At 39.0% G+C, this 72,089-nt stretch overlaps 2 protein-coding genes, 2 long non-coding RNA genes and 1 other non-coding gene across 10 annotated transcripts; 3 read left to right on the forward strand and 2 right to left on the reverse strand.

Annotated features, from left to right (window-relative positions):
• Positions 1-996: 996 nt before the first annotated feature.
• Positions 997-36,999, reverse strand: LOC113973719 (cytochrome b5 reductase 4). Of its 5 annotated transcripts, none has more exons than XM_027696188.1 (16): positions 36,898-36,999; positions 35,632-35,785; positions 32,724-32,824; positions 30,610-30,694; positions 26,512-26,553; positions 24,109-24,163; positions 22,384-22,441; positions 22,176-22,269; positions 21,555-21,587; positions 20,670-20,792; positions 10,695-10,835; positions 9,387-9,539; positions 8,643-8,793; positions 4,081-4,167; positions 2,537-2,701; positions 997-1,618 (listed from the first exon to the last, which is right to left on the reverse strand). In XM_027696188.1, the coding sequence occupies exons 1-16, from the start codon at positions 36,970-36,972 to the stop codon at positions 1,564-1,566; spliced, it is 1,572 nt and encodes a 523-aa protein (XP_027551989.1). In that variant the 5' UTR covers positions 36,973-36,999; the 3' UTR covers positions 997-1,563. The 5 variants fall into 5 exon arrangements, with proteins under 5 accessions (XP_027551989.1, XP_027552018.1, XP_027551999.1 ...); XM_027696217.1 differs by lacking the exon at positions 36,898-36,999 and adding an exon at positions 36,696-36,808; XM_027696198.1 differs by lacking the exon at positions 36,898-36,999 and adding an exon at positions 36,657-36,711.
• A 73-nt stretch (positions 37,000-37,072) lies between these two features.
• On the forward strand, positions 37,073-39,632 carry LOC113973752. The gene is made up of 2 exons (XR_003536337.1): positions 37,073-37,468; positions 39,091-39,632. It is a non-coding gene; the product is annotated as an uncharacterized LOC113973752 (long non-coding RNA).
• On the reverse strand, positions 38,094-40,836 carry RIPPLY2 (ripply transcriptional repressor 2). Its single transcript, XM_027696235.1, has 3 exons — positions 40,360-40,836; positions 40,156-40,220; positions 38,094-38,390 (listed from the first exon to the last, which is right to left on the reverse strand). The coding sequence occupies exons 1-3, from the start codon at positions 40,690-40,692 to the stop codon at positions 38,225-38,227; spliced, it is 564 nt and encodes a 187-aa protein (XP_027552036.1). The 5' UTR covers positions 40,693-40,836; the 3' UTR covers positions 38,094-38,224.
• LOC113973758 lies at positions 40,161-51,605 on the forward strand. Of its 2 annotated transcripts, none has more exons than XR_003536339.1 (2): positions 40,161-40,240; positions 50,216-51,605. It is a non-coding gene; the product is annotated as an uncharacterized LOC113973758 (long non-coding RNA). The 2 variants fall into 2 exon arrangements; XR_003536338.1 differs by lacking the exon at positions 40,161-40,240 and adding an exon at positions 44,546-48,031.
• On the forward strand, positions 48,351-48,422 carry TRNAE-CUC. The gene has a single exon. It is a non-coding gene; the product is annotated as a tRNA-Glu (tRNA).
• Positions 51,606-72,089: the final 20,484 nt, after the last annotated feature.

Raw genomic sequence — 72,089 nt, forward strand, 5'->3', positions numbered from 1 at the left:
GGGGGGACCTTCTCACTCTCTGCAACTCCCTGACAGGAAAGTGGAGCCAGGTGGGACTCAGGCTCTGCTCCCAGGGAACAAGGGACAGGATGAGAGGAAAACTGCCTCAAGTTGTCAGGTTGGATATTGGGAAAAGATCTTCACTGAAAGGGCTGTCAGGCATTGGAAGGGGCTGCCCAGGGAGGTGGTGGATTCCCTATCCCTGGAGGTGTCCAAGGAACGAGTGCTTGGGTTGGCTGAAAAGGTGGGCATTGGTCACAGGTTGGACTCAAAGATCTTGGACGTCTTTTCCAACCTTAATGATTCTGTGATTCTCTGAACTTGCTACCCTTAGGCAACGACTGACAACCAGAACTTCAAGTCCAATAAACATGGGGCACTGAAGCAATGACAGTTCAGTTTAGCATAGCCAGTCACTGTCAGATAGCTATTTAACATTTTTAAAGGGTTTCATTAAAACATTTTTCTTGAATGCTGAAGTATTAAAGCCACAGCTACAAGTCTGGCTGCTTAGGAGGAAGAAATACCCATTCAATACAACATGAAGACAAAGAGTACCGGATGTCATACAAAACAATGCCCACAGATATTACTGACAACATCTAGAAGGGGAAGAGCTGCTTTACTGCTTTTTTCTCCAAACTGCTATTAGACAGCAGATTATTTTCTCATGATAATACACTTTTAATAATGGAGTAAAAACCACACTGATTTAAATAAAATAACTTCATGTAATACTAGTGCAACCTGTCAAATATTTTTATATATTTCTATGGTCCTGACCCTGGTATCTGTGGGCTATAAGCTGTTTTTACCCTCAGAATGTCTGATGACAAGGGTTGCCCAATACCAGTGAGGTTACATGGGAAGTTTTGTGGGAGACCAAGACTCTGCGTCTCTGTTTTGAGTTCTCAGATGGTATAACAAGCTTGTGGAAACCTTTCTGTATGACATTATAAACTGAAAATACAAAAAAAATTACAGAAATGCATAAAGTAATGTAAAATTATTAATTTTTTATTATTTGATGTAAATTTTATATTTTACCAAAGGTACTTTTATTCTTTGTTTACAAAGCCAAAAATGTATCTGGATCACTTGCAAGTCAAATAGAGACATCAGATGAAAAAGAACATTTTTCAATGACCAGTTACCTGAGTTACAGTGCAATATTTAATTTCAGACAGTATTGCTCTTAAGACATTTTACAGTAAGAAATAATAAGCTTTATCAAGTCAAAACCTAAATCAGCGCTTTTCATAAATTCAAGAATTCTCATAAACCAACAACATGAAATATCTTATGTAATGTATAGTATAATTTTTTGCTTGCCTCTACAATAAATTAATACCCTGGATGACTTAAGTATTGCAAAAATATTTACAAAAAGAAGATAAAACACATTATAAATTTTTTTTCAAAGATATAATTCTTCCGAGAAACAGTTTGGTACCAAGAATGAAATTTCAAGTCTTACAAAATTGCTCCTCACTTATTTAAATTCATGAAGGTAAATAAATAACACTGAATTATACAAACAAACATTGATATCCTCATATGGGTTTATGCAGTAAAAGCATGTATCTCTTCTTGGGAGTATCCAAGATTCTTCAGATATCTGAAAGTCACAAATCAAGTTGGCAATATTAATATTTGGAACCCAAAACCCACCACAGACATAGATCAGCACCATCTTGTTTTCATTCAAATGTGCACCATGACCTTTACCCTCACAAATATATTTAGGAAACAATGCCCAGGAGCTCAGATATACTACATTAACTTTTTGGATCCTGAAAACAATTTCTAAAAATAAATACAGACATCATTTGAATTATCTCAGATTTCTCAAGAGGCAGCATTATTATTGGCCAATTCCACCCTCCATTAAATCCACCTTAACTTCACTAAGACTTCAGAAATGCAAGTGATGTCATATTGGTTCAATATTTTGAAGCTGGGCAAGAGAAAGTTAGCGGACGTTTTATCTCTAAATATGCATATAAAATAAAAGTATTAGGTACAGCCATAAACAAATGCATTAATTAAAAAAATTAAGCAAGAGAAATGTTTGTATAGAACAATTGTTTTGAACTTTACTTCCCTAACTTAATTTGTCAAGCTAACATCAACACAGAAAGCTTATTTCCTATTACTGCAACTTTTCTATGAACATCAAATTAAAAGCAGCATTTAAAACCTTGGGGAAAACCAGTCACTATGAAAGAGATGCTCTTAAAAAGTTTTGGACAACTTACTAGAACTCATGAAACTTACATATTTCTGATAGTTACTTAGCTACACACTAAATATAAACATATTCCTCAAGTATGATATCAGGTGATTTTTTTAAATTCCTTTTTTTTATAAATTCTTTTTTTTTGTTTACATCTTAAAACATTTTAAAAGTTTTCTTGCAAAGCAGAAAATGTAAAGCCATTTTTGAAAGTCTACCAAATCAGAAACACTACACCTAACTAGGTGATCAAATTTTTAAAAATTCTTAGCTTTCTAGTTCATCATTCAAAATACTCACTGTACTCCTTGTTCTGTAAAAGGTGTTGGACCACAGATGCAGATAAGCACTTTGGAGTCTTTTCTGCTTCTTTTCACAAACTCAGAGAGAAGAGATGAAGAAATCTTCCCCTGTTTACCCACCCAGTCCTTTGTTGGTTGTGAAAGAATGAATTGAACCTCAAACCTGGTAAGCAGAAGAATATTTCATAAATATTGCCTCTGATTAGAAATCTGCTACACCAAATGCTATTGATCAAGACATTGATGACTTTACATGGTGTCATTATGTGACACTATGATTACTTTCCTTTTCTGCTCAGCTCCCCACTGCAGTATCAGATCTAAGAGATATTTAAGTTGTTCCTATCGATCAAGTCAGTCAAATCACCTCTAATATTGCATATTTAATTATTTAACCAAATCTTTCAATGTTAAAAATTCCAGCTGCATATTTCATCTTTCAAAAAAAAGGTGAAAACCAACAACCAACCAAAAAAAACCCAAAACAACAACAACAATGACACCAGCTGGGACCAATTAAGATACTAAAGCACAGATTTTACTGTGAAAATGCCAGCACAATTTAATTAATGAGAAACTATTATAAGTGGTTTCAAAAACTCACTAACAGAATAGTAATTCAGTAAAAAAACAAGCACTTGTATATCTGAGGCTTTTACTGAAAGGGAGAAAGGGTTTTTACTGTAAATTTGCACAATGTCTAGACTATGGAGGTTTGAAAGTGCCAGACATCACAAGAATATGAAGTATTGATTTTTCACATCAGTGTTGTGAAGGAACAAGTGGTTTCAACCAAGAAACAATTCAACTAAGAATTAGGTAAGCATAAATAAAACATACTTTTATCATGTAAAATCCAAGCAGCGACAATTTATCTAATGATAACAGCAAGGAAACTGAAATTAAAAAGGTAATCTGATAATCCTGTGTTTCCTGACAAAACTATGGCCTGTTAAATTAAGTTGACATTACATGGGTACTAGTGCATTTTAATCCACAATTAAAATGTAATTGAGGGAAAAATGCAACAATTAGTAAGGAAAAATGAAAGTAACAAGCCCATTTAAACTTTGAATTTCTACATAAATATTTTCCCAACGGGTGACACCAAAAAGACTTTTCAAGACTTCTCTAAATTCAGAATGGGGTACACTATGCTCTATCACTTCTATGCCTCTTTTGCATATCTGTGTTTTCTATTGTTAAGGCTAAGGCAAATTTTCTTCACCATCTAAAAGCTTCTCAGTCTTAAAAAACCACTTCATCTAACATGAACTATCCAATAACCATCTACTAAACACTGTCCAATGAAATCCCTGGCTTCCTCTGGGAACCCACAGAACATAATGACATAACCTCTGCTATGCATCTGTGACCAATATAACTCCTTCCACTCCCTAAGTCTCATCATATCCTTAGCTAAGAACTAACGGAATCAGAATCTCTCCTTGTGCCAAAGCTGTACAGTTAGTCTAAGTCCCAAGACTTGTTCTCCTATAGACTAAGATGGTACAAGTTGTTCTCCATAAGACTTTTAAATACCTTTCATCTTTAAGAGCTAATTGCTCTAGTTTGTTTCTCCAAAGTATGTCATCTTCTGTTTTGTTGAAGAAGATCAGCTTCACTGTCCTTAAAAATAAAAAGAAAATTTAACTGCAGACTGTTTCTGTATTTGAAACATGTTAAACAATCAGAACTTATTGTATCATACAGAAACCTTTTACTTACATTTTTTATTTCTTTGGTTTTTTGCAACTCTTCAATACTCAAATCTTTTTGCCACTAACCCAATATAATTTCTTTCTTGTTGTAACTGAAAGTCTGTTGGACTAGTGGTCTTTCTCCTAAATGCCATAACCCTGCCTGCATTTGCACCCTCTAGTTCAGGAATTCCTGTCCTAAGAAAAATAAAGTCTCTTAAAGTTACTAAGACCTGTCTGAAATTACAATAAAACTTGTCAAGTTTTATCTAGTGGTTTCTCATTGTTTGAGCACTACAATTAATAGCTGGTATAGGAACTCTGTACACCTTCTTAATATTACACACACCAGCTTGTAGAGGTGAAACTGGAATTAAGAAGGTTATGTCAATATTAATTTGATAAAGATGAAATGTTAACCCAGAGAAGAAAATTAACTCCTAACTTCAAGAGCTAACTACAGCTCTATACCAGGTCATCTTACCCTACTTAGTTGATTTATAAAAACTATTTGCCTGGAAAGCTACTGTTTTACAAGTGTTATATTTGCCAGATAGTTCTCATAAAAATAAATGCTTTGTCATTAAGGTCAGTGCCATTAACTCTTCAGACTTTTATATTACAGTGGAGGTAAAACACAGACAAACTTTACAAAACAGAATTTACCATTTGATGAAGCCACAAGAACCTAACTTCTCCTTTATTGCTAATGACAGACTAATATCCTACGGACAACTGATGTAACCACAGAATCACAGACTATCCTGAGTGGGAAGGGACCCACAAGGATCATCGAGTCCAACCCTTAACCCTGCATAGGACCATCCCCAATAGTCACACCATGTGCCTCACAGTATCATCTAAATGCTTCTTGAACTCTGTCAGGCTTGGTGCTGTGACCACTTCCCCAGTACCCAACCACCTTGTGGGTGAAGAATCTTTTCCTAATATCCAACGTAAATCTTTCCTGATACAACTTCAGGTCATTCCCTTGGGTCCTGTCACTGGTCACCACAGAGAAGAGATCAGTGCCTGCCCCTCCTCTTCCCCTCACGAGGAAGTTGTAGACTGCAATGAGGTCTCCCCTCAGTCTCCTCTTCTCCAGGCTGAACAGACCAAGTGCCCTCAGCTGCTCCTCATACGGCTTCCCCTCAAGGCCCTTCCCCATCTTCACTGCCCTCCACTGGATGCTCTGTAAGAGCTTAATATCTTTCTTAGATTGGGGTGCCCAAAACCGCACACAATATTCAAGGTGAGGCTGTACCAACACATAAGACAGATGATGTACTGTTAAATGCAAGCAGTTCCTGAATTAATCCCAGAGGGCTTGCTTTTTCTACTCAGGCACAGCTCTGCACAGAGAGAGCACGTTGCTGTGCTGTCAGAATCAGTAAGTTTGGTGCCCTACTTGCAGGAAGCCAGAGTGCTGGGATGCATGCAGAACCACAAGGGTACCTGTCAGCTAAGCTTGCTGGTCTTGCACATCACACAGTCCTGCAATTCCAGTTCCACAACATGGCACTCCACTACCCAGTGTACCATTTACAAGCCAAGCTTGATTCTAAGAGACTAGTGCTAGACACAGTATGTTTACATGATCCTGCACAGGAACTATTAATTCCTATCACCTCCTGCTCTATACTTTGCAGAGAGCAATCTTTCACATATACTTTCACACATCTTTCACATATGCTAGGGCTTCTGCAGAGAGTTCATGACCTCCAGCTGTTCTTCAACTGCAGTTTAGAAGCCTATGTTCTGCCAGTTTGAAAAAACCACATTTTTCTGACTTCTAACCTTTTTCCCCCTTTGCAAGCACTTCAAGATACCAGGAAAACTCTTATAAGCTACATCAGATGCCAAAGAAAAGGGATCATCTTGTATTTGAGAAACATTTCATTTTCTGCCATCAAAATAGAAAAACTCATAAACATATAAAACACATATGTTGTATATAATACACATCACACACATGTGTATATAATACACATCACTTTGTTTATTGGGTACAAAGGTACAAATTGGTTATTTGAGACACCCATACTGATACTTCCCAGTGTAGACAAATATATCTGCTGCACTGCTGCTCAGTACTCGGCACTATCAAGAGAACAGAAAACCCAGCTAAAATGAAGAGACATGATCCTCACCAGCAAAGAAAAACTGGTTGAGAGAACGATGACAAAAGGTTAGATAACAAATTAGAAAGTTCATCAGCCCTTTGGAAGGAAATAGGGTGAATCTGGCATACTGGAAGCTACTTCAAGGGATGTAGATTTTAATAAAGTAAAAAAAACCGGTATGTGAGGTCCTATGGAAAGCTGTACAGAGAGGAGTCAGAGACCCTTACAGGATTTTAGGAAAAAGAGGAGGTAGAAAGTTACAAAATCACCTTCCAAACAAGAATGATGATGGAAGTGGGATACTATATTAAAAGTGAATATGAGGACAGAGTGGTAATTTAGGAATGAAAAGCTGGAGACAAGGGGAGATGCAACTATCAAGGAGAATCAATAATAGACTACAAGCATCCTATACTCGAGAAGAGCATTAGCCCTCCATCTAGTGTTTAGTGCCTTTTTAAAGAAATGTACCCATTAACTGATAACTGCAGTTATACACCACCAGTAAAAAAGGAGCAAAAAACCTCATCTTAAAAAGAAAGCGTAGAGGACCACTATTCTTTTTTAATTAATACTTTGGCCAAATACAATTTGGCCTGCAAGAGAGGAAACAAGTCATTATGACTTCATGCACAAAAGGATAATGCAGGTAAGAAGAGAACAAATTGGTTTTCCCGTTTACCGTAGGCAAGAAATAGCAGACTTAAAAGATAATAGGGAAACTTTGACTAGACAGTAAGAATGAAAATCCATTGATCCTAGCCCATTACATAACAGCAAATGCTGCTTAGGGAGGCTGCAGATTCTCCAGCACTCACACTGCAGCCCCGGAAGTTCAGCAGCACTTGCCCAGCACTCCAGATAGAGGCTGCTTTGGCACCCTCAGGTGACAAGTCAATCACTGCACAGATTATTTCTCAGCTTTCTGCAATTTGTGTTCCTGCAAGTGCAATCCAAGCTTAGGACAACAGTTACTTTGCTAAATAAGATAATTCTATGCAAATCGTATTTATGTTGTTTACATATACATGTATCTCATACATATAAACGTACATATATTAAAGACACTCTTGTAATATTTTCCCAAAAAAGAAAATGATAGTTTAAAGAGCACATATAAAGCCAAGAAACTAAATTGCCTAGAACAGCCAGAAAAACAAATGTTTAAGTGTCTGCATATAACCAGAACCTGTACCAGACCGAGTCATTCACCTAACAAGCCTCCACAGCAAGAAGGAAAAATTTGTTTACTTTGAATTGACTAGTAAAGGAAACAGATGCTGCTCCATCCTAAACTAACATTGAATTCCCATCAGAAATCATGCTGAAAAGTGTTAAAAATGTGCTTCCCAAGCATTTTGTTAGATGACAGATTTACCCTTTGGATTGGCAAGGCCAGCCAGCCACTTGCTATTTGCTACTGACAATACAGGACACTTTGGAAGAGCTAGACAGTAGACAATCTCTCTGTTCACAAAACAGGATTATACATCATTGCTGAAATATAAACAATATAAGCATAGTGTCTCGATTTAGGGTTTGTTTGTTTTTTTAAAAACAAATTTTGGCAGTGCACCTCCTCCTTTTTAGCTTTAGTATGAAGATTAGTGTCCAATTAATATCTCTATGCTGTTTCAAAAGCAGAAGTACTAGTTCTGGGGTTCCAAAGGACATAACAACCTGCTCCCTTACCAAGTAAAAGTAATGCTTTCTTCTGTAGATTTTACAAGCAGAGTATAGAATGCATATGCAATACACACCTTTCTATGCATTTGAATACACTTAATGCTCTGCTTATAGAAGTGGTACTTTTTTTGAAACTGGAGCTCATCCAGTAACAATGTGTTACTGTCGCTTAGCAGGTGAAAACAATATGTTAGCTATTCAAATATATCAGAGAGAGGTTATAAGTAAACAGTTTTAGCCATTCTCAGTCCAAAAAACAATACCTACATTGAAATATTTCAATACTAAAAACAGACACTCAAATGGAAAGCTAGTTAAAAAAAAATCCTCAAAGTTTTTACTCAGTGAGCTCATTTGCACCACAACTAAAATCCAAAATGCAGATCAGCCCATTATGTTGAGGGTAGCCAATAACCAAATATGTGCAAATTGCCTAAGCTTCTGACACTCTTCCCTTAAGCATGCCAGTTCTTGGCATAAGTTGAAAAAATTGCTTTCATACCATTTTATTTTGTTGGTTGTTTTATTAACACTGAGGCTTGCCCATTATGTTTCTTCCTTCTAACTTAGGTTAAATCATAAGAATCATACATACCTGAGACAACTAACTTCAGTCAGAGCAAAATTCAGCAGTTTAACCATTGGTGTGAAGCCTGTGCCTCCTGCCAATAAAATGAGATCTTCTGAAGCTTGAACTTGTGACTTCTTGAAGTTGCCTTCAGGGTTGCTGACAGAAACATAGTCTCCTTTATTTAAAAAAAAATGAAAAAAGAAAAAGGTAAACATTAATTAGATGAAAACAAGCTAATTAGTATTCCGATTTTTTAAAGGCCATTTCATATTGCCTTCATCTTTGTAGTATTAAGGTTCATTTCAGAAAGGTACTATACACTTCACATAAGAATCACTCTTGTTAAAAGAAGAGACATATAATTAAAAAGTTTTGTCTTGATGGATTTTACAAGATATGAGTACACAAACATTTGTGAAGTCAGTATTAAAAATCTGCCTCTGTATCTGAAATGAAAAAGGAAGTGCATTTTAAGTCCCGTAAAACAGATCTAGCTTTCTTTATGTGAAAGTACAAGAACTTGTTCTCAGAGCATCTGACATCAAAGTGATCAACTCTAATGTGTGATATAGTTCACACAGATCAGTCAGGAGAGCTTTATGTAATGGACAACTCCTAGTTACAGTGAGGATAAGCCTGCACATTTAGGGAATGGAAAGCAAGGTTTAAAACAAGTTGTAAGTATGTCCCAACGTATAAGTAGGTAAATGATAAGACAGTGAATCTTTAAAGATAAGGCAAACACAAAAAAACCCAACCTATACTTACCAATTTGTAGGTGGTCAAGTGCCTGTGTGAACAGCCCACACGAATAAATTTTAATCATTAAATATATATGCACACCATCATGGTGAGACGCTTCTTGGAAATCCAATGGCAAAAAAGGCAATACAGGTGTGTATGGTTTTACTGCCTCTGTCCCTAGAGAGTAGACCGAAAGATAGCTGAAATAATATGAAAAGCACTTTACATCCAGCTACTACAAACAAATACCAAAATAAACAATGAGTAAATAAATAATCTGTATATCCCATAAAAATAACACATATGCTTTTATGCAAGTATATTACTTTCCACTGCACCAGAATTGGAAGCCTTCTACTCCCAATTAAAAATTTCAGGTCACTGCACAATATGTTATTTCTGTGCTATCTAGCAATTCAGACCACTGGATTAAAAGATCTTGAGTCATCCCCAAAGAACATGAAAATCTAAACAATTTCATTTATTTTCAATTATTTCAAGAATTTGATTTTTTGTAAATTTAAACAGCAGAGTTTTAGTACTGCATAGTTATATTTTCTTGCAGTATCATTTCAAAAATCCATTGTATAATGATAGAAAGAAAGATCTCAAGAGTTGGACACCAGCAAAGAATTAGGCAGGGAGGAGGAGGAGGACAAAACAGTTCTCAATTAATGGATATTTAAAAATTCTTCTGAGAAATCTCTCTACCATGCATATTGCAATTCAAGTACAGTGACCAGTATAACCATTAATATACAAATTTTAAAAAGTATTTTTTAAAAAATAAACCAGATATTTCTTTGGCCTTCCATTTCCTTAAGTCCACCTTCTACAAAATTTTGAAGAATAGCACATAAACATGCTTTTCAAGATACATTCATCTCATAGCCTTGTGTTATCATTAATATTGTGCAACTGGAGTATAAAGTAGTGCTACCATGACTACTATAAATCCCTCAGAAGAAGGAGAAAAAAAAGAAAATTTGCAACAATACCCTCCTCATTTCAAAAAATTAAAAGGAACTGACTAATGATACATAACATATACGATAAGTTTTCCCCCTTCAAAGATGAACAGCACTACTTCAGTAGAGAGAATGTTCTAAAGAGAGAGTTGAAAGTAGAGACAATAAGGTCAACAGTAAATGCCAGCCACTTCAATAGTTAGCTTTCCATCAATATTAATCCAGTTAGTTCATTATTAAGCACTGATTGTGATTCTGGAAGCAGAGACTTTCTAACTACAACAAGGGAATTAGTGGCTGTGGACTTGGCATTCTCTCAAGACTATGAAAAGGAATCCATTACTACATTCTCAATTTTTCTTACCTGTAATAATTTGTTTGAGGTAAACATGTTGTCCAGTGGGAACACGGAGATGTGTGCCCTTTGGCAACATTAAGCAGAAGAGCTTGGTGTCATGAGTAACTTCTGTCTTAGAAACCAATTTGCATTTTCTGTAGAACAGTTCTAAAAACATGATTTTACTTGTTAGTTAAGTCTCAATCTCTCTTTTTTTTTTCTTATATATCTTTCAGTAAGAGATAGAGAAATATTTGTATTTCAGTATATACAGTTATAAAAACACTATAGATGCTTCTTGTATAATTACTTATAATTTTTTTACAGTTTTGGACTAAGGACTCATTCATAGCCTTACTTTGGGCCTCTGAGTTATCAGCGATGACTGGGAAGAGATAGAAAAGCATCAGAAACTAGCAGAAAATAGAACCCCTTGTACTACACTGCACCTGCACAGAATTCACCGTGTAACTACAGCACGAGTACACATATGCAGACCAAAACCAGCTGGTGTAACACAAATGAAATATAAGCCAGCAGAGCACCAGTCCTTAGCAACAGACTATCCAAACCCACCCAGCATCTCAGATATTTATCGGTCTGACTACCCCATACTGTTGCACTTTGACAGGGGACCCCTGGTGGTCTAGTGGTTAGGATGCAGCGCTCTCACTGCCACGGCCCGGGTTCGATTCCCCGTCAGGGATACTCCCCCGGGCAGATGGAGCTCGTCATCCATCTATGAGAAGGTCACTCTAAACAAACCTATGTCCTGAGGACCTCACTGCCATTGTCCAAGCTCGCTTGGCCCTGGCAGATGAACCTTAGGATTAAAGGGTGGGCTCAGTTCAGCACATGCTGTGTCTCACCTAAAAAATCCATTGCGCAGGCTTGAAAGGCAAAAGACCTTTCCCAAAAACCTTCGTTCGCAAAGACTGGCCATTTATTTTATAAGCACAAGAAGAATTTCTGATACAGCTTTGCACAATTTTTCAGGTACACAATTCCAATGCTTAAATGCTTATACATGAAATAAAATGAAATGAACATCTGTGCTTACATAGGCAAGAAACACTTCAGCATTATCAGTACATATTTTAGACATGAATTGGTGCCTTTTGGCTAACTAGGAATTATGAACTCCAGTTATATGTTCACATGCTCACTTAAATCAACTACAAGGTCTTATGTACAGCATAAATTTTTGTTAACACAGCTGTTTTGGGGGCGAGGACATTGGTTTCAAATACAGTACTTTTCAACCTGTGCATCAACTAAATGTCTGGCAAAAGGTAACTGAAAAAAGAAAGCATTCAAAAATAAATAAATAAAAGCACTATGTAAGGTTTGCATTTCAGACTGCCTCTCTTACAAAAGGGGTAATAACCCATCATTTATGCTGGAAACAACCCCTGTGGCAAAGCACTCAGTGTAAGGCTGGCCAGCTCTGCACCCATTTTAACTAAGCAGCCATCCTGAGCTCTGTAATCTGCATCATTACAGCACTTCAGGGTCTAAGTGAGGATTTGAAAGCACAACAAAGTAGAGGGCTATGTCCTGTTTTTTACAGCCAGAGACTGTAGAACATTAAGCAGGGATGAAGCAGCAAGGAAGAAGTACTTCAAAGAAAAAAGGGCATGGATGCTTTCCTTCTGGAAATAAAAAATGCTTACAGAGGTTAATTTCACAACAAATGCTAAATACAGGAAAGTATTTCTCAACTCTCAACTATAATATAGAAGGGGCCTACAGGGAAGCCGGAGAGGGATTCTTTGTCAGGAACTGATGAAACAATAGGACGAGGAATAATGGATACAAACTGAAGGAGGGGAGATTTAGGTTAGACATCAGGAAGGCAGAGGCAAGACTAGGAAGTACCAGCTACTATAGGAGATCAGTTTCGAGGCCATCTAAGAAACCTGAAGGTGCACAAGTCCATGGAACCTGACGAGATGCATCCGTGGATTCTGAGGGAACTCGCAGAGGAAGTGTCTAGCCACTGCCCATCCATGTGGCACTCTGGTGAAGTTCCCACTGACTGGAAAATGCAAAGCATAACCACTGTGTCTCGCAAGATCACAGAGCAGATACTTCTGGAAGTTATGCATGGAAAATAAGGAGGTAACTTGTGACAGTAAACATGGCTTCATTAAGGGCACAGATGTTCATTTTATTTTATGTACATGGCCTAAATCCTGATGTCCTTCAAAATTCTATCTTGAGTCAACACAATGACTCTTCTTAAGTGATTCTTGCCTGACAGAAGGCTTATGCAATTTTCCAGTGAAGTCTCCCTTAAATGCAAGACAAAATGTAAAGGAAATTCTAGACATTGCTGCAGCTCCAGCAACCACTGCCATTGCTTCCTTGCTCTTACTCCCAAGAGCACCAGAGAGAAGCGTAAGTCAGTAAGCCTGGCTGATCTTTATGTTTAACTAGGGCTACAATTCAGACACTGATCGCTGGACTTAAAAAAACCACCAAAACCAATCATCAACCAGAAAAGGTTAGAGGGGTTCGCAGTAAGCTAGCCTGTCCATTTTCCTTCCCCAGTGTTCCCCAAGAGTCATTTAAGGACCACTTTGAGTACTTCAGTAATTTCATCTAATGAATTATCATTTTCCAAGTAATTTATCTGTACTGCAGTTTCCTTAGTCCAGGATTATTACCCCAAACATTTTGCTCTTTCCAGATATTCCGGATTAAAAACACAGCTAAAGAGTTTGCTGGAGACTAATTACTCTGTGACAGTGCAGTCAATTGCTGCCTGAAGGAACAGCCATCACTATCAACATTCCCTTCTTCAATAAGTGCAGGATCACAGCTTGCCAATTCAACCACAACAGAAACCAAATAATTTTAAACAGAGGACAGCTTTCAAACCAGAATAGTTATCCACCAATTGTTTAAAAGTTAAGGATTTAAACAGTATGTTCTAGCTTAGTCATGCTTCTTTCTAATTGACTTTATTTCTAAGGGTATAAATAAACTCTGCTAAAACAGTCAAGCATCTAAATACATGCCGTTATGCCTGAAATATATGTGCAGATTACTAAATCTCAGCTGCACATGCACTTTGTGCGTGGACTAAATTAGCAGCAAATTCCTTACGTACCAGTATTGCCACAGTGGATGACCATGGCATTTTTCTGCATACGCTTGTTTTCTTAAATTATTCAAATATCTACTAATGAGTTTATCCACTAAAAATGCCTGCACAGACACAATGTAAAGTCTCTGATATGGAATAAATCTTCTTTATTAAGATTTTCTCACACCTTTCATTTAACATCCTACCAATTCCTTATTTTGAATGAGCAAACATTTCAGATGAATCAAAAGAATACCTAAAGCCCTGAAAAAATTCAAGTCAATAATTCCATTTCATACCAATCTTGAAGTAAAGCATGTCTCCAGCTACACAAATATTATAAAAAGGCTTTTTTGAAATTGGAAAAATAATACACAGTAAGATTGCAAAGTACAGTACACAAATAAATACGCCAAGATTGCTGTCAGTTCTGCAGACTTAAGAATTGTGCAAAAGAATGTGTGAAATTGGTAATATAGCTGTAGTGGGTTGACCCTGGCTAGACACCAGGTACCCACTAAAGCCGCTCTCTCACTTCCCTCTGCAACTGGACAGAGGAGAGAAAAAAACAGCCAAGGATTCATGAGTTGAGATATGAGCTGGGAGAGGTCAGTTACTGATCACCATCATGGGCAAAACAGACTCAAAGTTGGGATACTAATTAAATTTATTACTAACAGGATCAGAGCAAAAGAGTGAGAAGCAAAATAATCTTAAAAACACCTTGCCCCCACCCCTCCTTCCTTCCGTGTTTTCCCTCCTCCCCCCCAGCAGTGCAGGGGGATGGGGAATGGGGGTTATGGTCAGTTGTGGTTTCTGCCACTGCTTAGGGAGAGGAGTCCTTCCCCTGCTCCCTTGGGGTCCCTCCCATGGGACAGTCCTTGATGGACCTCTCCGGCATGAGTCCATCCCTTGGGCAGCAGTTCTTCCCAAACTGCTGGCCTATGGGTCACTTCTCCATGGGGTGCAGTCCTTCACGAATGAGCTGTACCAGTGTTGGTCCCCCACAGGGGCCACAAGTCCTACCTTGGAAAAACTTGCACCAGCGTGGGCTCCTTTCTCCACAGGCTGCAGGTCCCCGGCAGGACCCTGATCCATCTTGGGCCTCCCACAGGGTCACAGCCTCCTTCATGCATCCACCTGCTCCAGCATGGGTTTCTCCATGGGCTGCAGGTGGGTCTCTGCACCCCGATGGTCCTCCATGGGCTGCAGGGGCACAGCTGCTCCACCATGGTCTTCACCACGGGCTGCAGGGGCCTCATCTCCGGCACCTGGAGCACCTCCTCCCCCTCCTTCTGCACTGGTGTCTGCACTGTTGTTCCCATGTTCTCACTCTGCTCTTCCCTGTCTGGAATTTTGTACTGTGCAATAACTTTCGTTTCTTAAATATGTTATCATGGAGGTGTTACTATCACTCTTGATTGGCTTGGCCTTGGCCAGCAGCAGGAAGCCCATCCTGGAGCCTGCTGGCATTGGCTCCACCAGATGGGAAGCTTCTAGCAGCTTCTAACAGAAGGCACCCCTGTAGCCCCCCCACTACCAAAACTCAGCCACAGAAAACCACTACAATAGCCCATAATACCGGTCAGCTAATACTCTTAACAGATATTTGGGAGTGGAGAGAGAGAAGTTAAAAAAAATTATTCATCAACTGTTTCCTGAAAATTTTTTACCTTTACAACCTGACTAATTCCAGCCTTTTCCATATAAATAACCTTTACCTCCCTGTTTTTCTTTTTATTTTGCCATACAGAACTTTTGTCCTGATTTACTCAATCTCACCTTTAAAAACAGAGGTCTGCCCAGGTCTAAGTAAACTTCTAGTTTAGTTTGTAGCCTTTGCTGTATTAACTAAAATTAGTTCATTATCAGTGTGTTGTGGTTTAACCCTAACTCTATCCCTGCCAAAACTAGAACACAGTGGTTTCAATAAAATCTGGAGCCACAAGCAAAAACAAGTGGCAACGCAGAAAAGCCTTTCAACAAGAGAATACCAACCCCTAGTAGCAAGATGAAGCTGAACACTTGCTTTCATCAGCCCATGAAGCCAAGTTAACTGCCAGATGCCAAAGACACATGATTTGCTACTACACATAAACAAAAGGTACTCTTCTCTCAATTTTGGAGCACGATTAAGTGTCCAGAAGCAAATCGTAATTTTTAAAGTGGAGAAAGTAACTACTGACGAGGTTAGCTTTGATCAAGGTTTCTGCAGACATCAAGTGCCAGCATCACAGCGCCTGATCTCAGAGAAGCACTCCCACAGCTCCCTGCTAGCAAAGCTTTGCCACAGAAACCCAATATTATCACAGGGCAGAGACATCACTCTTCAAACTGAACTTCTTCCTCTGCTGGAATCAAGCACATTGATTCATAGGCATACAAATTTAATTTTACCAACAAAACTGCTGCACAGTCAATGATACCTTTTGGAGAGTATTAGCCTTTTGCCTACTGTGTTCTTCCTTGTCATGCAAGGGAGTTTAAGCATTTTTCCTTGAATTATGTTTTTTGCTTTTCTTCAATGATAAAACTTCAAAGACAATTCTTATTTCTTACTTGTTAGTCATAATGCTAGGAATGCTAAAGCAGCAATATTAGCCTGTTCACTTGCAATAGAGAGTTTCAAAGTATAAAAGCCGAATCCTTCCGCTGCCCCTCCATCTCAAGTAGAGGATTTCCACCCCACTCCCAGCAAGCACGTATCACTCAACAGTGTCTATCAGCCAGCTGAACGTTAATCCTTACTTCGTTCAGGTTATTTCATTACAGAGCCTCAAGTACTATTAGTGCCAACATAATGGAGATTAGACCACACAGCTGAAGGAAGGTGGCTGCCCACCACTCTCGGCAGCAGCCCAGTCTTGGAGTTAAGACAACAATCAACCCTTACTGCTAACCATGAATTTGTCAGTATTCTCAAATGCTTCAGTTAATTACTAGATTTCACAAGCTAGTTCCTATTATCCAAAAAGGTCAGCCATTGTCTTCCCAGATGGTCTCTCTCCCCTCCCAAAATAAGGTTTCCACTGAATCAACATCTGATAAACCTTCCCTAATTATGCAGCAAATAGCACTCTGTCACAGCACAAGTCTTGCTGATATACATCAAGTGCTGCATCAGCATTCTGTTTCCTTCTGGTACTTCCAACAAAAAAAGGTCTATGATCTTTCACTTAATGTGGACTGAAACCACTCCATGAAACAAAGAAATTACATTCTATTTCAGCCCTCAGAGGTAACAGCACCTTGTTTCTTTACTGAATACCCTACACATCTGCCAATAGTTGCACCCTCTTTAAGAAAGCAGAAGTTAGTTGTATTCCAAAAGAAGGATTTGATTAAAAGTTCAGAATCATTTTCAGAAGGAACTAGTAGAGTTTATTCTCCATGAGGAAAACCCCCCCACACACATCCAAAGTCACCTGTACTAACATAATTTTTCACTTTCATATGGCTACTGCTTTTGTATGCATGCCCCCTCATGAGTGGGCTTTCATATCTTATTTCCGAGAAAAGGCACCTAAAAGAAAATCATGTCAATACCTATGAGAAAACCTGCACTCTATTACTGTGCTGTGTGCTAATTTGGTTTTTTGGGGTTTGGTTTGGGGTTTTGTTTCTTGGTTGTTCTTTTTGGTTTTGTTTCTTGGTTGTTCTTTTTGGTTTTGTTTTTTCTGTTTGTTTGGTTTTTAAATGAGAAAGTCTTATCTTACTTTTTTAAATACTGCTTTTAAATTTCACAGGACGCCAGCACGGTGATCACTGGTTTTTGTTTGTGCTTTTAATGACCAGTTTCATGATAGCTAGCAAAGAGTAATGACACCAACTTTCCTACACTGACAAGCTAATTATATTGAATTGTGTTTTCTATGCAATACTGTGGGGTATAAATAATTATTCCTCCAGAAAAGCAAGCACTTCCTTCTTAAGGAGTAGAAGTGGTATTGAATATTTTTCTGAATCTCCTGATACATCCTAAGATACAGTGCAGTTCACTGAAATTGCATTAACTTTTCTTTAAAAATCCCTCTCACCTTTCAGGAAATTCAACAATTTTGTTCTTTCCTTCCAATTAACTAAGACACACTGGCCAAACTGTTAGTATAAGCTCAGCAGAAATTTGAGACTACATAGGCAATTTACCTGGGAGTAGGACTTTGCCAGCTTAAGGGGAAAAAAGTAGAGGTTTATGCTAATTGTTTCTTCATAACATAAAGTTATCATAAGCTTCCAATACCATCTCTGCATTATGTCATTGTCCCTGAAGAAAAGCTTCATCGCTTTTTTGTAGAATTTAGACGTAGCTGTTTCAAAAATAAAGATTACATAATTTTGAAGTGTAGGGGTTTATGCAGGCACGGAGGTCACCTACATCTCCTTTACAAACTCATTCATGAATGCTGTCATGTGAACAAGTTATAACAACATAAAATCAAGGAAAGTTTTCAAGTGTCAATCCTGACTGGTTTTCAGCCCTTCTTCCTGTGCTTTGAACACAAAGGAAATGTTTGAAATGGTCAGTACAATGGAAATACTAGAGAAAAACTCAAAGACAAGAAAACCCTGAGGAATTAAATATCAGTGCTCCCATAAGCACTTACTATTCATAGCCTCAGAACAACCTTGCCACCAAACTGGAAGCGTGCAAACATTGCAGGTAAAATGATTACTTTTCTTAGAAAGTGTAAGCTACCAAAAAACCTACAAATACACAAAACCCGAATAAAATAAACAAAAAACATGTATAATAAGATAATATAACCACTTCCCATTCTATTCCCAAATTTTCAGAAGAGGAAGTTATCAGTTACACTGCCTTCAAACAAGACCCACATCCATAAAACATAAAAGGTAATGCTGAGGATAAGCAGAGGAAGATACATAAATCCAAGTGAAAAAGAATCTGAGTATTTAAGGCAACGCATCTATGCTACCCTATATATAGTGGCATATAGAAATACCAGATAAAAAGTTTTTTGTAAAATTACTTTTTTTTAGTTATTAATTACTAATTCTGTGCTCACATTGAACAAGGTATGAGTTTCTTCAGTCATAACATTATTTTGTTTCCACAGAAGCGGAAGCAAATATGAAAATTCTGCAATTTAGTGTAAGGGAGCACAATTCTAAGCAGAAAAGGAGACTGTCTACTTAACACTAAACTGAATAAATAGAAGCCTACAACATGTAGATTTTATGGCTGAGCTGAAAGCACAGGATTGGAATGAAGGAAAGACATGTAGGCCGGAACATTCTTTGTCTATATACCTTCTGGCATGCTCAATTTTAAATTTGGAGGTTTTAAAATTAAAAAACTGCAGAATAAAAATTTCTGGAGTAGGTATTAAAAAGCCATAGATATCACTTTATTTGGTAGATTCATCACCTTTTTAATCACGGAACCGAAGAAACCTAGGCTCAGCAAGCCCTTCAACTTAAGTTTTCTGAAGATTCAATTTAAGCTGACGTGAACTCAGTCATCGATACATAATAAAGTATATTATAAATTATATAAAAAATCTTATACCTTATAACTGTATCTTATACCTTATAACAGTCCTCTGCATTACAGGACAAATACTATGTTGGAGATTGACTCAGGAAAAAAAATGCAAAATAAATAATCTAGAAAGCATTGGTTATAAATGCTCAATATGCACTTTTGTCAATTGCATCCAATCATCCACACCTTCCTCATTTGCAAAGCCACCTATTCTATGGCTCTTGTTCTTTCAGATTATTTTCTCTTTTTTTTCGAAAAGCGATAAGGCAGGAGAAAATGAGCAATGGACAGTGGACAATATATTAGATCAGTCTGTAAGCCCTTATATACAGAGGATTATATTGAAAAATCTAATACTAAGGGGGATGACTTAACAGTTTCAGAAACTCTCATAAGAAAATTATATTCTACATAAGCTAATGGTTGCTAGAGAGATGTGCTTTTATGCAGTCTTCCTTTTTGTACCACAGTAATCTCTTGACTTTGAAGGCCTACGTAACATAACTGAGAGGCAGTAGGAAGTGTACAACATGATGATCAACAAGTAATTAGCTCTTAAAAATGTACAGCTTTGCTTTCACACATAATCAGGTAGACTAATATCAAACAGTCCATTTCTGAGCACTATTAGACAGAGGGCCAAGAAGGCTTTTGAGAAGCTGGGCAACTTGCAATAATATCAGGAGCATGCTTATACTACACAATGTAATTGTGCAGAAATTTTTAATTTAGGTGAAAAGAACCAAAACCACACTGATCATTGTAATATATTCTGGTGCTGCGTCAAGTTCATACTATTCTGTTAACACATACTAAACTCATATATAACATCTACTGCTTCTTGCAGACACATCAGCTTATTCAGAGCTGGCTTTAATACCTACACGTGTCTTGAAGTCAATAGATCAAGTTACAAAGATGTAGTGTGATGGAACAACATTAGGTTGAAACGTGTTACTATATCTATAGAAAAAACTGGAAGTGAAGGAAAACCTTCACTACAGTTACTTCCATAATGACTGATACAAATCTATGCACTGTCCCTCAGGGTCTTTTCATACGGACAGAAAGGACATTAAGCACACAGGTAGCCATGAGGTGGAACAACACTCAAGCAGTCTTCACCTTACATTATTAGGTTCTTCCAGTCTTTCCACAAGCCTGAAAGACCTTCAACTCCTATGTGGGACAAAACAAACCAACAAACCAAAGCAAGGCAAAAAAACACCTCTAAGTTGAATCCTTTCAAGGAGAACTCCTGAGTAGCTTTCAACAAGATTAGACATCAAGGATGAAAGAAATGAGGGTACAACTACAGAAATAGAAAATCCTGAAAGAAACCAAATGACTAACAAGCTCCAAGAAGTCAGAAAACAACTGGTGACTTGGCCATGAAATTGCTTACCTCTGTCTGTGCGTTTGATAAATGTATTATGACACCCCCAGGGCTGTCCCAGCATTTTCCAATGAAAGTTATCCTTTTTCTTTAAAATAATCTCTACTTTTCCTATTTTTTCAGCAATATTTACTAAAAGAGAAAAAGTTTCACATTGTTACTTTTAGTTACACTTTGTAAAAAAAAAAATTCACTCCTCAGTTATAACTAAATTTTAGAAGAATTTAGAAGAAATTTCTCGAGACACATGTAGTTAATCCACTAAATTAGAATATCAAATTAAACATACTTCTACCTATCACTCTATAATGTTTTAGAGTGCAATTAAAACAACAAGCACTAATTTAATATGCATAATTAATATACTTTATTTGCTAAATAGATTGTGGAACTAGGACAGCTTCACAGCCCATCTGGTCAAGAAAAATGCTCATGAACTCAGAGTCCTCATGTACTGGAAATTGGTAACTACCACTACTTAATATTTTCTTTTCAAGACCATTTGAATGAATAATTAAATACAAGAAAATCCCAGTCTCAGCAAAGAACAGTTTACAAATACACAACAGAACTAACTTCTAACTATTTTAACATTTAGTCATATTCAGAGGAATCAGAGCACTATCAACTTACTACTTTCACAGGGCCAAATGCTATCATTTAAAAAAAAATATTCAGTGTTATGGCATGGTTTGATTGACTGTGTCAGGACCTGGTGGTAAGTAAAACTGTAATGTATTTGAAGAGTCAGAAAAATAAACTGTAGTTCCACATTCTGATATTAGAATCATAGAATATCGTGACTTGGAAGGGACCCACAAGGATCCCTGAAGTTCAACTCCTGACTGGACTATCCTAGAAGAGATAGAGAGTGCTGCAAGAGACAGAAATTACCAGCCACTTCTTCTGAAACTGCATGATCCAAGTCTGAAATAAAGACAAACAAATTCTGTGTTAAGCAATAATAAAATTATATTCCAGTCATCATATATACATATATACACACACACATATGTATACATCTACACTGTAAGTCTAGGAATACTGAGTGAACTAATGAGCCTAGAAACCTATGCATCTTTATTTGGCCTTGAAATTTTACTCATGACTTCTACAAGCCTCATACATAAAGGCACAATTTTTCCCATTACTTTTAACAATGGCTCATATAAAGCTACTAATGTCCATTTATGTAAATTATTGCACTTGTCCTTTTGAATAAGACCATTTTAATAACCATAAAAAACACACTTGAAGAAAAATTTTACACAACTTTAAAATTGATTTCTTACTTCACTTTAGACCACGTGTAAAACATTTAGTACATATTTAACAAATGAAGATGTGAGTTGATACACAATGTAATTAATTTACATCAAGGTACTTTAATAATCTTAAATGAAAAAGGAATAAAATATTAAATAGTACACATAAAATGCATATGGTCTAATGAGAGGGTTTGAATAAAGTAGAATGAAAATTCAGTACTTTCAACTGCAAAATTACAATACCTACCAACTTCTACAAGATATGAGTAGTCATCCACGATGATCTCCCCCCTTAATCGTTTATCTTGACAGTCAACTATCACCAACTCTGCATTCATATCCTTTCACAGTCAAGGGGGAAAAAAAAACCACAACAATTTTTATAAAGTTCTTCCAGAATTCAAGCTAGATCACAACTGGATGTTGTAATTCTCCTTTTCATAAAATACACTTACCTTCTGCTTAGTATATATGACAACGGTGATCAAACTATCTGTTTGGAACCAATCATAACTGTAAAACAAAAAATACAATAGCAAAAAAAATATATAATTTCTTTGGGCATATCAAAACATATTTAAATTCAAGTCTTCCAGAAAAGCATCTTTCATGAATTTACAAGCCAAATACATTACTTACTATTTTTGAAGAGATAAGTCCAAAGCCAGTAATTTTGTAAACATTACTAAAGTAACAGTCTAATTATGCATCCTGATAGTTAGCAAATTGAAGTTAAAATTATATGTCATTAGTTTTACTTAAAAAGCATATGCACCCTCTTCGCAGTATATGAACCTTTCTTAGGAGATGATTAAAATCTTGACTCCAGACAAAAGCATTAAATAGGCAGAGTGGCTTCCAAGAGTTAAAGATCTGAGGCACATATCAGAAAACCATCTCCCTTCATCTCCCCGAATCTATATTTTACATTCATTCCTATGTTCCCATGCTGTCCAAACCTTGTAATAAATCCAGGTAAGGTAAAATAAAGGAAAGCCTTCAGATGCTAATTATTTGTATGGCTTTACACTTGCCAGGAAGTAACTTCTATCTACTGTTTAGACTACTGGACCAGAAAAGCAGGCAGAGAGGGAGGATGATCCCTCCAGCAAACATTCCTGACAGTCAACACATTCTAGGCTGCACATCTTCCAGTCACATCCAGAATATGCCAGACACACGTGGGAAGAAAGGCAGCAAGGTTTGGGGAGCACTTCAGAAGATAAACCACATTCCAGTTGTTTACAAGCCACAACATTTTCTGACTGCATGTAACTAGCCCAGAGATCACACACTCACAGGAGATTTTCGTGTCAAGTGAGAAACTGAACCTTGTTGACTCAAGGCACCATGGAGTAAAATGATACCTCAGTGACAACAGTAGGCGTATCACAATGAGATTTTAGGGCCTGCTTTGCTTTGCATATTGTAGAAACTTGAAGACAACTATCACATTTTACTATATTCCAGCTTGAAATGAAGCACATTTTCAAGGCATGGCTATACGTACATCTGTGGACAAATTAACTAAAGTCAAAAAAAGTAATCAGCCCAGATGGAATCACTTTCTAGAAGTTTCCTCAAGAAGCAAACCTGAGGAGTCTGCAAATATAAGTGATACACTTTTATATGATGCAAGGAGGCACAAGTGTTAGAAATCAACTGAGCAGGCCAAGAATAATCATTTGGTCTCTTTTCTCAGGCAACTGTCAGCAAGACAGGAGGGTATGGTCTCAAGTTGTGCCAAGGGAGGTTTAGGTTAGATATTAGAAAGAATTTCTTTACAGAGAGGGTGATCAGACATTGGAATGGGCTGCCCAGGGAAGTAGTGGATTCTCCGTCCCTGGAGATTTTTAAAAACAGACTGGATGTGGCACTTAGCGCCATGGTCTAGTAACCGCAGTGGTAGTGGATCAAGGGCTGGACTTGATGATCTCGGAGGTCCCTTGCAACCCAGCTGATTCTATGATTCTGTGATTCTATGATTTGCCTATATGACCTTTGGCAAGTTGTTTAAACATGAACCTCAACTTTCCTACTTCTAAGAGGATGGTAATGACATATACTCATTTAGCTGAAACATTGAGAGCTAACCATCAAAGAAGTTGCCTGCATGTACTAAGAATTGCACAGAATTACTAAATAGAATGCTCAACAGCCAATGAGAGACAAAGGCTTACCTCGGAGTTAAGTCTTTAGCGGAAGAAGCTAGTACTTTCTTCTCAGGAAGCATACCTACAAAGAGCAGACAGTCAACAAAATAGCTGCTGGGATGCTTGCTTAATAGAAATACTTATCAGATATGTTCAGGGTTTGGTTTTATTTTTTTTAATTGAATGTTCTAAATATCCCTGAGCAATATTTAATGGCTTTATTTCCACAGGCAGCCAAAAATAACCATGTACTTTTTAAATTTAGTTTTTATCCAGCATTTTGTCTTGGAGAGCAGGGTCCTAGAAAATGAAGTTCTACTTCAGAAATTAAGAGTTCCATACACCACAGTACCTGTGTCTGCAGCCCTTTTGGTACATGTGGCTTGATCTCAGTTTCACCTGTTACTACCCTGTGCTTTTACACTTTGTGATAGTGAAGCACAAGGTTATCTGAACAAATTCCCTTTAACAGAACTATTTGTTTATACAATTCAGATGAATAAATTCAATTTGGGATGTCTGATCTAACCTAATTCACAAGTAAAACTTCACGTCAGTCAGTTAAGCAAAGATATCAACCTTAATCTTTCAACTTAGCACTTTCCTAGGAATTTTCACAGAATTCAGCTACTCTAAGTATTAAACTTCACAAAGCAGTCTGACAAGGCCTTTGCTTGGAGGCAACAGTTGGTCAGTCTTTCAAAATGTTAACTGTACTAATCTCTGGCATGATAGAAACTGAAAATATTTGGCAAACACTTGAGCACAGAGATAGATAAAAGCAACTGCAACCCTTCATCAGTTTTAACACAAAGAAGTTAAACAGAATAATGATGGAGGAAGCTGCAGACTGAACAGCTGGTAAGTGCTGGTTCCAAGCCCATTCAAAGGCAAACCTTGCAAACTTGAAATGGCTATGCATAAAATAATTAGCACGTGAATTCTCAGTTACCCAGATTACTATCTTCTACTTGTCAGTAAGTTTTGTAGTAGGACTACAACCTTAAACATGGTAATTGAGTGGCTTCACCATGTGGAAAGTAGATAAAAATAAAGAGAGCCACTCCGGTCCAATCCAATCTGTTGAAAATATTTGATCATCCAGATGGGAGAATTAACCCAAAGCAATTAAAACTCAGTCAAATTACTTATTCTTTGATCCTCAATTACTCCTAAGTACACACCATCTGTAGCTGCCAAGAAGCTAAATGGCAGAGCAGTCAGATCATTGCAAAAGAAAACCAATCACCTAATGATAAAAGCCTTCTCAAAGGCTAAGCCTTTCTTGAGGACACACATCATATGCTTAGGTTGGCCCCCACAGTCAACAGGAATTCATGGTCATACACACTCCAGTTTGCTTTTGCAGGTCAACAGAAATATATAAGCAGCCACAATAAAACAGAACATTCTGGCAAACAAAGTTATTTATGAATTATTCTGAAATACTGTAAGATGCTACATGAAAACAAGAATTAACAATTCAATAAAAAGACAATGATTCAGGTGATCAATTAAGCAAAGTACTGTATTGGTTCATGGTGATCATAAAGGAAAGCTGGTGGTGAAGCCAAAGGCTGATGGCATGTATGAAATGAAAGAGTTTAAGGTAACCAGATGAACAGCAGAAATACAACTCTGCATCTCAAGGGAGCAAACTTCAGCTTGTTCTAGGAACTGCTTTGCACAATCCCGTGGGACAGCAAGTCTAGTGATAAGGGTTCCCATATTATCCTCACAGCCACACTGGAAACAGCTGGGTTTGACAGGAGGATTACAGCCTGGATAGAAAATTAGTAGAACTGACAGTCACAAAAGGTGTGATCAGCATGCAAAGTCCCACTAGGGGCTAGTTACTGTTGGCATTCCCTAGGGAATGCTGATACTGTTTCATACTGTCGTTAGCAACCTACAGGGAACACACTGTCCTACATTAAGGAAGTACATGAGCAATAACAAATCATGGAAAGCAGCCAAACCATGCAAGGTTATGGCTACTATTCAAAGGGACACAAACAGACTGAAGAAATGGACTGACAAAAGCTCCATGAAGCTCAAAAGAAAATGCACAATTTTGCACCTTGAAAGAAGAAAAAGAAATTGATGCAACAAAAAAAATGGGAGACCTGACAGGAGACAGGATAGAAAAGACCTTTGCAGAAAATCTTCCAAGCACTTTGCAGACAAGCTGAACTTACTTGTTCATCTCTTACCTCCCTTATCTACACTACTCTACTGCAGTCTTACAATACTTTCAGACATGGAATTCACAACACCTCATTAGGATTTTGCCTTTTGAAATTTCCATGGTTCACTAGAGCCTCAGTATTTAATTCAAATACAGAGAGAAGTCTGGATAAACACCGCTCATTCAATAATATTCAAATAAGTTAAGATTCATTCCCTATTTTGCTCCAGGTGAATACTTACCATTGAGCTGCTTCTTCCCTTCAGACAGAGTAGAAGAAATCTCTAAAAGCATTAAGAAAAAGCAACAAGCATGACAGTTAAGAAGTTACAGCACAGTACTTGCACACATCATGCTGAAGAAATTAGCCAAACTAAGAATCTCCAAATAAACCTTCCAAAACATTAACAGATTGACCAGGACACTTCAGATATCAGGAAGTGACAAATAAATGTAGCACTGATTACCATTCCAAAAGATTATGTCTAACTGAAAAACCAGTATGTTACAAATGCCAGAAGCTGCACAGCACTGAAAGACAGGAAATGCAAGAATTCTGGCACTTCAAAACAAACATCACAGATTATGTTGTACAACTATAAACTTCATAGCTACAAGTTTACTGAATCTGTTAAGAATTCCAATGACACTTGCCTCATGACATCACATAGTAGAATGTGAATCTGACCATCCCAACCCTTGGAAATCTAAACCCAACCCTTGGCAGAAACACAGGATAAAGAATATCTTTCTATAAGCTTTTTTTGCCAAATGATTTTATTTGTCAAGGTAGTATCTGAATTCTTCATTAAATCTACAGTATGCTGCAACTATTAAAAAAAAACTCAAAAAAAAGCTAGCAGAAAAAAAAAAGTACCAAATGGATGAATCACAGTGTCAATTTATATACAAGGTGCTCAACTCTATCAGAAAGGCACTGCAGCCACATATCCTTTGGTTCACAGCAAATCTGTGGGGAAACTAGCCTTCTAGATACACCCAGGTCCCTTTCTGCCCTTCTCTACATTGTGCATCTCATAATGTCCCAATATGAAGGTCCATTTTATATTCTTTCATATGAGAGCAGGGTTTGGGGAAGGGACAGAAACAAATCTGTTTTTTCTGCTCCCTTTCACAAAAACCAAAGTGGGAACATTTCTCATATGTTCTTCCAAATCCTTCCCAGTGCTCTGCATCACACCAGCCAGTGTTAGAGGAAAAACGTTAGAGAGAAGTTAAGGAAGGCTCCTAGAACAAAGCATCAAGCATACAGTATTGCAAAATTAATTGAGAGATGATCAAGAATTACCTTCATTAGCAGCTTTCATGTTGTGCCATTATAAGGTAAAAAGAAAACTCTCCACAAATTCTTGGTTGAGGCAAAATTTCTCTGCAAATTCTGCTATACACTACTTTAAGCTTTCTGCCAGGATAGCAAGTCATTCACAAAAACTTATTTCTAATGAAAGGTAATTTTTTGCATTCAGAAGTCTACTCTCATTTCACTACATTATAACACAGTGTACTGAAACTGGCATTACAATTTTAAGGACCATGTGAGGCATATTGAAAGCAGAGCCCTACCTCTCTTCCTTGGATGACACCACAGCTCTCATTCTAATTTCACTGAATTAACAATAATACAACATGTATTCTGACTCCCAAGCTAAGTAATCACTGAAGTAATACAGGGACGTATACTGATGTGTCTATGCAAAGCATTAGCAATATTAAAAAATACCAGACAACAAACTGTGCTAATGTTTACAGCTGAGTACCCTGAAGGGAAGGCAAACAGTTTAATTCTGTACAGGTTTGCTGAAAGAGATTCTGAAATCATCTCTTACATACCTGCGTACTGTGCTGGCCTTCTCAGCATGTACAAACACTACATGTTTCAGTGCACAGATCCACTGTAACACTACAGAAGCAACACTTCAGAATTTCCTGTCAGTTGCTACCACAGCATAAAGCAGCATTCCCAAAATACAAGTCGGCAAAATGTTAACTATCACCAGTATTTTCAAAAAACTCTTCTTAAAAAACCTCAATTGTGCAAAGACAAGTGTCACCTTTCTCAAGCAGTTCAGCGAGCAAATCATCGCAACATCTTCCAAAAAAACCCACCAGAACATAGGAAACAAAACGTAAGCTGAATGACAAATCTACCAGCAACGCCCCCAAAAAACTACATCTACCTTCCTAGCTCTGTATTGAGACTGCACCAAGCATCAAATACCAATGTTTGCCCTATTAGCAAACACTCACCCTTTGTCACAAAAAGAAAGCAATGCAATCCTTAATTTGAAGTTTTGTCTTCCCTCTATACTTAATTTAATCCTATATTCAAAAACATGCACCTTAACTTAGTAACTTATTCTTCTATTTTCAAATGCAAACTTTGCAGAATATGGTCTTCTGGAAGGATGTGAGACTAGAATTATTGCTGGCTAATAGTGAAGTTAGCCAATCACATTTTTTGATAATTCAACAGAGGAAGAGGAATAAAATAAACTTTCAGAATTTTACTGCGAAGAATTTCAGAAAGTCCAGGAGAGTGTCCAGGAAAGGTAATGAAACTGGTGATGAATTTAGAGAGTAAGTCATATGAGGAGCAGCTGAGGAAGTTGGGGTTGTTTAGCCTGGAGAAAAAGAGGCTAAAGGGTGACATTATCACTCTCTACAACTACCTGAAAGGAGGCTGTAGCCAGGTGGGAGTTGGCCTCTTCTCCCAGGCAACTCGTGACAGGGCAAGAGGAAATGGCCTCAAGCTGCACCAGGGGAGGTTCTGGTTGGACATCAGGAAGAATTTCGTCATGGAAAGGGTTGTTAAGTATTCGAATGAATTGCCAAGGGAAGTGGTGCAGTTACCATCCCTGGAAGTGTTCAAGAAATGACTGGATGTGGCACTCAGTGCCATGGTCTAGTTGACAAGGTGGTGATCGGTCAAAGATTGGACTCGACCTTGGAGGTCTTTTCCAACCTAAGTGATTCTGTGCTTCTGTAATCAGTTTCTTAATTAATGAAATTACATTTTTTCAAATGGCTAAAAGACACACAGGCAATAAAACTGTTTTTATACAGTTGGCAACCTTTATCCTGTAAATTTTACTACAGGAAAATGGATAGAAAAGTCCTATTAAAGAGCAAAGCAGAAAAAAGGAACAGCAGAAAATGGACTGCCATAGCTGGCAGGGGAAAAGACGTGTTTGTGTTTTATTGACTGGCTCTCACAAGAATTCCTTCCAGTTGCAGAAAAGTTAGATTAATGAAATCAGAAAAATTCAGGTTTACTTTTAAATTTCTAATTCAGCTGACAAAGTAGCAGTAATGTATGTGTAATGCCTCAACTCCATGAGGCATTTATGCTGTCCAGGCTTCTCCATACTTTGTAGCATTTAGCTCAAAAGTTTAACACTGGAATTAGCTACTTAGCATCACGGAGATGGAAAATACTATTGCCCTTCATATACAGACCAAACTCAACCTAACTGCTAAGGGGATGTGACCTAAGCACTAAGCAAGTATGCAGTGCACTTTGTCAGATGTTGAAGAGCTACAAGATGGCTGAATTTGTGAACTAAAGGATGCCACAGAACTGGAGAAAAATAGTTGCAAACATTAATTCTTCTATGTCTTCATAGCAGCTTTGCTAAGGGTCAGTATTGAATAACAGTGTTTGCTTCCCAGATAATAGGAAGTTTTTGGCTGTGGCCTACAAACCAAAAGAAATACTGCAAATTAAAGTCTCTGGAAATCATCATCAGCATTTTAAGACAATATACGACATTTCTTGCTGTCCTGGTTCAGAAGAGTTTGTTGTATCAGCAAAAGTTTCTCTAATTAAATTCAAACTAAAGGACCCAATGAAGTGTTCTGGAAAGGATAACTGTCCAAAAATTTTATTCAAATATGTCAATATATATGCAACTCGCCAGACATACGTCTAGTGCTGAAATCATGAGATTGAAAATACTGCTATTTCAAGATGAGAGCTGCCTATGACAGTTTGTCCCCAGGGATCAGAAGAAGAAAGAGAGATCTTGATGGAGAGGAAAAAGTTTCTTTCTATACACACACACACATAAGACACACATCTATTTTCTAATGACTAAAAGAAGAAACTTAGAAGTACATTACTTAAAAAAGTCTTCATTCATAAAAACATTTCATCCTCAGTTGTCTGCTGTAAAAAAAAAAAGAATATATGCAACACCCTTCAACTCTGTGCAAGAATAGAGACTCTCCTCATAAATATGATAATTTAGAATTTCTCATCATTTCCAGATAAATTTGGAATAAAGCATCACAGAAAATATTTCGTTCTTAAAAAGTCTCACCTTTTGGAGCAGCAATAGGCTTGACAGCCATTCTCCCAACAAGACACTCCTTCAGCATCGATTCATAATTGACCCAACGATGCACCTATGTTAACAAAATATTTTTTCACAAAATTGGTAAATCTGACTATGTTGTTCTATGCACCGAAATAGAAAAGTTCATTTTTGTACAGTGACTAATATAATTAATTTAGCAGCTTATTTTTTAAACACATTAAAACTCATTATTGCATCATTCAGTACTTATTTTTACTTCTAGCACAGATAGCAAGGGTAAAAAAGTAGGACCATGAAAATGTCACAATAGTTTAATTCATTTATTTATGCTTTGCAGTATCGGAACATCATTACCTTGAGCTACAGAATATACTTCAGGAGAGTATTTTTATGATGTATGCTATGCAATTACAGAATAAAAACCTTGTCTTTACCACAAGGGTTATTAGTCTTGTTTAGACAAGTGAAGGGAAAAGGGATGACGGAAACAAACATAAAGAATAGCAGTTTAGACACAAAAACTCTTCTTACTAAGTTGGTGTATTTCTGTTTGTTTCTGTCTTACTATCACTGAATTATCTGGATATTACCTATTTTAGAAAGTCAAATAAAGTGAAGAAAAAGCAGTAGCTTTACAGACCAGAACTGGAGAACTTGCAGAGGAAATGGATGGCAGAAAAGCCAATTCTGATAGGGCATCCAGGATAACATCACAAGAAGAAAAAAGGAAACAGAGTGTTGCATGACAAATTTGAATGGTGTCTAGACTTAAATTAACTTCGAACTGAACAACCTAAGGAGGTGAGATAAAGAATCCCATCCACAAGTTACAGTTTCCTCATACACAAATAACAGAAAAAAATAAAGGATTATGAATGACAATTAATTTTTACAAAAATTTGAGAAACATTAGCAACCTACCAAACTCTTAAAAAGATCGATATCCAACAGACACAGAATGCTAAAGCAGAGAGGAAATCAGAAATGCCTCTGGGAAAAGGAAAGACATCAGCCGGAAACAATAAAAGCAAAAAGCATATTTTAAGGGTCTGAACACTGCTTTCCATTCCCACAACAAAACAAACAAACAAACAAAAAAAATGCAGCAAGCGTGTATATGCAGTTAGTAACAACTAGAGGAGCTTTCCCAAATATTCCTGATGTCAAGACTCTTGTTTCCGAGTACACCATACTATGACCCAGCCACATAATTCCAGGTCACAACTTGATACTGGATGAACTTTGAGGAGAAAAACTCCATATACATGGAAATCAAAGAATTATGCCCAAATCTAACACTTCATTTCTGAAAGGACTAACCAAGGATAAACTCAAAGCTAAAACATTATCACATCTTTACATTGTTAAAAACATTTTGCAAATAAAGGCATGACATACTCTGACACACAACATGTAAGGAGGTAACAGATTTCCTTTCAGAAACAGATGAGGCTTTCTTTCTGCTCTTTCTCAGTTTATTAGATAAACCTAGTGAGTCAAGGAGACTCAAAGAATGTCTGTTTCTAAAAAATACCAACTCAGTGAATCAGCTTTTAAAACACCAAGTTTGCAAGCAATTCCTTGCAGAAAGCACACCCATGCTGCAGACGGTTTATTTTCTGAGTGTTTTCAAAATATTTAAAGAAACAGTAAACAAAGAAGAGACCAACTGTCTTCTGATTTGTTCACAACCACTTAATAGCAGCTTCAGCATTTTTTCCGATAATGCAGTTGCCAAGTGAATAGACAATTCTACAAGCATTTTTCAAAAAGTGAAAGCTCTGAGGAAAAAAGGTCTCTCAAATTACAGCAATTAGTCATTGTAGCAATTTATTAAGAAGGTGGTATCTCAAGTTCTTGCTAGCTTTATTGCTATTTCTGCTAAAAAATAGGGTCTAATTGAAGCATCATTCCAACAACATAAAGTGGTATTTTCATTAGTGTCTTTTGGTACAAAGCTTAAACTCTTTCAGCACGTGTCATTCTGAGCAGTAACCCACTGCCTTTCCTTAGGACTGAAAAAGTTAAAATCACCATTTCCACTGGAATGCCCTAAAAATAATCAGAAAACATGCATTCTTCACAATACAGTGTCATTCGCTGCCAGTTGTTCTCACCTGATCAAAGAGATCTGTACCATCAGTTCCTGCTGCTTTCATTAGTTCATCCTCACCACCAGGATGATATTCCATGTATGGTGTGACATTATATACAAATCCTGAAAAGGTGGAATATAAAAACATGAGCAACATTTCTATGACGCCTCTTATCTCCAAAACCAGTGAAAAGGTTAGCACACATTAAAGAGTAAAGGCAAACACTAGATATTGTCGGAACAAATAGTGTGACTTTGCAAAAACAGAAACATAAGCTACACAATTGTGTAGGGCACAAGAGGTATCTTATACGGAGATGCCAATCCTAAAATGCCATACCACTTATCCCAGTGAATGTCTGAAGATATCTGCTGAGTCAAGATTTCAACCTAGAAGTTGAACATCATGTATCCCAGCTAGGGGGTAAAAGAACCTGAGGCTGGTTTTAACAGAGACATAAAATTGAGCCAGCTAGTGCATGGAATTATTTTCACTCTCCCTTCCAATTAAGTTATGCCTGAATTCTTGTCATAGTTGTTTCCCTATCACCCATCATCTACGGAATAAAATGCCTAAAGGAATAAACTGTCTTCCATAAGGAAAAACTGTCACCATCAGCAAGAAAACTTCCATTCTTCAGATTCAGCAATATAAGAAATTAACATAGCTTATGCTCATTAAAGGCTTGCACCTCTGGTACAAAATCTGTCCCAGTGAAAGGGGTCAGCATTCTTTCTACACTTCCAGAGAGATAAAACAATGTTTCTTCACAGGTCTGAAATGATGAACTCTAATTACTGTTGCTATGCAACCAGGATAATTAGAGCCCGAAAAATTCAGCTATAAATAGATTTAACTACATGTTAACATGATTATTACAGGCCTACCTAGCAGAATAGTTTAACATATTTAACATTATCAAAACAGGAAGCTACCAAAAGTAGAACTATGCCAGTACTTTCAGAAGGAGCTTTTAAGATATTAAGAAGTGCATGTTAATTACATCAGAAGGAGAAATAGGCATTCAGCACTGAGCCAGGGACATACTTGGGACAATCCTAGTTGAAAAGAACAACCATCCCAATCAAAAAAGGAAAGATCTTTGCATATTTTATTGACCTGCTCTTCTGATGGCTGTATTCACTGTGCCATCTTGTGTGCAGCACCGAATACTGCACACAATAAAACACAAGTATCTACAGAGGTAAGACCCCCCAAATATTAGTCAAATTGACCACCAAACTTGCAGAAACAAAAGAAATCTCATTTCTACACTCTTAATGTTTTTTTTAAGTCCCCTGCCATCCCTCTTCATATATAAATTTGGGACACATATGACAGCTTTCTTTGATGATTATCATATTGGATTTTTGATCAAAGTTAACTCTGTTCTTGTTTTACTTCACATTCTTCTCATGAATTTCTGCTCTTTAGAGACACAGTCTAACTATGACTGCAGAGACCTCATTTAGCTTTTACACAATTATGTTATTTTAGTACTTGTCCACATATGAGGTCTACAGATAATCTACCAGTATTCTCAGTTACAATGTTTTTATATTAGTCATCTGAGAACAAAGGAAAAGCAGAGATGGAAAAATTTAAAGAAAGATACAGAAGCAGCTCGACAGAGTTCTTGTGAAAACCAACCTTAGAGATGCATTCAAGGAAGAATATGAGACTAAAAACAAAACAAAAGCATTTTAAGCAGTAATTCTGTCTGCAGTAGTCCATGTCCCTCTGTCAGAGAGAAAAATTAACAGATCTCCTTACTAAACAAGCTTTCTTTAGCTCTCCTCCTACTATAGCTTTGCTAGCACGTACAAGAGCAGCACAGACCATTAACAATCCTATTATTTTGTCCAAAGGACAGTACTGAATGACATTTTACCCTTACTTTCACGCTCATCCCCTTTAACACCCAACAAAAACAGTCACCCTCCAAGAGAAATTCTTGACTGCCTTCTGCTGAAGTTCAGCCATGACATTACATCAAATATCAATGCTGTTCCTTACCAGATCAAAGCTACCACTAAAAGAACCACTCTTCCAACAGAAATGTCACATTAGCTGTGCTGATCCTCTTAATTGTGCTGTTATTTCCTAACAAATTTAAGGTGGTATTAATGTATTTTAGCCTCTAGATTATTAAACTGGAGAGCAAAGATTTTACTCCTTTCTGTAGGACAATTAGGAACTCATTTGCAGCCCTGAAAATACTCTTCTAGCCACAGCTATTGCTCCAGGCCATCTTTTATCCACTGTTAACTTATAACACTTCCCACTTTTGAGCTAATATTTAACTAAAATAATATCATAAATAGAAGAGCATAGTTACAAAGATATTTGTTATGCTAGGTAGGTTACAACTGCCTTACATGGTAACTGTCATTTGCATTGCTAAGTTTTATGAAGCAGTGTGTGGGCCTTGCACAATTATTTTCCAAAAACCACTCTACTGGTTTAGGCAACATTTTTAATATTTATATATATTTGGATGCTTTAAAGTAATCACTAAAACCAATCAACTGCACAAGATAATAAACTGTCCAAGACTGAGGAGTGTAACTACATGCCAGCATTTTCAATGCCTTATTCTTGCTAAGCCCTTGTTATTTGATGCATTGCCTACAATCTTGTGTTTTATCACTTTCATATGCAAATATAAAATAGGTATTAAATATGCCCACTTGAAACACTTCTTATGAAAGGTTTGAAAGCAAAGAATATCTTTGTGATACAAAATCTCCAAGTCAAACAGAGTTGTGTCCAATTATGTCCAGATTACACCCGGCCTAAACACTGAAGGTGAATAGTTTGGGTTTGGGTATGGCTTTTGTTGTTGTTGTTAGGGTTTTGTTGCTTCTTCTTTAAGTACAGAAAAGGGAAGCTGGGTAACAAATGCAGAAGCAATATCACAACAACCAACCTCTTATACATATCCAGCAGTCCTCCTTTTTGTTGTGCTTAGCGAGCTCATCTTCGGTCACTTCAATCAGCCTCCCTTTCAGACCAGTCAAGTCCTTCCCACTTTTAGTTAACCGAATCCAATCCATAAGACTCCTTCCTGGTTTTAAAGGTACCTGAAAAATAACAAATGTACAAACATCACTAAACTCTAAAGGAAGAAAAAGCCATTAAATACACTCTTCTAAGCTCCTTAGGAGTACTCAGACAAAAAGGAAATAACCTAACTCATATTATTCATTGATATTTGGGAGCCCTACTCAGTAGTAAGGGTGCTTAAGGAAGCGTTCTGGGTAGTAACCCAGATAAAGAAATTATTGAACATCACCAAACATTCAGACTCTTCCCAAAGCAAACTGAAGATACTAAGTCTGCCCGCATCAGTAAAAATTTTTTATCAGCATCATTTTGAGATATGGCCTGGAAACCTACAAGCAACAAAGAAGGAGAATTCGAAAATCATGATAAGGTATGACAAGGTTGGAAAGTTCACTTTCACAGCATTCACAAAGACTTTCCCCAAGCCCTAAAGCTACTGGAAAACTCACCCAGAGAAAGCTGTGACTAGTAGCTTACCAGAGGCCATGGCCTGCCCTGAAAAGCAGAGCAAGATCTTCAGGATGTTTAACAAGTGCCTTTTCAACACCACCACTGACTGTGAACCCCTTTGATCCAAACTTTAACAGCAGAAAACACGTTTAAAGAACCCTGGTCTTACAAAACTACAGGAAAAACAGAAGCGAAAAAACCCTATAGCATAGACCCACACCGCTTAATACTACTTCAGTCTAAGTACAAGTCTGTTGTCCAAGTGAGGTCTGCAGACAACAAGTGTTCTCAAAACCCCCCCAAGGATGAAGACTCAACATATACAGCATAAGCTGCACGCAAGAATTCCAGCTGAAAGTCTCCATCGCTGCACAGGGCAAACAGCCCGGGCCGGTAGCGCAGGAAGCGTTACCACCACCGCCTTCAAACGAGAAATACCAAGTGTTTTCCAGCGGCATGGCCGAGCTGGCCCTTCATCCGGGGCCCTGCCGCGGTCCCTCGGCGGCTGCTGGAGTACGAGACCGCTCCAGGGGAGTGTCCGGCGCTAGCCGGGAACCGACCGGCAGCCAGCACAGCCCCGCCGGGCGGGGCCAGGCCATGCAGGCGGCACCAACGCAGGAAAAGCGCTGGGGCCCTTCACCACCCCCAAAGCGACGGTCGGCGGCCAGGCTGCCCCTACCTTGCTGCGGCCGCCCGCTGCCGCCCGCTGCTGGGAGCCGGGCGCGGGGAAAGCCGGCGGCGGCACGTTCAACATCCTGCCGGGCCAGGCCGCGGCCGGGCTCCCGCGGCCGGGCGGAGCTCCGGCACAGCGCGCAGGCTCCGCCGCGCCGGGCGGGGCCGGGGCCGGGCGGGGGTCAGGGATGGCCGGGCCGCGATCGGGGCCGGCAGCGCTGGCTCGGGGTCGGATCGGTGGAAACCGCCCGGGGCTGGACATTTCTGCGGGGAGGGAGCGGCGTGTATCGAGTACACGGCCGGGGGTTGCCTCCCCTCTCTCTAAAGTTGGCTTTACGTCCAGGTCTCCCAGCGCCAAGTGCTCGAGCTGGAAGGTTGTCGTGACTGACACGGCTGCTGCTGCCCACGCCCTGGAGGTTAAATGCTGAGCCCGGCTGTGTATGAGGGCCCGATTCGTTCCTGCACCGGGTCCCTTGGGAGCAGATGTGATGGGGCAGCCACTCCAGCGATGTTGTTGGCACACTGAGCCAGCCCCGCCTGCAGCGACACACGCAGCACTCAGGCAAGAGTATATCCAGGTATGTACACAAGCTCTACCTGACAGAGGCACTGGCGTTCAAGTTAAAATTTTGGATTTTTGTTGTTGTTGTTCTTTTAGGGCCTTTGGCCTTCGTGATGACTGGTACCAAACTTTGCTTCAATAATTAAAACCAAACTCACAATAGGCCTTTTTCTCATTTCTTGTTGTCAACTTCACAAAAAAAATGTAGTGGGAAACTATCGTGTATAACAATACAGTACATGAACATGAGGGTATGAATGACTTAAGGCAAACACCTCCTTCAAAAATCGAAACCTAGAGTAGAATTTGGACTCTTCTCTCCATTTAGAAAACAGCTATATTGTTTCTCTTCTCCATGTTTGGAACTCTGTTGTAACAGCAAGCACATTAGAATACTTAATCCAATGATTCCTTGATACACTTCCATATGGAGCCTACTAAATCACCATGAAAAGCTTTCCCTGTGTCCTCAGACTTTGAGAAAGTCAAATAACCATAGAGCCCTTTAAAGCAAGGCATCTGTTCTCTGCTCCTAAAATTGGTGTTCAGGTTATGGTCTACAAAACATAGAATGTTAGATAAAAATACTAATCAATACATTCCCTGCCTAGACCAGGACCAGAACAAAGGAAAAAGCTCAGTTAAATTATAAGACATCTCAGTTTTATTAAGAATAACTTACATAGAAATAAATTATATTTAAAAATACTATAATACATATTTATATTAAGTTTAAATTAAGTCTTAGAAGTGGCATTGGCCTTCCCTGCAATCAGCAATCTGATTCTGTTCTTGATTCTTGTTCCAGTTCATCTTCATCATCTTCACTATCTGAGTCTTCATAAAAGGAAATTGTAGCTTGAACTGGAAAGTTTTTCAGAAGTGCTTCAGCTTCCTGATACAAGTAATCATAGCATCTTGATTTGGGCCAAAATAGTCTGAAACAAGTATACAACAGATTTGCTTATTTTTATTACATACTTTATGTGGTAGCTGGCAGGTAAGAAACCAAAGTGAAATTCTGTTAAGACAAGCATCCTACAGAGCTTTTCCTCATGTGGTCAATTACTAAATCACTTTCTACATATGATTAGGAAAAAAAAAAACAAACAAAAAACATTCCCTGGATTCTGTATTTTCATCTGAAGACATAAAGATGCACTCGAAGTGCTAGTTTTGCAGCAAAACTACCCTAAAGCCCAAGATCCACCATATGCGAAATTTCACACTCCAGTACCTCATTAACAGTATTACAGATTCAAGTAGTACTGCCCCGACTGGAACTGTTCCTAGGGAATATAGTGAGTGTCAAACAGAATCCAAAATATATTTGGATTAAATTAAGAGTTTTCTTAATGAAGGTCTCCAGCCTAGATAGTTGTTTACAATGGTGTGAAACAAATCCCGAACTGAAAGGAAAGATAAAGGTCTAGGAGTGATCAGACCTTGATATTTCCAAGAAACTCCTTATGGAAGAATGCCCCATGGATCTAGATTTTAAAGTAGTCTGTGTTGTATCTAGAAACTAACAAAAATTGGTGATATAGTTGACAAGGGCTATCAGCTAGTGATAATATATTGCAATTAATATACTCCATACCTCCTGTTCCTTTTCAACTAACATCCTCTTACTTACAGTTCGGAAATAGCTAGAAGAAACAGACCATAGAAGTCCCATGAGCCAAGAGACTAGCACACTGCAACATAACGAAATGCTGACTACAGATTGTTTATAATAGAAATGCTTAAAGATACAGAACTAGACAGCTTTCTAGCCATCACAAGAAATACTTTCTAGGCTACTGTTTAACAGAACGCTGCTTTCTTTTCAGCACAAAGTAACTGACACCAGCTTTGTAACGTGTTAGTCCCGGTGTTCCCTGCAGCAGAATTCACGCATACCTAAGTACTGGAGCAGTCACAGTGAAGTAAGCCTGTGCAATTGCTTAATCTGTGCATCAGTATTTGAAGGATCAGAACCTAGATTTGGGAGAAAGCTGCATCTTGTCTGGAAGAATTACCTGTGCAATTACTTTAAGCGTCTCTTGACACCTATTCATATTTCTGAATATAGACTCTCCTGCAGATTCAACTGTAGTTATTTTCATCATTTCCTTTTCAGAACTGACAGTGCAGATACTATCATTACCTTCATCATTAAAGCAGTAGTTACACAAGTATTTTCCTTGGCAATGGTTGCTTAGCCAGTCCATACTCTCTGCCTGCCACTCTCTCCCGTGCCTGTGTACCTGCTTCCTTGGTCTGTGAGGGCGCTGAATGTCTGCACAGCAAGACAGCCTAGGGAACTACACCGCCGTTCCTTTTTTAATCCTGGGCCTAGAAATGAGTAGCTGGCTTTAGCCAACTTCACCACCACAAAAAAATGCCCACATAACTGCGTAGCACGTCAAGTCCCGCACCACAGAAGCACATCAACACCTCAAAGATGTTAAATTCACAAATGCTGGCAATCACTTGCCCAACGACCAGTCAGTGCAAAAGCACATAGATGGCCAATTCGCTCCCAAGGGACTTTAATACCTACATAAATATATGGATGGAAACAAAAGGGGCGGGAGATCGAGTGGTACGGCACTGCGCTGCCGAGCGAAGGACTCTCCTCCTGGCCGCGCAGCGCCAGCGGGCCCCGTGTGCCCAAGAGCTCCCCCGCGGAGACCGGCGGCGGCCCGAACAGCCACTTACCTGACGGGGTGCGTGTACTGCGCCACTTTTCGGGAGGCGTCCGCCAGCCCGCCGGGGCTGTGAGGCTGAGGAGGAGAGAGCAAAGGTCAGCCCTTCGGCACGGCACAAGGCCCACCCCGAGCATCCCCGCCCCGCCGGGACTCCCCCGTCGTTCCTGCGGCGATGCCGGCGGCAGAGGCTCCGCCTCGCCCCCGCCACACTCACCGCTGCGGGGCCGGGGCCGCTCCGCGGGGCCGCCTCGCCCGGCGCGGGCAACCATGGTCTCCAGAAGGGCGTCGGGCTGCAGGGCAAGGGCAGGGCCGTCAGGGCAGGGCCGGGCCGCCCCCCGCACCGGGGGGAGGAGGAGAGGGGCGAGTACCCCTGCGGGGGCAGGGCCACCGAGAACGGGCGGGGGCAGGCGCACCCCACGCCAATACCGTCCATCCTCTGCCTGTCCGCGGCCGCTCGGCTGGCCCTGCCGACTGCGGGCCCGGAGGCTTTTATAGCCGGTGGCGGCGGGCGCTGCGCGGCGCGGAGCCCCCACCTCCCCCGGCTCATCTGCCAGCGCCATCCACAAAAAGGCTCCGCGCGAAGGCGCCGCCGTGTAAACACGGAGCGTGGGCGCGTGCATGCCCCAAATGGCCCGGGAAGGGGAAGCGGGGGGGGGGGGGGGGGGGGGGGGGCGGGGTTAATCGCACTTGAACAGACACATGGCAGCTGCCCGGGGGCGGGAGGGGGCAGCCCCTGTGGGAACGGAGCGGGGGACGGCACCGGGGACGTGCTCGGCCGCTCTGTGCCCCGGCGGAGCGGCCCGGCCGCCGCCAGCGCGGCCCTTTGTTGTTCAGCCCGTGTTTGTTTATGCCCTGAAGCAGCGAGGCACGGCGTGTGGGCAGGGAGGGCACTGCGGCTCGCCAGCCCGGGTGAGGGCAGCGCCAGCTGCTCACCGCGGGAGCGGGCACGGACAAAGGGATCTCATCCCGGGGTGGCGGGGAACATGATATCTTTTGGAGGGGTCCTTCCTTAATAACGCGTCACCCGCCGGTACGCTCCCTGACGCGTTCTCCCTAAAACTACATTGTTTTCTTAGTTAGCATGGTGGCTCTTTACATACATGCATACATACACACACACACATATATATAGGGTATTTTTACAGGGGGAATGTTCTTTCCTTTATTCTTTTTCACGTGGTCCCAATATTTCATTCCGCTGCGAGCATCAGACGCTGTCACTACACATGCCAGGTTTTATGCCAAGCTCCTAAGATTTCCATGTTCCCTGGTACCAAGGGAGCTTATTTTTGTTTCTATTTTTATTTATTATTTTTGTTTCCCCTTTTCTTTCTGAGATTGCAATCAGTGATGCATGTGACGGGCAACAGAAACAACAGAGTTACATAAGAGCTGGTAAACAGTACTGAGGCACTCTTTGGGACAATATTTTGCCTTTTTGAGTGTAGCCATAAGGAGTGTGTGTACCTTAGCACTGCCCAAGGATAGCTGCCAGGTGACTTGTGCCTCCTCCACAACATCTTCTGCACAATCCATTTCACTTAATAGTAGCAGCAGTACCAGTTGTAAAAAAGTTACATATTAGAAGCTGTATGGGAAATGTAATCAGGGTAATCTTTCAAATCTTTAAGTCAAAACCAGATGTAAACTGAATTGCCTTTTTGAAGAAAAGCAGCCGCTTACTTTGAAAGAGAATTAGTTGGAAGAGTGCACGCGTTCAAGCTTGTGCGTGCTGTGATATACTCCAGCTTCATCAGTGGACATATTCTGTCACTTTGGAGGTTTCTGCCACTTGACTGCTTGGAAAAATTGATAATTATGACTTTCAGAGTTATTAAAGGAAAATGTATTTTCTGTTAAAAAGTCCAGTTTAGTAGGACATGTGATGTTTGTAGCTGTTTGCATTTTTCCCTGCCTTGTTTTCTCTGTGGCATAGAGTCAGATTAATTAAATTCAGAGTGAACCAGTGGCTCAAACACCAGTAAATATTCCTCTTACAGTTAAGAAATGGAGAATAGTGCAGAGTAAAGTAGCTTGTGCATTACACTGAATGTGATCATAAGCAAAATTGTTTCTATTTTTCCTCTTTTTCCATATAGCTACTGCAAAGCCTTGTCAGATGAGGTAAACCATAAAACAAATGTTTAAATGCTGTCTGATGGTAGATTCTTCTTTGACCTAAATGAAGTGATGCAATAACTTTTATATTTTATATTTCTCTTTTGAGAAATGTAAGAGAGGCTGTATAAGGAAAAAAAAAGAAGCAAGGTTCAATGTCTAGAGAAGGAAAGCAGAAACATCCTCTATCACAAAGGACTAAGAGAACACATCAGTTTTATCCGTTTGATAAAGCATAAAAATTAGCTTCGATGTCTACAGTAAAAGCAACAAAAGACAGGGTGTCTTTGGCCAATGACTCTTAATTGTCTCAGGACTCTTTTTAGTACCTGCCTTACATGAGAAAATGTCCTAAGGAGAAAGTGTGATTTACCCATTAGAGGGCAAATTGAAACAGAGGTGTTGAAAGGATAAGGAGAAAATAATGACTGACAGCTGTTGTTCCCCTGCATATTTTCACACTGTCTTCTTGGCTTTACAGTTCAGTAATGCAGTCCTGTTTATTGAGAGAAATAGAAAAGTCTGTCATTGCATTAATAACTTATTCTCATTGACACCATAAAAAAACCCAACTCCAAATCTTAACATTTTGCTGTCTTCCCCCGACCTTGACATATAGGCTAGAAACTGGCAAATCAGGGATAGAAGATGCTTTGTCTCTTTTACAGTTTGTGCACAAATCAACCGTAACAGTGTATTGGTAAGTTACTATCCGATCCACAGTTTCATCATGCTAAAATGTCTGTGAGGAGATAGGCTACGTATACCTGCTGAGCAAATAGTTAGACAAATGGGAGTGCTGGGACACACTTAAAACTGGTTCTTTGCATATAGTAGTGGTATGCATAGTGCTGAATTCAACATGAAGTCTGATAGAGGTAGTCCCCTCATGCATGTTCTTGACTCTTCTAACTAAAGCAATATTTCCCATTCTGTGCCTTAGTTCCTGCTTTTTTGAATTTCAGCTTTTTAAGAAAACTCCAAGTCCAAGGTTGTTGTTGGTTGCACCTATGTAACTAGACTACCTTTAGTAAAGCAAGGCTGGGAGTCAGGATCTAATACACTTTGCTTCAATTATACTGTAATGAAAACTGAAATATTATGTTATATAGTTTTATTTACTCTCTTGTGGAATAGTAAAAATATCTGGGCATTCCACCAGTTATCAGCTTCTTGAAAATTTCTCTCAAGATCATATAGTTTTGAAAATTTCCTTATACCACTTTCCAAGCAGGTGATAGCTGGTCATTTATGGGGTTCAATCCTGTTTAGCCACAGTTGAATTTTTATAGGGATGCAATTGAAGACTTTCAAATGCAGTACAAAAAATTCTAGTACAGTCACTCTGAATTTACAGCAGTAGAACTAAAACCCAATTTTGTTTTCTCAGAATTATACCAAGCAGTATTTATCCAGAATGAAAGTAATTCACTTGATTATGTTTAGATTGATTAAAAGTGCTTTTGTGGCTTTCTGCAGTATGACATCTTGAAATGTAGTGCACTGTTAATAGGATACACAGAAGAGCAAACACAGAGGTCTGTGGAGATTTCAGTGTGCTACTATAAACAAAGAAGGTGTTCACAAATGGCTTAGAGCTAAATTTGACAAGACAGTGCTAATCACACTTGGACATGGGAATATCTGGACAGAGGACACTCAGATGGCTTTATATTCACCTCTCTGAAAGCAGAGCAAACTCTCACTAATAAAGCAGGGAAATTATTGCATGAAATTATTGTATGAAAATTATTGGATGAGTTGATATAGGGAGAGGATTGGCTTGATCTTGTTAGAACTTTGTTTTAGTGGAGAAAAGCAAGGTCAAACGTGGAACTGCTCCTCTATTTACTGAGACTGAACTGAGAAAACTGATTAACTGAAAAAATTTGATCTTGGTTATGTTATAGCCTAGCTTCATCTTGATGCTTTCACTTTTGGCAACACTTCAGGACCAATTTTTGGAAAATAAGTCTAAGCCTGATATTTGCATATCGATATTGGCTGTGCACGCATATGTCATTTATTTACACGTTTGGTCTGTTAGCTCATAAATGGATCATTTTTTTGCCACTAAAAACAAATTTTGCATAGGAACTTTATGTGCATAGCTTTGGTAGATGTTCATCTGTGTGCAATTATGAACACTTTACTGAAAACTTTGCAATGGTGTGTTATGAAGCCTCAAGCATTTTTTAGTTGTGATATGACATGTATGGCATTTTTTCTGCTATGGTTTCATTCAACATTTCCACAAAATGATGTTTTTGGTAAGTAAATAATATGAGACCCAAACTAGATCTGAAGAAATAAAATAAATACAAATTAACTTTTCTTATTTAAAAAAAAATTAAAGGAACAGAACTTAATCAGCAGATTGGTCTATTCACATTACCAATGATACCAATGGCTATAAAACTATTGCTTGGCTAATAAAGCCTGGGCTCATCCTATTGCTGTTGTGTATTTTTTCCATCCTATTTATACACAAAAATGCAGCACGTATTCAAAGAGTGTAATTCCACTTAAGCCCAAGTGCCATGTGGTTCCTACAGAGGGATATGTTTGGAGACCTGAAGATGAAATGCTCTTTCATGGGCACATCCATTTCACTTCACCTCGTTTCTCCAGATTTTGACTAGGCTGTAATAGTATTAAACATCCTTCTTTCATTTTATAGAGAAAATTATTTTTCCCCTTCCTCTGTTCAACTGAAATACTGGAAGGAAAACTTTGTGAAAAGGAGGGATGCAGTTCCAGAAAAGCACATATTTTCATCCACTCTTTGTTATTGGCAACCTAGCTCCTGGTAACAACACTAGAGGATTCAGGAGTGAATGGCCACACTTGAAAGAGCACAGCTCTTACACTCTGCTCTGTCAACAAGACTGAAAACCTCCAGCTTTCCTAGATTTACCCCAGTCCTGATGCTGTTATAAACTTTGTGGTCAGGTGACCGTTGGTATCTGCTGGGGGTTGAGCAATGGGTTTGTGTTTATGGCACACGCACAGCTACTTGAAACCCCCACGTGTCCATGTGGCAATGTGTGACTGCACACAGCAAGTTGGGCTTCCTCATTTCCCTCCCCCATTGCACTCCACTCCCAGGCCCAGGCTGGCAAATGGTAAGGGACAGTGTATCCACATTGGAAAGCAACACATCAAGGGACTGATAATGTGTAATGGAATCAGCCACCAGTTACAGGGATCTTTCAAAAAAATTAGAGTATCACTTGCTACTGAGTTATGGGCACTTTAAATTCCATGCACATAAGAAAGAGAGACATCAGTGCTGAACACCAACCTTGTTAAGCTCTTTTAATAGAATAGGAGTCAGTGAAACACTGATACATCATTGATGTCAGCACTCAGCAGAAGTGTCTGGCTGCCTCAGCATAATGCAGCATAATGTCACAGTGTTTGCTGCAGTTGGAGCACACAGTCCAGGATTTGTCCTCTTGCCTCTGGAAGTAAGTGAGAGGCAGCCAAATGAAATGAAGTCAACAGCTATTGATAGAAGAGATGAAGAAATTAAGATAATCCCTGGAATGTCCTGATCTCACTCTGGTAATACAGTCCCTAGCAATGTCATTTGTCCTCTCACAATGTTCCATTCAATTAACTGTTTCTTCAGATTTATTGCTTTCCTGGCTACAAAGATAGTAATGGAAGCAGAGTGGTTGTTTTTCAATTTCCCTTGTCTCTCCAAGCTATCAGCACAGCATCAACTTTCCAAAAGGATACATACCACTAATCTAGTGATGTATATAATGCAGTATTTAACCTCTGGCAGGAAGGAATGAATGGGAAGAAACAGAGCTGTACCTCCGACAAACAAGCACCTGAGAAAGGTGATATAAGTCCTAAAGATAAGCAGTGCCAGCCCTGAGGAGTACACATGGTGTCTTGTACTGCACTGCAGGGATGTCAGAGCTCTCATGCAGGCGCCCAGAGATAAGCGCTGACAGAGACTCCCTAAGTCTGCAGTTCTCCCCTGGCTTCTTGTGACTGATGTTACAAGGCTGCCAATTCCATCATGTCAGAATTTCAGCACTTCTTCATGGCATGCTCACATCTCAGGGATCCTTAGTGGTAACACTGAGCACGAGGAATAGACTGGTACAGGCTGCTAGTCTGCCTGTTTAAATGAAGATGCAGATAAATGGCAGAGGTACCAAGGGTAAATATTAGTGTCACTTATTGTTAAGGCTGCTTATCAGTGCCCTTAAAAATCACAATTTCCATTGCTTATAATTCTCCAAGTTTTACTTGGGCTAAATTTTCTTGTGGTAGGAGAATTAGTTTGGGGGGAAAGTACAATCAAAATAAGACAGCTCAAATCATTGGGCCATTTTCAAGGATCATAGAAGGGTTTGGGTTGAAAGGGACCTTAAACATCTAGTTTCAATTCCCCTACCATAGGCAGTGATGCCACTTATTAGATTAGGTTGCTCAGGGTCCCATCCAACCTGGCCTTGAACACTTCCAGGGATGGGGGAGAAATGGTAGAAACATCATATTGCAACATGAAAAAGTTCCAGTCCTTTTTTGGGGGAGGAGTAGGCTCCAGCAGATAGGGGGAAGGGCAGCTTCAGGCAGCTTTATGTTTGAGCAAGCAGATTGGACCAAGTCCCCAGTAGGCAGTGGAGAACAGGAAGAGGGAATGAGTAGGACAAGTCACCAAGGAGTAAGTTTGCAGAAGCAAAGCAAGAGTGACTGACACAGGAGCTGGCAAAAGAAAGCATTGAGCATGGGAAGGACAATTTGGACTGGAAAAGAGTAAATTGGTGATGTCAGTTAGCAATAGGTTCTGTGAAGAGGGAAAGATAGATGGAAGGAGAGACTGGGAGAGAGAAATAGCATTAAACAAGGTAAGAAAATAGGTGAAGGACTGAGGACAGGAAGAGCTCCAAGTGCCTACAAATGGAGGAAAGACTGGGAAAACAGTCAGAAGGCTTGAGACAGGTTCTTCCTAGTGAAGGATATTGGGCCTGGATATCTTGGTCCCAGAGGTAGTCTGAAGAGAGGAGGTTAGAATTTGGGACTGGTTAATAAGAAGTGAGATGAAAAGCCAAACTGGGAAGATACATGACTAAAATATTAGTAGATTTGAGGGAAAGGGAGAGAGGAATGGAGTTGGGAAAAAAATAGGTATAGGAGTTGTAGCCCCAATGTATACCTTCCCAAAGCCTATATGGACCTCTGGAGACCCTGCTCTGGCAAAGCCTGAGAAACCTGCTGGCAAGGTCTCATCACCTTCTAGATATGAGGCTCCTGACTGCACTTGAAATTAATGAGGATCGTGCCTTAAATGCAGTACTATATAATTCAAAGCTATGGAAAAATGAGATCCTCTTTATCTCAAACTGGCCAGCCAGGTTTAAAGAGCCTTTTTGATATTAGTTACCTGGGTATAAAATGGTAGCAGTAGTCCCTAGAGGCTCCATGAAGTCTGTTAGTTAATGCCTTCAGCCACCATGGTTACTGGCACTGCAGAATCTTAGAATCATAGAATGGTTTGGGATAGAAGGGACCTTAAAGATCATCTAGGTCCAACCCTCCTGCCATCAGAGCAGCATTTTGAAATACTGTCTGCAAGTTTTTGCTATGCAAGAACCGTCAGAGGGTGAAGACTGTGCAGAGAACAACTGATATCTTGAAAAGCCGTTCAATACATTCTCATCAACTGTTCTGGGCACCGGGAGAGGGAAGGGACTTGGGAAAAACAGAAGATGATGGAGCCATTGACTGCCATAATGCATATACAGGTGCAAACTGAATTTAAGTTGCGTAGACAACCAAAGTTCTGGCACTTTTTTAACCTTCTGGTGCTCTCTATCGCAGTCCTAATAATGTTTTGACACACGGTTGGCTGGGAGTGTGAGACAGATGCATCTCTGGTATATTTTATCTGGAGATTTTGCCCAAGATCCTCCCCTTTTTAATTTCTTTCAAGAGCTTTTATGCATGTCTTTATAGGCCCAAACTTTATATTCAAGATATCACTATCAAAACATAGATATATCAAAATATTCAATATATTTTATATTGAGTGGAAAACTATGAGGTACAATGTTTGGGTGGGCCTCCCTGGTGGTCTAGTGGTTAGGATGCGGTGCTCTCACCGCCGAGGCCCGGGTTCGATCCCCGGTCAGGGAATTCCCCCGGGCAGATGGAGCTCGTCAAGCCCTGTAAGGGCATCCATCTAAGAGAAGGTCACTCTAAACAAACCTACGTCCTGAGGACCTCACTGCCATTGTCCAAGCTCGCTTGGCCCCGGTAGATGAACCTTAGGATTAAAGGGTGGGCTCAGTTCAGCGCAGGCTGTGTCTCACCTAAAAAATCCATTGCGCAGGCTGGAAAGGTAAAAGACCTTTCCCAAATCTTCGTTCGCGAAGACTGGCCATACAATGTTTGGGTTTGATACAGATGCTCAGGTATGGTACACAGGTAAAAATTTCAAAGTAGATGATAGCAAATTTTGTCTGATAGGAATGAATTTGTCATTTTTAAAGAACTTGAACACTATCACAATGTTTTTAAAGCTGCATCCTCAATATTGGAATCACCTTCTTCTGCTTAACATGTTATTGATTTCTTTCCTCTTTAACCTATAGCCACATTCTCATGATCACACATTACATTCCTGTACTCACAATATGAAATTCACAATATGAAAGACAGGATGGCAAATAAGTGTGGTATCACATTATTAAAAATTTTTCCTGTCTTATCTTTTAAATTTTTTCCTGACAGATTTTTTTCATTAGTACGCTTTAAGAATTCCACAGATCCCACTTTCCAAGTTACTGATGTGGCTTTACTCTGTGAAACAGAAGTTTCTGAATAATTAGCATTTTGTTAGTCAGCCAAGTACCTCTCTTGCCTCCAGGCATTGCTGCAGCGTGAGTAAAACAAAAAAAATAGTCCAAATTTTTCCATTACATTTGCCTCCCATCTTCTTCAGCTGGTTCTTTCTCCAAAATAACTGTCCATACCATATAATTTTTTGTTGTTGTTATTGAAATACTTTGTGGATATAATAGACATTTAAATTTTTGCTGTTTGTATTTTCTTAGCTTCACAGAATTTATATTTATCTCTACCTCTAGCTATATTTATATTTATATTGTGAAAATGTATTTTATATAAAACATGTATTATATAGAAGAATATAGATACTCTTACCATCCCAGAATATATATATACTTATATATATATACTTATATCTGTATACCATGACTATATATATATATATATATACATGAAATACATATTAAAGTAATTTTAACCCAAATATATATGACTTAGTTGGAAAGTGACAAATAGCAAATCCAAACCTTGTCAGATGTATTTTCCTAAATACAAATTTTGAAAAATATATTTTTTTTTTTTAAATGGTGCTGCTATTAAGAAGAAATGTAAAACATAAAGAATTTTAAAAGTGTTTTCCAGCTAAAATGCAAAGCTAATAATGGAAATTATTACCTTGGGAATTTATTATCTCAGCACTGCGAGAGATCTTTCATATTGCCTGTGACATTAGCATTTGGCAAATACTCCAAAATAAAAAATTGTTTGACGTGTGCACCAAGTGCCCTTCTGTCTAAAATGAGTATTTTAAATACATTGAAGCACGTATATTTAATGCTGGGTTTGTTTATGTATTTATTTACCGACTTACATAGAAAGGATTCAGAGGACATGAATATGGAGTGCTAGGCATAATTTTCACAAATATTAAGTGAATGTTCTGTTAAAGCAACTTTTATATATATATACATTCTAAAGTACCTTGTTCAGATAAAGTATTTTTCTTTGAATGTGTACATATATTAGTATATATATATGTATTCATATATAATTTTCATTATATATGAAAACCAGGGCTGTGTACTTACTGCAGGATAGCTGAGGGCTTAATTTACTGATGCATTTTTTGCTCTTATCAGAAAAAAAACCCCATGTTGACTGGCAGCACGCTGGAAATCTAGAAGGGATTCAATGGCCTCTAAAGGAAATACAGTTTTAAATCCTGCCCTGGCTCCCTCTGAAACCTGCAGTGACTTTACTTTGAACTGCAAGGGAGTGATATCGGTTCTCAGCTGATGTCACAGTGCCAATAAACACGTTCCATTTGGAGGAAGGGAAAGAAAGCCTGTCTTGACACTGCGAGACCTGTGTCTGCTCAACCAGACAAAGAGAAAATATTGGCTTCTGAGGATCCATCCTTTCATTGCAGTTCTTCAAAGAACTGTAGATCTGAGATGCCCTTCATGAGTTTGCTTATATCATGAGCAAGGAAACAGTGGAAGAGCCATGCTTGTTTTTTCCCACTCTGAAGCCAAGAAAAAAAATGTTTGAAGAAAAACTGATGGTATTTTTCTAAAGAGGTTACTATTTTTCTTCCCTTTCCTGCTGCAGCTTCTGTTCTGTTTCATTGCTCTCTTTCCATGGTAGGAGAGCAGGTGCAAGGCAGACGCTTTGGCAGTAGAGATGTTCTAGTACTATAATTATAATCAACATTTCTGTATAAAATACCCAAGGGTTTCTGCATGCAAAACACATATAGGAAGTTTCACGTGGAGTTTTCAGTTGCTTGCTCTTAGTCATAAGTGCTAATATGTTTAATCTTCTGGAAAATTCCATTTTTTGAGGGAGTGGGTCGGGGGTGGTGGGTCGGGGGTGAGATGAGAGGTAATGTCTCTGGAAAGTACTGGCTTGACCAGGCTTAATCCTCCCTTGCATTCAAGATGCCCTTGGTATAGTGGAATGAGAGGAAGCATTATGAATACTCTGCAAAAGCTTGGATTTATGAATGGCCTCAGCCTCCCCAGCACACCCTTAGGTACATATGTAAGGCTGACAGTGGAGAAGGATCAGAGGCATGAGCAGCACTAGGCTTTGTCATTTTTATGGGCTTTACATGGGCATGGGATTCCCTATCACAGGCCAAGTAGCAGGACAAATCTGGAATGGAACTCAGGACCAGAAAGCAGTGGCAGCGTAAGCTTTCTGGGACTACTCCCTGGAGGAGGCGGACATGGAGTTTGTGTCCTCCGCTGTGCTATGCATGCAAACCACAGTGACAGTTGGGGTAATGCTTTTCTGAGGTAGACACAAGAAATTAGCTTGGCTTAACAGCACACCTCAGTAAGCACTGGAACGAAGGATATAATTTTCAATAAATCATTTATTTCAAAAGGTTTGTCTTTGTGTGTGCAAATGTGCATGTTTCTTTATTTCTGTAATATAACTGTGTACAGGCTGAGAAATACTTGAATTTTGTATGTTTATTTTAAAACTTACATCTCCATTTTTAATAAATTATGCACAAACTTGTTTTGTAGTTCCTTCTAACCAAACTGTTCTGTATCAATGAAGTCCAGCAAGATGGACAGACTCACCACAGCTCTCTGCTCTCTTGTTGAACTGGACTGCTATGATTAAGTGTCCCATGAGGACATTACTCACATTCCTGTTTATCAGTTAAGATTTCTATTTCCCAGACTTCTCAAGTATTGTGTTTAAGAGTCTATGTTTCCATAAATCAGAATTCCAGTAAATATAATATAGACAAATGTAGAATGTGTGAAAACTCCAGCTTTCAATGTAGAGGGGAAGGGGTCTGTTAGCATTCAGGGTTTAAAAAAAAAAAAAAAGACTGTAGGAGTGCTTTAAAATGGAGGATTGAGGACAAGGTGACAGATGTAGGAGAGCATGCCAGTTGGAGTGACTCATTATTGAAAGGGCAAAACTGAAAACACTCTGCGTGCCTGAGACAAGATGACAAAATCCAAACATCTTGTAGATGCCTACTAAGTAGGCTAGAAGATAATCAGTGTGATACTGTAATACAGTGGAGTTCAAATATATCTGAATAACAGAGAAGATTACACCATTAGAGGAGCAGTAGTGTTTGTTAAAAGAAAGAGGAGTTTCACAATGGTAAAAGAACGAATATGTGCTGTAAAATCAATGTGGGTTGAAATTTCCTAGCCGAGAGTTAAAAACCAGTTGTCCTGCAGTCAGAGGTCAGCCTGGCCTATCTAGAGGACAGCACACTCCATCCCGAGGCAGGGTGCAAAGCAGGGGGAACCAGCAACACTCTGCAAGTGCCTGTCCTCTGATGATGAGAAGTGTGGAAGTCTGCCTGGCAACCTCTGATAAAATGCTTACCTGTTTAATGGGTAAAGTTAAGCCTGATAAATACACCTGATGATCGAGGCTGTGCTTCTAGTGACTCACAAGGGTGGTGACAACGGCTGCAAAACACCCTCAGATTAAAGGCTGCAAGGGTCAGATAAGTGCAAGGGGAGACTTCAGCTGTCTGCAGGGGGATTAGGAAGAGTTCAGAGCACGCTATTATTCAGAGACAACAGTTTTAGATTGTTTCAGTTCTCGGCCCAACTAGTCAGATGATCTACAAGGAGAAAAGCCATTCTAGACTCAATCCTGAGCAGTTTGAAGGAGGTATTTCCACATATGACTGTGGAGGAATAATTTTGTATCCGTGACTCGAAGCTATTCAAATCCAGTATCCCTACAAAAATGGAAAAGGCACTAACATCCTGAGTTCAAGGGGTGCTGCTCACAAATGGTGAAGTTAGTAAAAAATAAATTACATGGGTTATAAAAAAATTAAGGTGAAGGTTTTATATGTGAGGGAGTAAGCATGGCTTGTAGAGATTGAAGTTACACTTCATCCATGTACTAAACATTGTTTAAGGTATAAGAAACTAATTAATTAAATTTAGAAACTCATTGCCACAGGGTGCCATAGAGACCAAAAGCATAGAGAAGTTTTAAAAACTATCAGACATAGATAAGGCAGATACATCCCAGCCTTCTCAGCATCCAGTGTCAGAGACTAAACTGGACAGGCACCCTGCCTATCTGGGAGTTGCTTTTCTTACAGTCTAACCAAAGTAATTTAAAAATTGGAGGAAAAAACAAGGTACTATTTTCTCCCCATCAGATAACAACTTTTAATTATTGCAAACTGGGTTGGATTCCAAGTGAAAATTTCAAGATGAACAGCTCCAGCTAAGTTATCATATCCCAGGGGTTCTGATTACTAAATGGAAAATAAACATGAATACCAAGTCTTTCTTAACTGAATGAAGCACAGCAGTTCTCTATCTGGTTATTTTAATGAAGATAAGCATCTTTAATTCATATGCAATATATCTCTTTCAATGTGCAATTCAATTATTTCCACTTCCACATTCTTCTTTTATAGTGAGAATTTGGCAAGAAAAACTGTTAATAGAATAGGGTCATTTTCAGACTGATGCTTCCCCTTGTCACAGTTGGTTACTTGAAAAACACAGAAAATGGGATTGTACTTATCTGCCTTTTTCTGGTGGCTCGGTATGTTCTGTGACTTGTCTTGAGACACCATGGCCAAGAACGATAAATTTAATTAAGCTCTTTAAGAAACAGTGTTCTGACTCAGTAAACATTAACACTTCCCCTTACACCTGAGCAAATACAAAGATCTGGTCTCAGCTTGGGAATAGTTCAGAGTGCTAATACAAACAACACAACTTCAGCTATTTTTACATATGATTCTGAAAGGTTTTCTAGCATATGTTGATCACACTTCTCACTTAGGAAGGTAACTTTACTCTGTTACTCTGTGTCTTATGAGTGGAACCTTTTGTGTGAATACGGGAAATGATTTCTTTAGGATAAGGAAGGGGGGGGATCTGCACTGAGAAGCCTCTAGATAATCCTCCCATAGCTAAAAAAAGGGGAAAAAAGGTGAATAAAACTCAACCGCCCAAATAACTAGAACTTATATCTGCAGTTATTCTCCACTGACAAGAAGGTCAGATTTTTACAGCCCCCCTGCCAGGCTGGAGGGGCTAGAGTTACTTTTTTTTCAAGTTTGTATCCACTTAATTTACATCTTACACAAATATGTAAAAGTCACATGTAAGCAGACGTATGCATAGTTATACGTGAGTTTATATATTGATCAATAAGGGCCAATGCTGGCACACCAGCATTGACTGCATCTCTGTGCCAAATCAGCCACTTGCTCACTCTGCTCCAGCAGACCTTTCTTTCCATCTGAGAGGCTGGGTAACGCTCCACTCTTCAGAATTCCCTTCGTGTTGTGCTTTTAACTGCTGATTGGTGTTTGAGGTGGGCAGGTGGGGATGCACAGGAACAGTATAGGAATTGTCCGTCCTCATGCTGTTGAAAAGCCATATGATCTCACAGGTTTAATGCTCCTGGGTCTCTTGGGGAAGAAGGGCTGTGCTCACGGCGTACTCGGAGAGGAACAGCATCGCATACGTTAACTCATTCACAAGAAGAGGATTTGGGAGCAACAATGTGGTAAAGTGGTGAAGTGGCAGCACAGCTGAGGTCCTGCAGGCCTGTGAGATGCTTCCCTAGGGGTTTTAGGGAAGGCATCTTTGGAGCACTGTGGGAATGAGTGCATTGCACAGTGGCTCAGCGATGCATCAGAAATGCAGTAATTTTCGTTTTTTAATTAAGCCATGTTTAAACTCAGCAGTGCAAATACGGTAAAATGGGATTTTTGTTGTTGCTTCTTATGCCTTTTATTACAATGGAGAAAGAGAAAGCTCAAGAGGTTTCTAAATTGTCAGTATTTTTGTAAAAGGAAACAAAAGCACTTGCATCTATTTGCACTGGAAGACACACAGCCTTGGCCTCGTTACTTGCCTTGATACTTTTTATTATTTCTATTTCGTCTAAACTGACGCCAAAAAATGCAGATTCACCTGTTGAGCTTTTCTATTTGTCATTTTGTGTTCTACTGCTAGGTGACAAATTTCCTTTTGCAAAATCTGAGAACAGGGAAATGCTTACATCCAAGATTATTTTTAATTTTAAATACATGATAGGACTTACAATTTAAATAAGTCTTTGAAGTTTTATGAGCACTGAAGGCTCATATTGAATTGACCCAATTGATGTTCCATTCGGTCATCAAATTATCCAGTCCTTACCCTTTTCCTGACTCTAAGTTTGTTTAAAAATACACACGTTTAGCAATCAGCCTTTTTGGCCTATGTGAATTTTGTGTCTTTTAGGTTCTGTGGGAAAGAGCCAACTAGTTTAAAGGATCCCTATTATTTCACTATCTTTGTTTGCAACTGTGTTTTATTTCCTCTTCAGAGCTCCACTCTCATTCATCTTGTTTCTTTTGTTCCATTTTATTATCAGGCTGTTGTCTAAGAGAACATGAGCAAAACACTGAACACCCCTTTGTTAGTTAGTTGTCCTTATCGTTATCATCAGGATCAGTTCCCTTTACATTTTCACATCTGACCAGCCTTCCTGAAACTCAAAATTATATTACAATTAGGAATGTTGTGGACGTAATGTGCGCAGGAACTTCCTATTCATATCCACAGAGTTATGTATCTTGAACTAAGCAGAAAAACAAATCACTGCATCTGGAGTGCTAAATTGAGGGATAAGGCAGCATAGACCATGATCTGCTGTGGGATATGTCCGTTTTATCTGTCGTATTTCTCAGCTGAAATGGGGTTATTGATCCTCATAAACCATATGGGAGATCTCAGCTGCACCAGGATATATCTGTTTGACTGTTATCTCAGGCTGAAAGAACTAAAACTTAGGTTTTCAACTACCCCAGAAAATGCCCTAATCAAGAAGCGACAGGCCATCCTGATGGGGGAGGGAGAATGTTTCTGAGTCCCTTGAGGACACTCTGTTGTACAGAAAAGTATTTCAGGATTCACTGGCCATAAGATAGTGGAAAGCATCTCCTGAATCTGGGGAGGTGAACAGGTCACAAGAAAACAATAGGAGCCCAAGCCCTCTCAGCACATCAGCTACATCAGCTGGGGAAATGGGTGTAAGGAGGAGGATGCATGGAAAAATACCTGGTGAGGGGCTAGGAGGCAAAGCAGCCAGACAGGGAGCAGAGGTGTTGAACTGGCAGGAGGAGGGCACAGCCATTGAGTGTGATTGCCTTAACACTGAAACCTCTCCCTGCAGTCCATGTGAGGAGGTTCCTGTCAGATGCATAACCGTAATTTATTGGCATGATTATCCTGATTATTAGCAACACCTATTGGCATCATTATCCTGGGAGTAGGAAAGTTGCACTATTCCAAAGATCCTCATTCACAGATTAGGTAGTGAAAATGTACTTTGTAACTCAAACGTATATGTCTTTTTTTTTCCTTTGCTTTCAAGAGTTCCTTGTGCAGAAGCATGTCCAACAATATCTTTTTTCCTCCCGGAGTTCCCATTTTAACTACACCTGTTGGCATTCTCTCAGTATAAGAATGACCTGCTTTTTCTCTAGAGATCAGCAGAGAAAGAAGCAGAATGTGTGCTGTCTGGATCTCTTCCCTCATTATCCGTGCCAGTAGTATTAAACCTTTCACTTTTTTTCTTCCTTGCTGTAAACCTTGGGAGTGTATTTTGATAACCTCAGCAATCTGCTGAGCAGATCTTGCTGCACCTTCAATTGACACAATGCACAAAATGAGGTGAGAAAAATATAGAGTTTGCAAGTATGATTACTCGTAAATATAGAGACTGCTTGTCTTTCTGTTGGGCAGCATCTATGGAGAGATTCAAGGTGAGCAGTCATTTAGAGGATGATCTTTATGTTCTCTCCGAATCCGTGGAGATTTTGTGTAACATTCTTGTTAATCTGCGTATTTCCATAATGAAAAATAGAAATAGATTGAGTACACTCCTTGTTCCAGGTGCACAAAAAGAATAGTGGGAAATCTGCAGATCATTGTGTTGCACCCAATAACCTGCATATCGTTTGTCATATAACCTTTCCTTTCTGATAAAGATCTTTTGTGTCTATTAAAAAAAATCTGTAGAGTTATTGATGTTTTGATTTTTTCTTTTCAATTTTTTAATTGATTAAGATTAGATACCAAAACTCATGAGCCAAATTTCACTGCCTGTGCTAATGTTGCTTTAACAAGAGGGCAGTGGAGGAAAATAGCAGTTGGGATTTAATCAGGCCAAGATTTCTTCATGATGAAACAATATGAAACCCAGGCTAGAAAGCAAATGACATAGGCTAGTCCTGAGAATTCATTCCATTCCCAGAGCATCCCTTTGCGTTGCCATGAACCATGCTATTCTGAGCAGTGCTGGTGCCCCTCTGACTGGGGGATCATGCCATTTCAGATCACATGCTTCTACAGCTTGCACAATTTTATGCAGAAAGCATAGAGCCTAGGATGATTTTTTTTCATAATCTCTGAATTTGTGTCTCAAGCCTGAAGAACCTTACATAAGATATTTGAGCACATTGAGCTTGGTGAATAAACTAGCTTTCGGTAAGTAAGGGGTACTAACACGCTTAAAAAAACCCAACTTGAGATTATTTCTCTTATACATTCTGCTAGAACATTCTGCTTTCTAATTATTTTCCTTATCTGAGAAGTCAACGTTTTACTCTTTACCCATTTGATACCTTAGTGCTGACTCTATGTTGTATAAACTGAGGAAAGGGATTATACAATGTGGTTCCCTGTGTTTCTAAGTCAAAACGAGTTTTGCCGTCAGTGAGAACAGCATCATATCATATTCCCACGACAGATTGTGATGACAACAGGATTAGAATATGCAACTTAGTAAAGGAAAGAAATAGTGGAAGGAAACAAAGTCTTAAGAAACAGAGATCCTGTTTTCTTTCAGCAGTTTTAACAGCAGAAAAATAAAGCAATGTCCTGAAAAGTTCAATTTGGGGCATAAAATGCCTGACGGGCATTTTATCATCTCACATTTGTCACAATCACTAAAGCATAGAAGTTGGGGTTTGCAGGCTGTTCAAGTACAATTATATGTGTTATGTTTTTATCATTATTATTTTCTACATTTTAATCATTTTTTATTGTATGAAGGAGAAGAAATAAGAAATCTGAAAAATGGTAACTTAGTAACTGAATGTAACATAGAAGTAAAAAAAAATATAGATTCCAGATGTCTAATTAAATCTCCCCTCTAAATCTGTTCTAGTAAACTTCAGTGGAGTCCAAAACACACAGGGGTATTGGAGCACCTAAGACAACAAAAATTGAAGCTCTGTAATGTCACAAATCAGGAATCATCTTTTCAGCTTCTCAGCTGTACAGAAAGTCTCAGAAATGCCCATTCAGCTTGTCCTACTGCAGACTTATTTACACTGGACACTTGATTAAAAAAGCTTTTTAGTGATAATGTTTAATTTGAGCATGTTCTGTACTCTAATGCTTATTCTATTTTCCTTCTCTACTAACTTAGACATGTTAGAGATTAACATCTTTTTTTAAACTTCCTAAAACCAAATCATTAATTCTGAACCAACTGCCACTGAGGAGTAATTCCCGAGTCATGGTTTCTCATGGACCATCAGTAACTGCACTCAGCCTCTGTATGGCTCCAAAACTGGTGAGACTTCTCAGGTTTTGCAGTTTCTTGAAGGGCTGGCTTGGTTCCTGTGGAATGAACAATTTACCTTTAATTATATGTTTATGATTATATTGCTCTTCAGTTGATTGACATGCTTGATGAATATATACCAGCATTTAATCAACATATTTTAACATTTCTCATCTGTACTGGGGACATAGCTATTAATGATGAAAAATGGGTTCATGTTTACTCTTTCTGCTTAGTATTATGTAACTTCCCTGAGAATGTAGCATTGAGAGATTATATATGAATGTTCTAACATAGTGAGTTAAGCTCACACATCTGTTAACTCAGAAAGATGTTGTCAGGCAATTTAAGTCCAAAATAATATAATACAATATTTAAGTATATCTGAGCTTCTCTCAGCTGGACAAGAATTTGTCTTCATGGTTAGCTCTTGTGGACAATTTGGTTAAAGCATCAGAAGTGTTTTACAAAAACAACTGACCACAGAAAGCCTTTAGGATTTATTTTAATATTTCAGGTAAGGCAGTTGGTGCTTAGGTTTACATCTATAGAGAACCAAACCAAACCAATTCTGGGAACTTTCATATCATGCCATGAATTCTGTTCTCAGGCGTTCTCAAGCTTCTGGAACAGATTGCCCAGAGAGGTGGTAGACACATGTGCTGGTTTCAGCTGGGGTGGAGTTAATTTTCTTCACACCACAACAACACTGCATCCCTGGAAACATTCAAGGTCAAGTTGGATGGGGTTCTGAGAAACCTCATCTAGTTGAAGATGTCCCTGGTCACTGCAGAGGTTTTGGACTAGAGGACCTTTAAAGATCCCTTCCAACCCAGGTTGTTCTCTAATTCTATAAAGCAGCAAGCTTTTTGTTGTGTTTTTTTCATTAGTAATGATAGTCCAGAGAAAAAAAACTATGGGTTGTCATCATACCATCTGACAAGAAACAACCGAAGATGGTTGTAGCTCATGTGGTAAGTGCTGGAGTACACAGAGCAATTCTGAACCCCCCAACAGTTTTCTCAGGGTTACTGTGGCCACACTGTGATATCTCCTCAAAATCCACTTAAGTGATCAATTTAAGCTAGCTGGAGGAAGCCTATTTCCACACTGAAGGGGAAGTGATTTAAGTAATCCACTGCCATTTATGTAGTTTAAAATTCAATACACTAAAAAAGATAATTAGTATTTGGTGCAATCTGAGAGCAACTACAGCCCTACAGCAACAGAGGAAAGAATTCCCAAGCCACAGTCATCAATAACATCAATATCTATTAGGATCTCTAGGGAAAGGCCTGATACAGGTATCAAAAGTAATAATTGTGGAGTACATGCTCCAAATCCCTCTGGGGCCCATCAGGAGACTCTTTTCATTTTCCGTGAGCTCAGGCATGCTGAGGACCCAGGGAACTTTCTACCTGCCTGTGCATGTGGAGATGGTTTTACTGCCTGAGGTCATAAAAAACCTGCTCCTAGGTTTTGGAAAACAGGTAATATTTAGTGTATCTAAAAGGCATCAGTTTGATACCAAGTGTTCTGGGATCTGTGGGTGAATTTATCTGCTACTCTGATTTCAACTTAATTTCTGTGAGAGTATAGAAAATAAATTCCAAATTGAAGCTGAAAATATTCTCTTTTTTCTTAATTCAGAGGGAGTCACTGTTAATACAGAAAAGCAAATCTGAAGAAAAAAGGACTGAATAGCTAAAGGGAATGGAAGGATAGGTGATGTTCAGGGAAAGCTATAACTCAAAATTGCTATTACATTATTAAACAAATTGAAAGAAGGATAGAAAAAGGTTGTTTAATTCCAGCAGGCTCAGATAAGGATAGTGATCAGTTTAGCTATCTCACCTTTCTTTTCCATTTTACTGTAGTGAGCTGATACTAATCAACATTTCATTCTGTTGGACAATAATGGAGAAACATACTTTAAAAGAGAAAATGTACTAATACAAATTCAGAAAACTTGTGAGCATGGAATACAGCTGTTATTTGGACATATCACAATAATCATGTATGACCAGTAGCAAATAGGTTAGAAAAGGGATGCTTAAGATATTTTACTTTGTGCTAAATGAGAGAAGCAGCTGTGAAATTTGAGCCTGAATATCAGTTTATCAATTTTACATATAATTTTGCATGTCCTCAAATAAATGTATGTGTTAGTCAGAAACCTTGAGACTACATTAGCTTTGCCACCATCTCATGGTGGAAAGAAAGAGATGTCAAGGACATGAAATGTCTAAGTAATAAGACCTATTAACCCTAACTTATTTAACAAGATGTAACTTCTCAAAGTGCATTTTACTATAACATTAAAATGAGTTGAGCACAAGCAGAACATGAACCAAAACAAGTGCCAGATTCCTGAAAGGTACAGATGTAAAGTATCTCTTTATGTTACCCTGTCCTTTTACCTTCTCCTAGGATGGAGATCCTGTATGAATCTTTGGTCTGAACCAATTGAGCCTTTTTAATATTCTAGTTCTGCACATTGTGTTCCACCTTTCCCAAGTCAAAACTCCCAAATGAATTATAATTGATTTAATAGCTAACGTGTTCTACAGGGTACACAAGAAATCCTCGATCTCTGGAATTCATTATCTATGTTTAATGAGAGACCAGAACAAAGTCTTAAAAATCCAGATTTGTGTTTGCAAAATAAATTTGACTATTCATGTTGTCATATTCATGTAGTACTTTGCCCTTTTTCATTCCAGAAGCAATCCCTCAGTATCAGTCAATATTAATTGACTAAAATGAAATGGATATGTAATCATAGGAAAGGAATTCTCTCAGATGTATTACTGCACATCTGAGTTGAGGATTATGAAAGCAGACCTTCTGACCCAGCAATATGCAAACTTCCTAGCCTCTCTTCTTAACTATGGATACACAAAATGTCACTTCAATGTTGCAATTAAGTTTGCAAAGAGAGTAGTAAAGCTGGACAAAAATATAGTAGCTATGCTTGGGGACAAATTGCCCACCTCTGGGTAAGTATTGCAAATGAACCTCCAGTGTTGTCAGTTCATCAGGTTCTTGTTTTAACTTAGTCTAACATTCCTCATTTCAAAATAAGTTACCTATTTCAGAGAGGAGAGAAGCCTGACTGGACCCCTGCAAAGTTTTTAATAAGCCTTCCAAATAGAAAAAACTATTAGCTCAACTATGCAAGGGAGGCACAGTGAGGGGAGTTTCAAGATGGCCATAACTGAGGAGAGGAGAGAAGGAGGGATGGAGAATAACAGCACTGTATGCTTGAAGGTAAGCAAATTATTGGAGAGTGTACTCTGAGAAATAATAGAGGATCAACACTGGGATCCAGCGTAATGGTCAGGCTTGGGGAATGAGAGTGCACCAATGTGCACACAGCCAGGACACCAGTTGGTCAGGGGAGCACCTGGCTAGCAAGCTGGGGGAGACTGATAACCCTAATGGCAAGACTCCAGGACAACAAGTAATAGCACAAAGTGAATTGAGAAAGGTCTTGGCCTCACATGTGACCAAAAATGCCTGTTTTCTAGTCTCCTTGGTATGCTCACAACAGGCAGTGACAGAAGCCTTCAAAGTTAGTCAAGAGACTGTTGCCGTAAGCCATCTGCACCAGTGCTCAACCCCACCACCTCTTGTTTAGAAATCCCATCCCCTCACTTCTTTTCTTGGCTGTTTACTTCTTACTCATCTCTCCCCTAACCTCACCTGACTCTTGCCCTCCAGATGGCCCTCATCAAGCTGATATCTTTATAAGCCCTTTACCCAATCTATGATGCTCTAGCCCCAGTGGCAGATGGGTGTTTTGTTGGGAGACAAGGAAAATCTCTGGGCATATTTTCAAGGTGTGGAGGTGAAGGACAGAAGATCAAGTGTCTTTCTCCCAAGCCTGTGATCATGTGGCTCAGAGCCGGTCTGATGAGGCGCATGATGGGAAGTTCTGTTGAGCAGGGAATACTAAGTAGGGAGAAGAGGTATTTAAGCTAAAACACACAGTTGGTACAGGAATGAAAAAAAAAATATATCTACAAATAATTGTAGGCTGGAAATTAAAAACTTTCTAAGCTTCAGAGAGGTAGAGGAGAAGAAAGCATCCAGGTAACTCTTGTGGGAATAAAACACAATAATTAGATTTTAAAATAGAGCTTTGTCAGTTTATGAATAGAATTACTTTGCCTAATGGCTTAAAAATGCAAAAATTAGGCTTCATGACATACAATCCTATGCAACAGCCTATTTAGACTGCTCAGTCTTCAGAGCAGCACTGATCCCTTCCCATGCTCTTTCAAAGTGCCAACATACTTCATCCACGACCATTGTAGGACTTTTTATGTGCTGCCGTATTTAAAAGGAAATAACCCGGGGCAGAGGGAGGGAATTAAGCAAGAAAAAGTAGTTGTGACGCTCAGAAAGGCTATTTGATTTGGGGGGGATATGCAGATTCGTGTCTTGGAAGAAGTTGTTACATTTCAGGTATCACATGGCAGGCAGTCTATTTTCTGGGGCTGCCCCGGAGTGCAGCCGCAAGCCAGCAGCCTCAGCCGGCTGCTCCATCAACAAGAAGGGATTGTTCCGCTCGTGGTTGTTTGGTGCCATCTATGGCCAAATACTTGCTCACACACCCCAGGATCATTTTAGGAAGACAAGCATGCATGTAGGTTTAATGAAATCAGCAACGACACTGATATACAATACACCTATAAATCTGCCTATGGGTATTCACGTATCGCTTCTCTGTCAGCTGTTGGATGCTACCAGTGAGCTCCTCAAGGCTGTTAGTACCTTCTGGAGTTGCTCATACTTTTCAGATTGGCCTTTGTATCCAAAGAACAGAATATTAATTTGGGGTATGGAGTTAGGAAACTTTACTGGAGAAAAGGAAGTACAGTATTAGAGAAGATGCAGCATTTGTTTTTCTACACAAATGAAGAAAACAGATGTCCATTGCTGTGTCATCCTCTTTTTCCTCCCATGCATCCTCAAGAACAGACAGCAGTTAGTGCCACAGCCAGAGGTCATTGTGTGGTTTTGGGGATGCTGTCTGGCCATGCCCATGGCTTTGCAAAGATGACTCTCAGATGTAAAAACCACTGAGTGCATAAGCACATCCCCAGCTGTACTGCAATGTGTCTGTGAGTCCATCTCTTGGCAAGCAATGTCAGCAGTGCTACCTATCGACTCCTGCCCCAGCAGCAGCTTCTCTCTGGGGGGCATTCAGTGGTGCTGGCAAGGGCATGTGCACAAACCCAACACTACCTGGAGAGCTTGCCCATCTCAAGGCAGAGGTCTGTGTCTTCTCTCTCTTTTGTCTTGTTTCAGTTCCACTGTCTGATTCTGTATTTGTGGGCAGCTGTCAGGCCTCCCATAGTATTTCTGGAGAAGTGTAGGGCACATCAAAGCTACGACCAACCCTGGGAATATCTAAACAACCTCCTGAAATGAGTCTCTCTCCTAGAGGGAATAGAGGAAGGATGCCAACACCTGCACATAGATGCCTACATGTCTCGGTCAACATGTGGGCCAAGCACCTAAACTCCCACAGCCACTGAGAGAGGGCAGGAGTGGGATGCAGCACCCACGTACACACCTCATGTCATTAAGATGCCCTTGTGTATCTCACTTATCCACACAGAGCTGCCACATGCAACAGCGGGACCTGCAGGAGACCCAAACCCTTCTTCAGCAAGAGCTAGTGGCCCAGCAGGATCCCCAAGGGGTGTCCAAAAGGCTCTAGATGCCTGTGTGTGGGCAACAGTAGGCACCTAAATTCAGGTATATTGACCCGGAGCTGGATTCCACTGATAGTATTGCTCTCTTCTCTGAGCTATTCACAACCCACAAACAGCTAGTGCAGTCTACAGAAAACAGATTTCAGAATATTACTCATAATATTGCACCAATAATTTCTACTGATTCTAATTAATGGCTGCAATGATGGTTAGTCAGTTTAGATTGTGGGAACTGCTACTGAATTTGAAAGAATAGTATTTTAAGTGATTATTTAAATGGTCAAATTACTGTAAAATTGTCTAGAGATCTGTATGTATAGTTTCAGTCATCTGATATTTACTCATGCAGTGCATCTCCTGACAGCATCACTGAGGTTTCTGATGTAATACTCATGGGAACGTGTTGTGCATCTGCATGTTTTATGTGTGACACAGAGAAAGGGGATGGGAGATGCGCTCCTGTATTTTGAGTAGGCTCAGCTGTTTCACATTGATAATAACACTGCTTTAGACTACACATGGAGTAGAATTTTACTATTCAGGGTCTTCAAGGTTCAGAATTTGAAAGCCCCTCACTATTTGGGATGTTTGCTTTGCCAATAAGCTCTAAATTACTTCCCCGGACTTTTGAAAATTATGATACTCAGAAAGAGTTATGGCTTCCAAGTATTCCAGGATCCATAGGAACCAAATATAATAAAACAATGCCAGTTTAAGATACGTATATACACAATAGAAAGCAATAAATATAGCTGGGGAGTAGGGGGAAAAAAAAAGAAAATAAATGTATATCCTCAAAACACAAAATATACAAGAATATTAAAGAGAAAAAAGCCAACTGTGAATATAACAAAAGTAGATGCAGGATCACTGAGAGTTTAATGTGATGAAGCTGTCAAATGACAAAAATACTGTAGTACTGGCACCTTTTCTTATCAAAATGAGTAGATGTAATATTACAGCAGCACTTAAAGGAGAACAGAAGAGGGAAAAACAAGATGTAGGGAACCTTGAAAATACATATTTTCATTGAAGTGACTGTTGGTATGGCACAACTGGCATTGTTTGAGTATGGTGTATAGATGTCTTGAAGAGGTGTCTGACTTTTGAAAAACAAACTGATCAATACATAGTCAGAGAAATACTGTTTTAAGCTTTACAAATGCAATTATTTTTAAGGTAGTAATACTGCAGCCGGCCTGAGCAATGTACACCTGAAATAATGAGTTTGGTCTTCAAATGACAGAATTGTAATATTTGGCAATTACAAGTCTGTTTACTTCAACAGGAAGAAAAACCTTTTTCGGTTTTGTATAAGGAGGTGAAGAAGCACTGAGATTAAGTCATGTCAGAAAGAGCAATGCAAAATTCATATGCAGAGACAAAAACAATATTTGCAGATTTGTAACATTTGAACATGTCTTATTAAAAGAAACTAGTACAGAGCCAGCAGCCTCACTTCTGGCAAGGTATCTAAATACAGCTATACAAATAGGCCAGTTTCTGAAGTTGAAGCAATAGTCAGCCCCGCTGAAGTGGAAGAATCTATCTTTTCTCTTGGCTCATTGACAGAGATGCAGTCATCTCCAGAGTCCAGAATTATCCACTGCTTTTAATCCTGCTTGCCTTCACTGAGAATGCAGTTGACCTCCATCTTTGACAACTTCCCTCGCCTTCAATTACCAAAATTACATCCATTCTTTTTGCAAAATCTGGATCACTAGGATCTCCCCTCTCATCTGCTGCTTTTCAAAGCCTGCGATGCAGTCCTGGTTCCCACTGTATGCAGGGTTATGTCCCAGAAGTGTTCTATAATTAGAACTGACCACACAGATGTGCTTCAAGAGACTATGCAGCTGAAATGCAGAAAATACTCACTTAAAAAAAAAAAAAGTAGTTGGTTTCAACTTGCATTATTGCTGCTTTCTGTTGGCAGCTTTCCTTCATGGTATTGCACATCACTTTGCCTCCATTCATTTGAGCAGAGGTAACCAATACCTCTTCCATTATTAAAGCCTTGGGAACAGAAGATGAAATCCTGCCTTTGCTAAGGTCAATGACAGAACTCCTGTTAACTTCAGCTCCTTGAGTATCAGGCCAAAAGGGATCATTAGATCATCCTGTGTATCACTGATATTGATGTTGTGTTGGACTACTGCCTATCCTCCAGATGGCATCCAAGCTGTGACTCCTAAAGGACAGAAAATCTACCACCATCCCTGGTGGTGACATGTTTCCATGATTAGTTACCAGCCCACCAAAAAAAAAAATCCCGCATTTTATCCTATTAAGCTTACCCAGTTTAAAATTCCAGGCACTGATATTTTCATAGTTTTTCTTTGCGAATTGAAGAGCCTTATCCCACCTTTCATATTTTCCCCAGAAAAATGCCAATTTACTGTAATTTAATCTCTTTTTAAACTTCTAACATATACTCTGAGTAATAACTACAATTTCTGATCCTTTGCCAGAAATTAGCTTGTTTCTGTTCCTTTTGCCTGCATTCTCCCCTATAGTCTAAAGATGATCAAAGGACTCTGTGGTGTTTCAATGTCCATCTCACTAGCTCGACTTACAGCATTATCTTTCTATGCTTCTGCTGGTTGCAACCCATCTATGCATGTCATGTGTAGTGCTGGGTTCTCCCAGTGAGCTGCTTGTCTGCCGTGGTCCTTATATCCTCTCTTGAATACATCCCTGATAAAGACACAGTTTGAGTACTTTTTTCCCAGATGTATAAATGTACATTAAAATATGTTTTGGTGCAGATAACTAAATAGTTCAGATCCACATGTAGGATAGCCCAGTCCTCCTCATCATCATATTGCTAGTCCTTGTCCTCTGCAGACCAGGAGTGTTTATAGATCTGTTATAGAACACAGAGAGCATTGCATATATGCTACAGCCATGTATCCCGTGTAGAGCCCCACTAGAAATACTCACATTCCATAGTAATCCCCATGGCTAAGTCTGAAATGCTCCATCTGGCTTATTCTCGATCCTGTTTAAATATTCTTTATTGGTATTTTGCACTGATTAACTTTACTTGGAAAGACGGGTGAATGTCCTCACAAAAGTCTCTCAGGTGGCAATCACTTAGATACATTTATCAACTAGAGTCTCACAGAAAAAGGAAATATGTGGGGCCAGGCTCCTGTAGCCAAGACTCCTATGGAGCTGATGAATCTAAGGTCATAGCAGTAAATGGAAAAGGTAAAGAACTGGCCATAAGCAGGACCTTAAATATATCAAACTATTGTGAAATTCTGTTTGGGCTTTGAGTCATCCCAGTTAAAGGCAACCTGTATGTATTCACTTGGTGTTCTGGGTAATACAGCTTCGAAGCCAGGCAGTGATGCTGGATATTTTTTACTAGCCATCAGGGCCTTGGTACCTAATCATCATGGTCAGGCCAAGGCAAAATATAATATAATATAATAAATATAATAAAGATAGCTTGTACAGCACGTAAACAATTTTTAAAGGCTTGTCTTCTAATGCAATTATACCATAATAAGTATTTCATAACACCACTTTGTGTTTAACACTTCTGTTGCAGCATGCTATTGCACAATACTACACATTTTCACAGCACATTCTACCTGAGAATCTGACCGTCTACCAAGAATAATGAGTCGAGCTCCACAAAACTACCCTGAAGCAGCCCTTGTGCTAGTCCAAACCCCAAGATGATGAAAAGGAATGACAGCAAGGATAAGGAGTGTCCAAGGTCACTAAGAAAGTCTATGGCAGAACTGATTCTGGAAATAAATTTCCTATTATCTTGCCTTAGGCTTTCACCACAAGACCATTATTCTCCAGGGCATAGCAGTGAAAAAAAAAGGAAAAAAAAAAGAAAAAGGTTTTAAAGGCCTTTTATTAAGAAATATTTAATTCCATTAATAATCTTAAATATTAAGAAATATTTAATTTATTAAGAAATTATTAAGAAATAATTTCAATATTTTGCATGAGGATGTTCCTAGGATGTTAGTGCGCTGATGTACTAGAAAAGTCAGAGTTTGCAAAGTCAGGCTCTCAGTAGCTGGGAAAAATGCATGTGCAACGTTATCTGTTTGCATTACAGTATTTTTACGAGGATCATTCTTTCTCTGCACTGAATAAGCAGGAATAGCTGTGAAAAAATTATCTGCAATCATATAATTAAAAAGGGTTTCAGGGTCATGTAGCTGGTCTAGCTGTTGTCACCATGACTCCTGCTTCACAAGCTCCAGAAGTTATAAAATGTGCAGAAAATGAGGCAGGGGACTTCAAGCAATTGAATGCTGCCCTGGAGAGATTGATGCTATCCCCACCTCTGTCATTTTTCATTTTCTTCTGGCCCAACAGGAGACATCTGGATCTAAATTAGAAAAGGGTTGAACATTCACAGCTGCACTTAAAACTGCTAGCTGCAATTTGAACACATAAAAAAAATCAGGCTCTGAGTTTCTAAAATTGGGCACACAAATTTAGATAATACTCGATAATTCTGGGTTTAACATCTGTTCTTCTGGTCTCTCTGTCTCAGGTCCCTGGGCAGAAAATTAGGGGAGAATAACCTCAAAACAGAGCTGTAAGGATACATCAATAAAGTTGGTAAACAGTGATAATATTGCAAAGAGATCATCACAGTAAATCTCATGAGGAGATTAATAATTCAATAGAGGATTTGAATAATTGTGTTAATAATGTGTAAGTAAGGCTTGAGCTTACTGAAAGTGGAATATTTGATTAGCTTGCACTCAGCGAGGTCTATCCATCCTCCTGACAAATGAGGCAGGTGTGCTGTGGAAAAGGGATGTGACCATGTCACAAGTGAGCTAAATTCGAGTTGCTCTTGTAATTTTGGCACTCCCTAACTTTTAAGAGCCTGAATAGCTCTGTAAAAACATTATTTTATTACATGCCTCTGCAAAATAAATTCTATGTATACTAATTTTTCGGTATACTTTAGGTGTAACTGCCAGACATGGTAAATAGCAGCTTCCACAAATTTGCATTTTATGTGACAAGTACAGGGAATTATGTAAAGATAAAACAGTTTGGTGTTGTGAGCAGACTGAAATATCATGTACAGATAATAATCACTAACTCCTCTTTGTTTTAACTAGGTACTTTTTGTTTTGTCTTTCTCTGCTCAGGTATATTTATTATGAAAATCACATGTTCCTGCTGCTCCTGAGAAGCTGGTATACTTTCCATATGGAAAAATCTTTGGTGTCTCATAGTGGGAGCGCATGCTGTTTTAGACATGACCGCTGCCTTCAATTACACAAGTGCCACCTTCACAGCATCGCAGAGCAATCTCCTTGACATCCCACCAGTGGGATTTGACAGACCACATCCTTGGAGTGCCATAACAGGCAAAACCAGAGCATGCTAATTTTAAAGGGATTTTTGCAAAGTGATGCATCGATATTGTGTTTCAAAACGCACATGGCGGAGGGATGCTAACAACTGCTAACAATCACTGCGCTGCAGTTCCTCAGCCCTTTTCCTGAAAAGCCTTGTAAGGTTTTGCCGCCACCAGCTTGATTTTGCCACTCTTACAGTCCCTTCCCATCACCAGAGGGAATTCCCTGGCAGTTTAGGGATGAACAAACCCTATCCCACCAGGATAGGGTGCCAGAAAGCACCAACATAATAAGGCTGGAATTTTTTTCACTGATAGTCATCAACTTACCTACCGTATCACCCTTCATCTGCTGCTGGAAAACCAGGCTGTGCAGACCTGTGGCCACAACAGACCAAGGAGTAATACATCAAAGGGATGATGCAGCCTGATGAAACATTGTACCTTGGGTTTATCTTCAAATAACTCAAGCTCCATTTGACTCTTCTGATGCCACCAGCCGTCTCTCTTCAACTGCTTTCAGGTATTGGCAGCCCCAGCTTTAGTCTGGGGTCAGACCTTGCAGACTGACTTCCACATCACTAGGAAATAGTGCTGGTACTTTTACCAATTTACGCCTGCTTGAATAAAAACAGGACTTTTGCTTTTAAAAATGAGGGGTTTATCTATACAGAAAACTACACAGTGACAAAACCTAGAACCCTGTTATCTATTCCAACACCAAACAGACACATAATATAGCTTAATTAGAATGCCAACTTGTAATGTAATAATCTGTTTTACATTATTTCTGGTCCAACTTCATACAGCAAATTTAAATAATTTGGGAATTTTTTTACAGTATGTATTTTAATCTGGAAAGGAAGGATTTTTCTTCTATCTTCAGAGAACTTCTAAGGCAGTCAGCCAATATAGAAGGTGTATTTGGAAAATTTCCCTTTGTTCAATTAAGACAGCTGGGAGCAATCCAGATTCAATGCAGTGCTTTCTCTAACCAGCTCTCATCAAATTTATTATTCATTTTTTTAGCCTAGCTTTCAAGTAAAACTGATGAGGATATTAAACTATGAAAAAACCATTCAGATGAAGGGCTGACTTCATCTCTCAAAAAGCAGGAGAGCCAAGGTTAAAACTGTCACTACTAGGAGACCTCTATAATATTAAAGAGACACAATGAGAACAAGCTAAAAATGGTATTTCAGGATTAACTCAATTTTTTTTATGTGTTTGCAGATTTGTTACAGAACCAACTCCTACTTATGTTAGGTGACTAATCTCATTGCAATGTAGTAAGTAGGCAAATAAGACTTAGCCTTTACTGACTGTTAGCTTGCTGAATTAAATTATAGCTTATTTTAATAATTCTTTAAATATATGTACGCTTAACTACTGAATTGATTTATATTTTTGATATTTGGTCCTACCAATGACAGAATGAGTTGGATTTTATAGGAAAAAATAGGAAGAATAAATATGTAAATCATGTTAAACAAGTATTGCCTGCCATGCTCTTGAGCACTGCCATCCAAAGTGAGCCAGAGAGCAAGAGTATAAAATCAATGTCCTATTTAACTGTGTTTCTTGGTCTGAAAGATTTTTAATTAAAAAAAAAAAGAAAGATTAGCCTCTTCCCTGTGTGCACAGATTGGGCTGAATTAAAGGTTTAGACTGGTGAATTGTTTCATAATTGGTTTTGATAGTAGAACTAGTATTATGTCTAGCTGTAAATTTAAAATCTATGGCAAGAATGCTGGCTAGCTGGTAATCAAATACTAGTTAGTTTTATTGTAGAAACATGGCACAGTAATCTGGAATGAAATATGTACCTTACTAGTCATCTGTAAGAAGTAAAAAAAAAATAAAATTGTGAGAAGGTAGAATGTTCATTAAAGTTTATGCCCTGACAATGAAAGCATTGCTTTTTTTAAACTAAAGAACTAAATGGAAGTTATGTGTATATTTGCTAGCAAACAAATACATCTTGAAGGCACAGAAGGTACTGAACGGTAGGAAGAAACATTAAATGAAATGATGACTGTTCCAGTTCTGAAAGATTTTGTGATGGCTCTTTGTTGCAAGAGGGTTGGAACAGTGTTTGTTGTGATGATCTATGTCTGTCACTTTTATGCAAGTTCAAAAATTGCTGAAGGGAAATCTAAATATATTCAGGATTCTCTCTGAGATTCAAATTCTAAAAGCTTTATTCATATCAAAGAATAACTTATTCCTTTTGTAGTCCTATAGTCAGTGCACACCTTCCAGAATGAGGGACTTTTCAGTAGATACACACAGCGACGAGCATCTTTCCTACCAGTTGCTGTCCTGGTCCTTACATATTAG

Source organism: Neopelma chrysocephalum, unplaced genomic scaffold (assembly GCF_003984885.1).
Source record: "Neopelma chrysocephalum unplaced genomic scaffold, ASM398488v2 Primary Assembly neopelma1_23b, whole genome shotgun sequence".
Taxonomy (NCBI): domain Eukaryota; kingdom Metazoa; phylum Chordata; class Aves; order Passeriformes; family Pipridae; genus Neopelma; species Neopelma chrysocephalum.

Excerpts from the sequence above, each read along its gene's own strand:
- LOC113973719 (XM_027696188.1), bottom strand. The coding sequence starts at position 36,972 with ATGTTGAACGTGCCGCCGCCGGCTTTCCCCGCGCCCGGCTCCCAGCAG. Across the intron at positions 32,825-35,631 it reads CTGCTGGATATGTATAAGAG|GATTTGTATATAATGTCACA; the intron begins GTTGGTTGTTGT and ends CCACCTTTTCAG. Across the intron at positions 8,794-9,386 it reads ACTTGACCACCTACAAATTG|GAGACTATGTTTCTGTCAGC; the intron begins GTAAGTATAGGT and ends TTTTAAATAAAG.
- RIPPLY2 (XM_027696235.1), bottom strand. The coding sequence starts at position 40,692 with ATGAGCCGGGGGAGGTGGGGGCTCCGCGCCGCGCAGCGCCCGCCGCCA. Across the intron at positions 40,221-40,359 it reads GCGGCCCCGGCCCCGCAGCG|CCTCACAGCCCCGGCGGGCT; the intron begins GTGAGTGTGGCG and ends TCTCCTCCTCAG. Across the intron at positions 38,391-40,155 it reads CAGTACACGCACCCCGTCAG|ACTATTTTGGCCCAAATCAA; the intron begins GTAAGTGGCTGT and ends TACTTGTTTCAG.